General features: G+C 33.8%; 5 protein-coding genes and 2 pseudogenes across 5 annotated transcripts; 1 reads left to right on the forward strand and 6 right to left on the reverse strand.

Moving 5' to 3' along the window:
• Positions 1-13,392: 13,392 nt before the first annotated feature.
• Positions 13,393-16,099, reverse strand: LOC107886002 (triosephosphate isomerase, cytosolic). Its single transcript, XM_016809788.2, has 9 exons — positions 15,955-16,099; positions 15,620-15,695; positions 15,378-15,501; positions 15,162-15,246; positions 14,874-15,006; positions 14,580-14,674; positions 14,274-14,352; positions 13,877-13,959; positions 13,393-13,762 (listed from the first exon to the last, which is right to left on the reverse strand). The coding sequence occupies exons 1-9, from the start codon at positions 15,991-15,993 to the stop codon at positions 13,715-13,717; spliced, it is 762 nt and encodes a 253-aa protein (XP_016665277.1). The 5' UTR covers positions 15,994-16,099; the 3' UTR covers positions 13,393-13,714.
• A 144-nt stretch (positions 16,100-16,243) lies between these two features.
• LOC107886003 (uncharacterized) lies at positions 16,244-17,085 on the forward strand. The gene has a single exon (XM_016809790.2). It carries the CDS (start codon positions 16,244-16,246, stop codon positions 16,982-16,984), a length of 741 nt encoding a protein of 246 aa, XP_016665279.1. The 3' UTR covers positions 16,985-17,085.
• Positions 17,086-17,556: 471 nt separating this feature from the next.
• LOC107886001 (pre-mRNA-splicing factor ISY1 homolog) lies at positions 17,557-20,809 on the reverse strand. The gene is made up of 2 exons (XM_041107785.1): positions 19,473-20,809; positions 17,557-17,936 (listed from the first exon to the last, which is right to left on the reverse strand). Exon 1 carries the CDS (start codon positions 20,321-20,323, stop codon positions 19,496-19,498), a length of 828 nt encoding a protein of 275 aa, XP_040963719.1. The 5' UTR covers positions 20,324-20,809; the 3' UTR covers positions 17,557-17,936; positions 19,473-19,495.
• Positions 20,810-22,716: 1,907 nt separating this feature from the next.
• Positions 22,717-23,729, reverse strand: LOC107886004 (pre-mRNA-splicing factor ISY1 homolog; annotated as a pseudogene).
• Positions 23,730-38,733: 15,004 nt separating this feature from the next.
• Positions 38,734-40,062, reverse strand: LOC121217790 (chaperone protein ClpB1). Its single transcript, XM_041094097.1, is given in 5 exon segments — positions 38,734-38,936; positions 39,029-39,125; positions 39,127-39,231; positions 39,325-39,468; positions 39,937-40,062. Coding segments are annotated over 5 exon segments (675 nt in total).
• Positions 40,063-45,109: 5,047 nt separating this feature from the next.
• On the reverse strand, positions 45,110-47,027 carry LOC107886005 (pre-mRNA-splicing factor ISY1 homolog; annotated as a pseudogene).
• A 7-nt stretch (positions 47,028-47,034) lies between these two features.
• LOC107886000 (very-long-chain 3-oxoacyl-CoA reductase 1) lies at positions 47,035-49,544 on the reverse strand. Its single transcript, XM_016809787.2, has 3 exons — positions 48,614-49,544; positions 48,456-48,525; positions 47,035-47,481 (listed from the first exon to the last, which is right to left on the reverse strand). The coding sequence occupies exons 1-3, from the start codon at positions 49,249-49,251 to the stop codon at positions 47,227-47,229; spliced, it is 963 nt and encodes a 320-aa protein (XP_016665276.2). The 5' UTR covers positions 49,252-49,544; the 3' UTR covers positions 47,035-47,226.
• Positions 49,545-72,089: the final 22,545 nt, after the last annotated feature.

Here is a 72,089-nt window from a genome sequence, read left to right on the forward strand (position 1 = left end):
CCAGTTGCTCTTGCATCTGTGCTTGCAGCCACTCTTGCATTTCTCTTTGCATTTGTTCCAATTTTTCCAGCCTTTGATCAATAGCTTTGGTTTTTCTCCGTGTGTAGTAGTGATGTTCTAGGGTAACTATAACATGATTTCTAATTAATTAGGGTTCTTTTGTGAAGTTTAATACACATGATGCAATGCAATGCAAATGCATGGAATGAATGCAAAAGAAAGTAAGGCGTTGATTCTGAATTCAATTCTATTAGAACAAATTTTTTAAAAAACAAATTCCTTTACATAAAACGGATTACATATATGGCCTTGCCCTCATGTTCCAAGCGAAGACGTCGATTTCTTTTCTTTATAAAAGTCAAATCTCGCAAGCTTCTGATAAATGCCCCCACTAGCTCTTTTTTGCTTGATTCGGGCCGCGACTTATTACTCACTTATCCTCGCGATGCTTGTTGGCTCCTTTAAGAAAGTCGAAACATGACTGCTCTCAAATAATCTTTATCGACTTGAATTCTCAGGTAACGTCTTGTTTTCCTTCACGAACTATCAGCCTTCTTCGGTTGTGTTTACTTGGACCATATTGAAACAACCGTATTTTAATCCACTTTAGCAAGAAATTCATTTTCTTATGACAAACTGTTCTATTTAGTAATCAAATATGAATCAACATCTCATTTCTATGATGATGTAATGCAATACAGCCATAAACAAAACAAAACACGTTAGCACAGGAGGAAAAAAAATATAGGACACCTACTTGGGTAATCGCTAGGGTTTGGAGTGGCTCTACCTAAGGTTGGGCTCTTAAAGTTCACTATATGTGGCTCAGTTCTCAAGAAAGGGTACCTTAACCAGTAGATTCCTCGATCCTCACCCATTATCGGCTCATGTGGGTCGAGTTCGGTTCAGGGAAATACATTTCCCTATGGCCATACGGAGATGAAAACCTCACGAAGACATAGGTACGGATGTATCCCGGAAGCAGTCCACTAGCCCATGCGGAGGTGAAAACCTCACGAAGGCATAGTTTCTCACTCCCACTTAAAAGATGTGACCACAACGGTCATGCAAGATAATGTAGGAATATCCTTAAAACACAACAAACAAATGACACGGCATCAACAAAGTGCGACAAAAAGAAGCATTATTTTTCAAATCAAATTTTTAATTTTTTGACAAAAGGACAGAAAATAATCAATTTTATGGCCTGACTCTCTTATGGTCCCCAGCGGAGTCGCCAAGCTGTCGAAACCATTTTTATTTTGAAAAATGGGGATCGACTTTAAAACAAGGTATGGAGTCGCCACCAATCTTTTTTGTTTAGGTGTGATCGGGTCACCTTGTGGTTGATCATTTTAATAAAACATTTTGGTTTATTAAAACGTTTTTGGTCTACGAAAAACTAGAAGACATATTGGGGAGAAGGTTACGCGCGAGGAAGGATTAGCACCATCGCAACACCCAAAATTGGCACCGTATTGATCGATTAACGTCCTAATATTAAAAATTTGAAAAGATTTTAAAATACAATCTTTAAAAACATTTGGATAACTTGAATTGGATATTGAGATTCTCTCGCTTAGAAGGAATAAAATATTACGTCCAGCACGATTGGATACAATATTTCGAACCCTCGACACAAGATCATCTCAAGATTTCCAAAACACATGCACTTAAAACTTTTAAAAAGGATATGTGGCTATTCGGCCCAAACGATAAATCGAAACCTAACACGATTGGGTACGATTTATCGAATTTCCAAATACAAAACATTGCCTCATTTTAATTTGAGAAAACATGGATGAAATTTCAAAAGGATATTCTGTAGTTTAGTCGAATGGAAAATCGAAACCCAGCACGATTGGGCACGACCTCCCAAACCCCCCAAACACAAAATATTGCCTTGCTTTAATTTAAAAAAAACATGGATGAAATTTCAAAAGGATATTCCGCATTTTAGTTGAACGAAAAATCGAAACCCAGCACGATAGGGCACGATTCCTCGAACTCCCAAACATGAAATATTTCCTTATGTTGAGAGGGTTCTTTGAAACGCGAATGATTATAAAAGTGATCTAAAGTATATAAAATAATTTTTTTAAAAAAATTATTTTCCATTCAAGATAAAATAATATATAAAACTCTTTAAAAATAATATATAAACAATTCAAAATATATAATGTGCAAAAAAAGTTTGAAATACATAATATATGAAAATATTAAAGTAAATAATGTGTAAAAATTTGAAATGAGCTTTGTATAAAAAGTTAAAATAGATAATAACAAAAAATATAAAATAAATAAATAAATAAATAGAATGTTAATAACAAGAGTAAAAAACATATATAAGAAAAATAATAATGAAAATAATATTAGTATATAAATAGAAATAAAAATATAATAAATAGAAATATAATAATAGTAGAAATATAAATAGATAAATAAAATTAGATAAATAATAATAGTATCAGAATAACAAAATAAATAGAAATAGAAATAGAAATATAAAAATAATAGCAATAATATATTAAATTAGCTAATTTGATAATAAAATAGCGAAAATAAAAAAAAGATTAAATCTAACCTTAAAGCAAAATTCTGGGGCAAATCAAAGATAAATAAAAGAAAATGAACCAATTTGAACGTGCAAATAACAAGGAGGGACCAAAAGGGAAATAATCATCACCCTCCAAAACACACAGCTTCAAGGAAGACCAAAATGTAGTCAAAACAAATTTTAGGGCCAAAATTAAGAATAATAAAAACTTAATTGCAAAACAAATAAAAAACAGAAGGGCTAAAAGTAATTGGACGAATTTAGAAAAAACAAAGAAATTGAAATGAAATGGACAAAATTCCCACGTAATAGAAAGAGAAAAGAAAATAATTCAATTCCAATGAAAATAGGAAAAGAGATAATAATCTAATTTCAAATTGAAGTAGGAATGCCAAAAGTAATCCCCCCATTTTCAAGTAACAAAATACCCCTATTTATATACATGTGGTTTACTAAAAGTAGCCTAAATTAATTAAAAAATAAAATAAAATAAAAATAATATCTTTCTATTTTTAGCCTTTTACCAAGTCAACAAATAACTACTTGGCTTTCTCCATCTTTTTGATTTGGCCACAATTTAATTATTGTCTTTCAATTTGGCCCCCTTTTTAACTTGTTTCCGACCGATGGCATCCCTTGACTTCGGTAATTATTTTTTGGGGCCCAGGCCAAAATTTGCCTATTACAGTGGGAAGAAAGGTAGTTGGATTAGAGGTAGGAGATGTCCTTATTTTGAGGGTTTTATTGATTTCGTAGCTTTACATGATCTGGGATTTAGAGGCCTATCCTATATTTAGTGTAAATAGGGGACTTTCGAGAGATTGGATAGGTCTATTGGTAATGATGCTTAGCTGAACATTTTCCCTAATAGTTTTGTCACTCACCTTTCAAGGCTTAAGTCCGACTATTGACAGCTTTTCTTATCTGTGAGGCTAGATCTTAGGGCTCCTAAAGAGTGCCCTTTCAAATTTTTTGCTGAATGGCTGGAGCATTCTAGGTTTCCAGATTTTGTTAAGGATTAGTGTGGCTTTAACGGTAATTTAGAAAATTTTGTTTGTAATCTTTCCGTTGAACTTAAGAAGTGGAATCGTACTATTTATGGTCACTTAAGTACTTGTAGAAAACACCTTATGAACAAGCTTTCTAGTATTCAAAGGAGGATGGAGTTCTCAAATCCTAGTATGCTCTTTCAGACTGAGTTAGAAACCTAATAAGAGCTGGAAAGAGTTATTAATTATCAGGAACTTCTTTGGAAACAAAAATCCAGATGTGAGTAGCTTAAATTGAGAGACAAGAATACTAATTTTTTTCACTATCATACTTTACAAAGAAGAAAGTAGAACCGTATTATGACTTTGAAGAGTGATAATAGTTCGTTGATCTATGATGATGAATCCCTCCAATATGAAGGTATTAAGTTATTCCAAAAACTGTATAGAGAACAACTGGAACCAATGTGTAATCTTTCCCATAGTTCTTTCCCTATTCTTGCAAATTGCAATATCCAGTTTCTTGGAAAGGATGTGTCACTTGATGAAGTTAAAACAACTCTTTTTCATATGACCCCATTAAAAGCCTCGGGAAGTGATGACTTTTAGACACGTTTTTTTCAAAAATACTGGGATTTAATTAGTTTGATGATCTATGAGTGGGTTAAATGAGTCTTTGTTGGAAGGGGTATTGAGCCTGAGCTAAATAACATTCTGTTAGTCCTCATTCCTAAAGTCCTTAACCTTGAGGGTTTTTCTCAATTTCATCCTATTAGTTTGTGTTTCGTGATGTATAAATTGGTGATGAAGGCCATTACTAGTCATTTTAAAATAGTATTTCCTAATATTATTGGCTAAGAACAGGAATTTTTCATTGCAGGACGTAATATCACAAATAATATCATGATTGTTAGAGTAAGCACAGGAACATGAAGTGGATGGTTTTCAAAATTGATATGGAAAAAGCTTATGATAGAGTAAGCTAGGAGTTCATTGAGGCTTCGCTTAAGGCTGCAGGTATTTCTGGCATGCTTATAAATTTTATAATGTCTACTATTTAAAATTCTATTATGGAGGTGTTATAGAATGGTGCTCCAACGCAAAAATTCAAGCTTGTGAAGGGTATTCGGCAAGGATGTTCGCTTTCGCCATATCTGTTTGTTCTATGCATGGAATGGCTTGGCCATAGCTTTCATCAAGCCCTAAATAGTGGTCTCTGACGACCTATTTAGTTATCAAGATCAGGTTTGTATCTCTCTAATCTTTTCTTTGAAAATAATATTGTCATCTTTGGTCATGCATATTCTAGCCATCAGATCAATGCTCGGAAGATTGATATTTATTTTTCCAAGGGAACGGATGATGATATTGGCAGACAGTTGAGCAAAATTCTTGGATTTCACAGGGTGCATAATCTTGGCATCTATCTAGAGGTTCCTTTTCTTTATGAAAAGATTTTGAATAGTACTTTGCGTTTCATTGTTGACAAGGTTTGGAATAAACTGAACATATGGGATGCTAGGAAGTTATCTTTAGCCGGTAGAGCTACTCTAACGTAGTCCGTCCTGTTATCTGTTCCGAATTACTTTATGCAATCTATTTTTGATTTCTAAGGTATTATGTGATGAGATTGAATGTATCACCAGGTAGTTTATTTCGGGTTATCTGATAATAAACAAAAGATGTTTTTGGTCAAATGGGAGCCTGTTTGTCAACCTCAATCTTGTGGAGGGCTTGGCTTTAGACATTTGAGGAACCAGAACACCTTTTTTATGTTGAAAGTGTAATATGTCGTCTTTCAAATCTAATTGGGGACATGTCTTGTCTTGGGCATTGGAGCGGATGACTCTCAGAAGATAGAAACATAGATGTGACTGACTGGACTAACAGTACATCAAACTAAACCCAAGAAGAATAGATCTTGAATTTGTTTATGGATTTATTGACTTATGTTATTCAAAGTGTGTCATACATTAATCCTGAGTGGATGGCAGATTATATATACGTGACTCGTATACTTTGATGTAAGTAAAAGTCTGAGTTCAAATAGATAAGAAATAGAAAGTTGGTGTATTAGGTATACGACTTCTGCAGTATGTAGTGTCATTCACAACAATGAAATTCATAGCCTGAGATATGGGTAAACGATATCCTCTTGTTGGCATTACATGGTAGATGAAAAGTAAACGTGACCACATGTCGTTCGTATTTGTAATGAATGACTTGATTACTATTTGATAGTAATAGACTTTTCATGAAGGAAGATATAATGGTTATCGTGAGATAAAATATGATCATATTGGGAGAACATATTTATCCCAAAAAGATTATGGATATCCTATGAGGGTAACACACTTACGACAATGTCATTGGACGAGCACTGATCGAGTTACTTTCGTAATGGTATGTCATTAGGGAGAGCTTAGTCACGATACTATAGTGAAATGACTTTGTAACTAAATGAGTTTTAATTAATAGGTGAAAAGCTAAAACTTAATTATCAATCATTTAAGCTTTAATCACATTTGTCTAACCAGTCCCTCCGCTAGCTCATTAAAACCAGAAATCAATTGCATGTTGAATCAAATTAACAGAAATGGATAGAAATGGTAAAGTTAAAGAAATGAATGTGATTTCTTTAAATGGAAATGACTTAGATTAATTTATGTTTTTTTGAATTATTATTTAATTGATTAATTGAATAATTAAAGTTCAAAAATGAAAATAAATTAATTGGTCATAGTGAATCCGTTGAATGTAGAAATATTAAATATATTTTTCATAGATTCTTTTACGATAAAGTTGTCATGATTTTAACAAAATTAGAATTGGGTTGAGAAAATTATTTAATTGAGATATTAATTAATTAATTTAAATTAATTTAAGATGTGTATTTTGAAAAATAAACATGTATAGGGTTGGATTGAATTATAAAGTATTAGATTAAAAACCCAAAAAATACTTGTAATTAGACTCGATAGAGGAGAGGTTAAAAAACCTCTCATGTTAATGCTGAAAACTGCAAACCTTAATATAATTAATTAGGGTTACCGTCTCATCTAATCTTAATTAGACTAGAAGTTAAGTTTTTTCTATGGAATATGGAAGATTTCCTAAGCAAGTAAACCCTTTTTAAAGTCAAGCCAACTCTTTAGAATACATGAGATTGACCACAAGAACAACCTTCTTTTAAGTTTTGAAAATTGAGAATCTTTTAATCAATTAACCTTTAATTAGCTCAATGCATTTTCAAGGACTCGGCACACAAAACACAAAAAAGAGGACTTTCCTTTTTCTTAAAAAAATAAAAAGTTGAGTTAATTTTTCGTAGTTATCAGACTCTTTACTTTTTTTCTATCAAATTAAAAAAAAAAAGAAGGGAAAAAGTCGAAAATTTTGTCAAATGTTTCTTTTTGGGGGGTTGAAAATTGGAACTTGAAGAAAGTGCACACGTGAGACGCGAGACATACCTAGCTACTTTGTCTCAAATTTGCCCAAAATGACGTATGATCTTTCGTAATGCTTGCGTAATCAATTCACAAATGGTTTGATTTATATTTAATTTTATATTACTACCGATTCAATCATAATTCAAATGATTTAAATATTATTATCAATATAAAAAAATGTGAGTTTGAGTACGACGTGTATTATTATCTTATTTATGAATTGAATAAAGACTATAAATAATTCAAGTATTATATAAAAAACGAATATAATCAAAATTTTTAATAAAATAATCAATTTTTAATACAATTAATCAATCAAATTTCTACATTTTTAATAGTAATATAATAATTTTATATGATTTTTGAGAGGTTTACTTTTAAGTTTTAATGCTTTTAATTGATAAAGCTTGGTATACGACACCTTTTTCTTTATTTTTTTACAAAAATTATAAATAAATTGTTAGAATTTGATTTTCATAGTTTACAAAGAAAAATTAATTCAATTAGATAACACTTTCAATTCTTTTAAAATTAATAATTTAACAATTTATATAAAAAATAGCAAAAATCAAAAGTTTAGAAATTTATATGTAGTGAATTAACAAAACGATGGTTCAAGTTCACATATTTATCAATAATTGGATTAATTTTTCAATTTTCATATATAGTAAAGATCAAATTTTGACAAATTCAAAAGATTAATTTCTCAATTTTTATACAATAAAAGAATAAAAATCATAATTAAATATATAAAAAAAAACAAGTAGAGTGCCTTATGAGCAATTTTCAAAGGAGATAAAAAGCATAAAATGAAATATCCCATGATTACTTTATTTTTATCTCTAAAAGTTAAAATCAATTATTCTCATAGTTTTTTCTTTCCTATATGGTTCATTTTCAATACCTTTTTAATGTTTGATATTGTTAAAAATAAATTTAATCATCAAAATTAAAAAAAAAATAATCAGAATTAAATAAGAAGGCTAATTTTAATCACAAAACTACTTTTAATTATTTTATAAGTTAGATCACCAACTATTAGCAATACCTGAAACTTAGGTAAAATTAGAGTGATTTTATATTTTTTTATAATTTTTTATACGATTAAATTTTTAAATAATCTAACCATTCAATTTGTCAAGATATTTATACCTGACATGCATGTAAAATTTAAATCGATCTGATATATTTATCATATCGATTTAGATTGTTATCCATATTAATATGTATTTAACAATTAAAAAGGTTTACATAAAAGAAATAGTTAAAAAAAATAAATTATGCAAAACTTAATGCGTATTATCCATATAAATAGAGAATGAAATATGACAGTTAAATAATTAAAATATTACGAAGTAATATAAAACCATTTTAAATTTACATCCCTTCTCATATTAATATATTATATTCAAGTTGAAGATTATAATCTTATCTCATTCCAATCACTAATGCTATTAAAAAATCTCATTAGTCAATTGATTTGAAATTAGAAAAAAGTTTCCAAAAGATGGGTCTTTTTTTATGTATATGAAATACAAAGTAAAATAGAATTATTTAGTAAAATAATTGAAATGGACACTCAGAGGACTTTGCAGTTAGGTCTTCAACCATTTTGCTCTATTATTTTATTTTATTTTATATATATGAAAAGACCCCCAAAAAAGGAGGGTGGGTTAATTTGTTTTTATTTAAATAAAAAATAATGAAAAAAACTATTTTTACAAGTATAATTTCACCTCATAAATGATTGGAAAAAAATCACCATGTAAAGGAAAATTAATTTAAGTTTTGGATATTTTTAAATTCATATAAGTCAATTAACAAATTTTTTTTAATAATATTTGGATTAAAGCATAACATTAATAATAGTAAAAAGATTGAATTCCTAAAATTAAGTATACTAATTATAATGGCACTACAACAAAATCATTATGAATATAATCTATAAGAAAATAAAATATAATCCACATATTATCATATATATTACAGTAATTAGAGGTTAAGAAAGGAAATAAATAATTATGTTCATATTATAATTTTTTTTATACATGACATCTTCTATTTTAAGTACTTATTTATAATTTTAGTATATTATTCTTCTACTCGATGCTTTTTAATTTTTTTTAAAATATTAATCGTATAAAAATTACGGAAGGATGTAAAATTATTTTAGTTTTACATGGTGCAAGTGGATCCCTCCCGTAATATTAATATTCAAACCATGATTAATTTTTGTATTTATTTTTTAATAATTTTTAAGAAATTCATTAAAAATTTTAAACAAAAACTACTGTTATAAAAAATTATAAATTTAATATACATAATTGATCCATACATTGCACGGTAATACAAACTAGTATATATATTATAACAATATGAGATTACAAAAAAAAAGAAGAAGAGAGGAAATAATATTTATATTCAAATTACAGCGTTTTGACATATGACACTCTCAATTTAAAGCACTTATTTACAAATTTGGTAAATTTCTCTTTTACTTGTCTTTTAATTTTTTTTAAGTTATTTTGCCAGCCCTAGTTTTTCAAATGTTTTAATATAACATAGTCAAATTAAAAATTGTCACTTAGTCAAATTTGAAATCAATTGGTAAAATGTTGTAAAGTTATTTTCAAGTTCTTCCAAACTCATCAAATGACTAAAGTTGTAAAATGCTTTTGAAAACTATTGGTTCAAGATAAATTTTACCTTAATTGGGACAGTTCTATCGATACAAGATTTAATTGTATCGATAGAAGTAAGTCAGAGAACACCCCAAGCATTACTCCAAACTGTTATCAATACATATGCAATTGTATCGATATTCGAGAGAAGTTCTCCAGGTAGAAGTAAGTTAGAGAGCACCCCAAGCCATCCATCAAATTTCTATCGATGCAAGTAAGTCAATGAACATTTTAAGGTTCCCTTGCACCTTTTACCGACATAACTATCAATACAAGTCTGAACCTTTGAAATCCTCAAGCTTCTATCGATACAAGTGGTCTTCTACCGATACATCAGGCTCCAATGATCACATTTTTGAAGACTTCTATCGGCACAAGTCCACTTGTATCGATACAAGTGGTTTGTAGTCTACAATTAATGTTCAAACTAATTGCAGCAACAAATCTAATTTACTCCCAATGTCTCTAAACAGCCCTAAGGTTGTTAGAAGGCAAAAGTACAAGTCAACAACTTCATATTGAAGACAAGAAATAAATTTGTAAAGTCAATCTCACAAAAAATCTAATAATTTTTATTCATATTCTCTTTGTTTTTCATACACACACTTGGGAATCTATCTCTTCTATTCTTTTTAAGTGTTGTATTATCATTGAGTGAGTTTCATCACTGTAATACCTTCCTTTGACAGGTGTCTTTAACCTTGTTCTTATTTCTCATCTTTGTAAGGGTTTACTTACCCCAAAACCTCAAGGAAAGTGACTTTAACTTGCTTAGTGAAAATATAGTGTTTTGTAAAGGTTAAACCTTGTCCTTGAAATGTTCAAATCTACTGAATTTGAGAAATTCTTAGTTATGGTAAGCTAAGGTAGTGAAGGTAAACAATTGAGATCGAACCACTATAAAGTCTTGAGTCTTCATGGTTTGCCATATTTTCTTAAAGATTTTAAAACTCCAATTCACCCTCTCTTGGTGATTATTGAGCGCAACATATTTCGTGCATTTTGTTTAATTTTTTAATAATTTATATATATTAAATAAAAAGTTGATTTTAAATAAATCATCTCTTTATTTTAAAATTTTACTTAATTTAATTAACTTTTAATTTTATCAAATTAAAACTAATCAATATTAAATTATTAAGCTTAAAATATAGTTTTAAAAAAAAGACACATATTAATAGCATTTATCAAAATAAATTTGTATATTTCAAATATAATAAGAGTTAGTTATATTCATTTATTAAAGTAGAGTAAAGATAAATATAAAATTACAAAAAAATATTAACAATTTTGAGATTAAAAAATTTAATTTGAAAATATCTAAAACAAATAACATGTAAAAAATTATTGATAATACTATTTAAATTATAATATATTAATATTAATATTCAAACCATGATGAATTTTGTATTATTTTAATATTAAATATTTTTAAAATTAAATAATATTGATATAATCTATTTTAAATTAATTAAATATTTTTAATTACATTTCCTTTTTAGTTTATCAGTGATTTTTTGAAAAAAATATTTAAAAATTTTAAACAAAAACTAATTTATTAATAAATATTATAAATTTAATAGAAGCAATCTACCCATATATTACTCGAGAATATAAAAATTAGTGTAAATTATAATAATTTCAAACATGACACGTAACGAGAGGATTTTAAATTAAATAGAGATATGTATATTAATTAGTGGTATAATTTAGCATTATTTTAAGCTAAATGAAGACTAAATCAGTGAATCAGTGATTTGATAACTCATATGGTTACCAAAATAGAAGACTTTTCATGTCAAAATCAAAGAAATTTGTGGACAAGTTGACGAAAGGGTCCTACAATAATTTGTTGGCTTAAATAAGGAGAAAATTTTAGGTAAACTACACTTTACTTCATTATTTTTTATTTCGATTATTCTAAATTTCTTTTGTAAATTTAATTATTATCGTTTAAAAAATTGATTGAAATGATTAATGGATTGTTGATTGGACCTGCAAAAGAAAAGGAAAAAATTATTATTTTAGTCCCTTTAAAAATTACAAAATTTTAATTAATACACTGCTATACTGGTGAAGTTTTAATTTTTTATGCTTAAAAGTAAAAGAAAAATAGCGATTTATCGTATCTCCACCCTTTATGACGTTATCACTTATCACTGTCTCCACTCATTCATCTTTTATTTGAACAAGAAAGCTTCGTTATGATTTCTGTTTAAAAAGAAAAAGAAGAAGTAAAGCAAATGAGGAAAACATATAATTTGGGTGGCTTGGTTTGATGTTAAACTCAGTTATATATATATACATACTTTATTCATAGTATGTTTATTTCTTTGTGTGTGTGTTTTGTTTTAGGTTTTTATTCTAGGAATACACACCTTGGAAGGGAGGCAATGCATGAATTTCCGGCAGGGGACAAAAAAACAAGAGATATGGTTTACCAGTGTTTTAAAAGGTGACACCCCCCCCCCCCAAAAAAAAAAGAAAAAGAAACAAAATGGAAACATGATAATAAAACTAAAACTGAGCATTCATTAGCACTCTGAAAATCATTGGAGTTTAAATTTTACTAATTATTATACTTTTTGATTGATAATTTTAGAAGTAGAAGAAGAACCCCAGACCAGGGTCATGGTACCGAAATCCAAACCCAAGTCAACGGTAGCATCAACAGTGGAGGAAGAAGAAGGTATTGAACCGATGATGCTGTTTTTGAGGGCATAAACAATGACAAAGTTTTCTTGTTTGGGTGAAAGATAACGGAGAGGAAGTGGTGATGATATCATAGAAGGTGGAGCTACAGTAAATTATTATCTTTTCCTTCTTTAAGTATAAAAGACTATTGCAATTATGTTAATTGAAATTTTGTAATTCTGTTTTTTTAGGTCCAGTCAACTATCTCTTAAGGATTTAACGGATGAGGGAGAACTTCGGTCAATTTTTCTAATAATAATGACTAAATTGATAAAAAAATTTAAAATAATTAAAATAAGAACGATACTATTTTAGGATTATTTTTGATTTAGTTTACTTATTTTTAATTGATAAAGGACAATAAGTCAAACAAAATGATGCAGCAAACGACGTCAAAGTTGTAATAGGAGAATGATAGAAATAATTTCATTGATTCACGGATTGCATTATTTCAACGGGTTTAGAAAGTCAAAAAAAGGAAAATTGCCATAAAAAAAATTTAAGTGAAGCAGCACAACACAATGAAGTTGTAATATTAAAGAACAAAAGGGAAAAAAATACCCACAATTTCTGGAAAAAAAAAACTGAAACAAAGCTAGAATTCTACTGAAAACTGGGCGATGCAATAAAACCATAAATGTAGGGATCTGTTTTGAAAGAATAGCTTACATTTATAAAAAATAAACCATCTATTAATTCAATTATTAATGACTTGTTAACTTGGCATGATTAAATGATAATAAATTAATTGAACAAGCCATAATTAATGAGTGGATGTTATTATTATTATTATTATTATTTATAATGCCTCATTTAATTAATTAGTGTATTAAACTAAGGGAAAAAAATTAATGATCGCATTAAAATAGTGTCATAATATAAATAATAACTGTCAATAACTTTGATCTAACAAGAGTATTATGTTGTAAGTATGAAAGCTTGAGTTCAATCTTATTTTTCTCTCTAATTATTAAAAAACATTAAAAAATAATTAATATAAATTTAGCTGTATGAGATTTGAGTTGGGTGGAGGTAAGTCACAGTCTGATCTATAAAATAATAATAATAAACCAGCCAAATATTTTCACCCCAAATCCGGTGACTGGATGGGTTACCATAATATAGCCCACTTAAATGATGGATTATAATCCTAAAATAAGATTATATATACAATGAAAGTCCACCCCCAGAAACAGTCTAACATGAGGATCCATGCTTCATACCAACAAAAAACAGAGTCAAATTTGGCTTATTACACACTTAAAACCCTGATATCCTCCTCTCCTAAGGAAACACCACAAACTACAAAACTAAAGTTTCCCACAAGGTTGTTTATGTTGAACTTCAATTCTTTTTCACAGTGGCCGACTTGATGATATCCACGAACTCAGGCTGATTGAGAAAAAGTAACAAAGTACAAGTTAAGAATAGTTGTGCACAATCTGAAGAAAAGGCATCAAATAAATGAATTAACAGTGGCAGAGGCAAAGAAAGACAGTTACTAACCTTCAGAGAAGCTCCACCAACCAAAAAGCCATCCACATCTGGCTGTCCAGCCAATTCCTTGCAGTTTGCTCCATTTACAGAACCTACATTTAATTTGCAATGGATGCAAAATCAGATTCAATCTGGTTTAGCAAAAAAAAAAAAAAGTTTAACCCAAGAATTGAAGGGTCATGGAGAACCAAGCAAAGGTTTTAACTTTTTTAGAATGATACTCTGAAATAGCAAAATCCAACAGGAATGGTGAAATACTATTTAGAAGATAGGATCGATGCAAGTAGGGTTTTTTAATTTTTTTATTTTTATAGTTACAACACATTTACATGCTAACATAGGCTATGCTATGTTTCCTTAAAACCACGTCAATAAGATCAATAGTTTAGGCAATAAAGATAAATACCTCCATATATAATTCTAACTGATGCAGCAATGTCAGCACCAACATTTTGATTAAGCCATTTCCTCAATTCACAATGGACCTGGAACAAACAATCACATGTTCGTATGTAAAATAAAAGAGGGTATGATTTCTCTATAGGAACAAATTAAAAAGCAATGGCTTAGATGCAAAGAAAAGTTGGATAGATTGTGCTAAACCGTTATATAACAGCGCTTGGCATTTATGGGAGGACCAAACTATTAAAACAAGTGAAAAGCAAAAGTGAAGGACCCTTTTAAATGATATATGCATAAAACTCAAACTTACTTCCTGAGCCTGAGCAGGAGTTGCAACTTTCCCAGTACCAATGGCCCACACAGGTTCATAAGCCAAAACAACATTATCCCAATTTGTTACTTTATCTGCGAACGAGCAATAGAGGTTTAAAAAGATATATCTAGAAAGAAGAAATGAAAGAAGTCTAATGCAACGTAGATAGTTAAATAAATACCTATAGAGACCACAATCAACTTCAACCAGGCAAGCTATTAGACCTACGGTTATAACATATATCTGAAAAACAAATAATTGCTTTGATTTTTATATTCTAAAAGCAAGTACCAGCAATTGCTTTGGTCTGTGCAGCAACGACAGCCATGGTAGAGCCTGATTCTCGCTGTTCAAGAGTCTCTCCAATGCAAGCAATCACTTTCAAGCCTTGAGAAAGCGCATACGCTACTTTATCTCCAACAAACTGCAAAGACAAGCATTTAAAGTTTACAAAGGGGAATGAAATATAGCAAAGAATAAAAAAAAAAAAACCATCAGATTCTTTGGGTGACTAAAAACCAAGACTGGAAATCCGTTAAGTAGATTACAAAATAACAGGAACCTAATCGTATTACTTACCTCATTGGACTCATTCAAGAGAGCCCTTCTCTCGGAGTGACCAATAATAACCCAAGGAATGCCTAGATTAACAAGCATCTCTGCACTGCTTGAAGAGAACATGAAGTTAACCGCTGATACGATGCAAAGATCTAGAAAGCCCCCTAAACAACAATATTACATATATAGCCTGCCATAGAAATGATCTATAAAGCGGATAACAGACAAAATGCATACCTAACTTCTCCGGTAAAAGCACCACCCTTGCTAACCCAGCAGTTCTGAGAGGCGACGTGAAAATCAGACCGCAACAGACTTTTGACAAGGGTAAGGAACACAAATGGAGGGCTCACAACAACCTCTGCCAAAACATAAATATTAACTTTATAAGCATTGGAAGTTAATTAAAAAGTTTCAATAGTTATCAAAATTGAAGTAAATTTTAGACCCAAAAAGGGAAAAAAAAAAAAAAAACTAACCCACAACATCATGAGAAGGAACTTCAGCTTCATTCAATGTTGTAACAATCTTCTTAACCTCCTCAGTTGTCCCATTCTGCAACAAACCCACTTCCCTTTATTTACATATGCAGTAATAAATAGAACTATGGATCAGATCTCAAAAACCTAAGGGAGCTATTTAAATCACCAATCAACTAAGTTTGGTACAAAGATCAAATCAGACGCAACAACGTTTTTCAATATCGAATATTGATGCAAAATATGGATTCAGTGGATGTTAAAGAGAGTATGAGATCGAATTTTGACTTAAAAAGAAAAAAGAAATTTATTGAGAAACAGAAGAAGAAACATACACATTTCCAGTTGCCGCCGACGAAGAATTTCCGAGCCATGAAGTCTTGAGTTTGGGGTTTTTTTTTTTTAGATTATTTGCGATGAATACGAGGATTAATTAACTGCTTTTGGGCTAGTCCCAACGTTTACCCTTTTTGCAGTTTAGTCCTTACCATTTAATTAACCTATTTCGGCCCAAATTAACTAAACCCGGTTTGCTAACCCTAAACATCTAGTAATTTCATATTTCTCCATTTTTATTCCTTCATTAGTTTCTCAGGTAGAACCCTTAAACCTCCCAGGAACACCATGATCCGAATCGCCAAAAACCCCAATCCTCTAACAATTCTGACTCACCAATTCCTCCAACGTTGCACCGTCAGTGGAACCGCCAAAGGCAAATCCAAGCTCAAAGCTGGCCAACCTTTAAAACGCTCCAAAATCTCCACTAAAAAAGGCAAAGGCGGCGCTCCTCTCGACGATTCCCTCCCCAAAGGCGGCCGAATCCCCGACGAGAAGCAAAAACTCTACGAACAATGCCTCAATGCCCCCACGCCGGTCCGTCACCTCTCACCGAAAGAGCGAGCCCGCGAAGCCGAACGGGAAAAATTGGGATTAATAAGCAAGGAGCGGCAACGGGAAATGGAGATTTTGAAGAAGGGAGGAAGAAAAGCAATGGGAGTCCCTGACGAGCCTATGATTATGGGAACTCCGGGGCTGGATTTGGTTACATTGGGCCTTGTCGATGCTGATAAGATACCCAAATATGAGCTGACGGTGGAGGATGGCCGGAGATTGGCCAAGGAGTATAGTCGGGTTTTGATGAGGAAGCATAGGGCAAGGCAGGCTGCTGAGACTAATTTGTTGAGAATGAAAAAAGAGGCAATTGAAGCGTTGCCGGAGAAACTTAGGGAGGCGGCTATGATACCAGATTTGACCCCATTTCCGGCAAATCGATTGATGGCGTCTTTGACTCCACCTATTGAAGGGTATATTGAGAAGGTTAAGGAAGCGGCTAAGAAAAGTTCCACCAAGCAGAAGCTTAGGTGAAGGCGAGGTGGAAGGTATTTTAACCTTTTTCTTGATTGGGTTATTGATGAATGGTGTAATGCTGATTTTTCTTATTAAAAATTCAACTTGAAGTGAATGTATATTGAACTCTTCTTTTCTTTTGGGGGGTGGGGAATTAGAACTTAAAATCCAAATACGAGTGAGTGAGTGAGTTTTGATGCTTGGCTTATATCAGTTATGCAACACTTTCAATTTTACTCAAAACTCATAACGTGCTTTTTTGGTGGCACTATCATTCACTAATCTCTGGACTTGAAATTGATTCATTGAAGGTAGAACCATAGGATAGAATTCATATGCCTCCGACAACTACTCCATAGTTTTGTTTAAAACATAGGTTTCGACTGTGTTGGATACTCAATTACAACAATATTTGTGATCAAGTTATGTTATAAATAAAATGTTTCTTGCTCTGGCTGAGCTTCAATTGGTGCTTCCTGTTGTTGGTCATGTTTGCCATTTGGTATGTTTAAGTTTTTGTTGTATTGGCATCTTCTTGTTCAATTTGACTTCCAATTTGTGATATATTCGAATGTCAAATACATATAAAATTAAATCAATTGGTTGTATTCTTAATTTATTTTTTCAAAAATTTTGGAGTTATTTCCAATAATTACAACACACCTAAAATATTCAACTCCTTGAACACAACATACAACAGACTCAACAATCTGTTTTCATTCCTCCTCCTTAGAATCTTTGAGTTGCCCCTCTTTTGAACGCCAAGACAAAAGCACAAACGCCATGCATTAACCACACTCTCTGGCAGTGAATAAGCCAAGCCCCAGAGGATGGAATGGGGCCAGTAGGTCGTGCAACGAGTTTCATAGCCTATCCACCGCATTGCTGCATGAGCATACCCGTTTGTTGATGGAACAAAGAAAGACGGTCTTTTGATTGATGCCGTCTTTGTTGCCACATATAATGCAACCTGCATTGAGAAACCCATTGATCGATCAGAGAATGTCAATGAATAGAGTCTAGCTGCTCTCAATATTAAGTTACCCAGATGATTGGCCATTAAGGTACAACCTTCTGTAAGCTATATCTTTTGCCAACCTACCTAAATACATCAAATCCATAGAGGTTCAACTTTTATCATGTGATCATACGAATGGATAGACTTCCTACCCCATTCAACAATAACCCTCCCTCCCTATTTTTGTCAATATAACACAGTGTAACCTTAGTTGCCGATACTGAGGGTAACTACATCAAAGTTTCCCAAAGCTAAGCGTAATAATCATCAGAAATGCATACAGTTCTGCTGTCATGTTCCACTCTTGAAACTCATCTAAAAGTATAATCAGTAGAGATTAGGGCAAAACAAGAGGTAGGAAATCAGGGAAAATTGAGTGAATGAAAAAAAGGAAAAAAGACTTGAGAACCACTCGGGGCATGAAGTGTCTTAAAACTAATGTGAAAATTGATGACCTGTAGATGACGATGTTTTATGTAATTCAGTAGCATGAGCGAAAGATGGTGTTTATTCCTGGAATTAAACTAATGTCATTAAAACGAGAGAGAGAGAGAGAGAGAGAGAGAGAGAGAGAATAAAACGTTGTTGAATCAGCTTTCTTGTTCACCATCTTATACTGCAAGCAAACTTGCTTAATATGCTCGTAATAACATGTTATACTAAGAGAGAAAAAGTGATTGAAAGAGTTGCAGGGTCCAAAACAGTAACTGTTTCTTTTCCCCCCAAAAGAAATTAGCTAATATAAACAATTTAATATGCCAGGGTTCTTAAATAGCATAATTTATTGACCATAGTAAGTTCAATAAGCATATCAAATTTGTCAACATTTCAGGTGAATGTTACGAACAGAAACCGAGAAGCCAAAAATGGCAGACAAAGAAGGGAAGGAATAGAGATTCCAGAGAGAAGAAGAGTTTGAGAAGAAGGAAGAAGAATCAACAGAAAAGAGAGAGAGAGAATAATTCCTCAACAATTTTCATTAACCACTCAATTACCTCAGCCAAAAGCAGAACATCATATATAAGAGAAGATAACAGCAAAAAGAAAATTGTTGGATGAAACGCTCCATATCATCGAGATGTCAAAACACATCGTTTTGCTTGGTATTCATTTCGGTTCGTACCAGTGAAGTAGATAAAATATGATGCCTTTTGAAACAAGAAAACAAGATAATTATATGTAGCTAATTTCTGATAACTTAGCAGGACAAACGGACTGCTTAAACGGCCTATACAGATTCCTTGTGAAAAACTTTGTTTCAGAATCACTATATGTTAACAAATCAGGTTGTTTGTAGGTAGAATATTGAACTGTAATTTACATATAATGGTAATTCTATAGAGTCATCGTTCAATTAAATAAGGTGGTGGAGCACTTCCAGTAATCAGATTTCGAAATAGGAAAAAAATACATAGCTGAGCTATTTAGACAAATCCAGCAATGGCATAAGGATAAAAGATGTTCAAGTTCCATAAAAAAAAGCCTTACTCTAGCATCTAGAACTCCTGGAATCAAAGCTTACTTAAAAGCTCCATCTTCTTCCTTTCCACAATCATTCTCTCAATCTCCTTATCATCAGGCAAGGGTTCGTGCACGACAAATTCCCTCTCCTTATCCTTCCTCTCTTTCTCCTCCCTTTCCCTCCTCTCCTCCTCCACCACATCCTCCTCTTCCTCAAACAAAACCTCTCTCGCAGCAGCTCCCACGGTAACCACCTCCTTCGCCCCTCTCCTTGCTTCTCTCCTAATCTCCTCCACTCTCCGCCACTCCTCCTCGGCTTCAGTCCTCATCTTCGCCTCTGTTGGCCCCTCCACTCTAGCTAAACCTTCATCCCTATACCCATAATAACTCGCATCAATATTCTTATTAATATCATCTCTCCTTCTCTTTCGCAACTCTGGCTGCCTCTCAAACAACTCCCTAACTCCCGGCAACTTCTTCGCGGCTCCGAAATACCGATACCCAGGGCCACGTCCGCTAGGGTTCGGAACATCCACTATGTTCCCTTCTAAATCCGTCATTTTAGGGGCCTGTTTGGCGTAATTCGGGCCGCCGAGTTCAACCATACGTCGTTCCCAATGCGACTTCTCTCGTATAAGCTTATTGATCTCGTCGTTAAGGTCGCGAAGTCGATGTTCCCCGAGGCCATCGTTCTGAATCTCGGCGACCTTGTGGCCGATCTCTCGCATGATTTGTTGACGCCATTTGTCGGCCTCGGCGAGGTCGCGACACTCGGAGGCAAGAAAAGGGCGGCGTTCTTTGGGCTTCTTTTTTTCTTCCGCTTTTAGAGCTATGAATCGATTTAGCATCGACTGGGCTTTCTCTTCGTTTCGAGCCATACTGTAATTGAGGGTTTTCAAAGGCCAAAATCCAATTGTTGCTACAAATTTGGTTCACAACAGAGGCAGAATATTCGATGAGAGATTTGTTATGGAATAAAGATGGTATTTATAAAGTTGAGTCCTGAAAATCTTAGGATATCCTACTGGATTTAGGAAAAATGTTCTTTGCACATAAAATATTCCTAGATACTTTATATTTATATTTCCTAATTTGAGTCTGACTCTATCTTTTACAGGTGCTGTTAGGTGTTAGAAACTCTTTTCCATATATTTTTGTGTAAATCCATCAACATTCCCGATAGGAACTAATCTCTTGATGAAGCCATAAAGCCGACCTTCGCACTAAATGTGGGTATAACAATCTAATTAAATAACCTTTAGCGGCTGTTAAGAAAAGAGTCGGTGAAAGGGAAAGAAAAACAGAAAGGAGAAGAAAACGAGAGAGGAAGAAGAAGAACAATAGCCTGACCATTACAGTTTCTTTTAGGTTTGTTAGGCACGCATATCTAAGACCATAAAACGCACCGGTTTCACTCGTACAGAGTAAGGGTGAGCGTTCGATTGAATCGAATCGAATCGAATAAAAAAATTTTGAGTTAAGCGAGTTGACGAATTATATTTTATTATCCTAATTTGATTTGAAATTTTCTCGAATCGAGTCGAGTGAGATGAAATTCGAATCGAATCGAATCGAAATATTTGTTCGAGTTAAATTTTAAAAAGTAATTTCGGGTCCTTATAACCATTGTTACCTATCATAATAAAATTTGTCCACCTTAATCAAATTATTTATTAACTTTCATCACCTCATAATTTATTTATTAATCTTTTATAAACGGGTTAGCTTCTTTGCTTGTTTAGTTGTTTTAATTATCTTTAGATTATTGTCATTATGCCTTTTGAAATTAAAAAATATATTAAATGTAAAAATGTGATTTTTTAATAAAAGTTATTTTAAATATAAAATGTGAAATTGATATCAATATAAAATTTTAGCACGAATATTTTATGACATAATTAATAATTCAATTTTAATATAAATATTCAATATTACTAAACAATTCAATAATATAAATAATATAAAATTTGAAATTTAATTTAATAATATAAATAGTATATATAAATAAAATTATTACTATTTATGTTTAGTGATATTTTTTGGATAATTTTGATTTTTTATTTGAGAGTAAAGGGTGAGAAGTAAAAGTTTAAGAGGAAAATAAAAAGTTTTGGGAATAAAAGTTTGAGGGAAAGTAAATGGAGGAGTAAAATTTTGGAGGGAAAATATTAAAAAAAAATTTTGGGGGATGGGTTTGGGGTAAATGGGAGGTGGGATGAGAAGGGAGTAAAAGTTTTAGGGAGAAAGTGAGAGGGAGTAAAAATTTTGGGGAAAAAATGTTTTGAGGGTTTTGGGGAGTAAAATTTTGAGAAAAAGCAAATGGAAGAGTAAAATTTTGGTGGGAAATGGATTTTGAGTAGATTAGGGAGTTGTGATGGGAGGGGAGTAAAAGTTTTGAGGGGAAAGTGGGAAGGAGTAAAATTTTTGAGAGAAAAGTAAAAAGGTTTGAGAGTTTTGGATAAAAATGTAAAATATTATAGTTTGATATTCGAATTATTCGAATTATTCGAATTATTCGAGTTATTCGAATTAAAAAACTCAACTCGATTCGAACTTGAAATTCAAAAAAAAATTCAAGTTGACTCGAATAACTCGATTAACTTGATTCGTTTAACTCGAAATTCGAATTTTTTTATTTTTTCAAGTCGAATCGAATTTTACTCACCCCTAGTACAGACACCCTACTTACCACTAAACTTAGCATTTTATTAATGGCATAGAGGTAAATAATGCTAATTTGCTAAAACGAACTATATCATTAACGCCCCATTTTTTAGCCCGTATCAAAATCAGAACTAAAACCCTAAAAAGGAGAGAAATTAAAACCTGATAAACCCATGTATAATAAGAGAGCTACAAGTCCCTCTACTAAAAATGTAGCAATTAAATCCCTGGATTTTTAAAATGTAAGCAAATTGGTAAAATCTTTAATATTTTAAGTCCCTCTACTAAAAACGTAGCAATTAAATCCTTGGATTTTTAAAATGTAAGCAAATTGGTAAAATCTTTAATATTTTAAACACAAATGGATGATGTGACAAATTATTTTTTGGTCTGTGATGATAGAGACTAAATGATGAAATTAGCTAATATAAAAAATTTAATATCTCAGGGTTCTTAAATAGCATAGTTTATTTACCATAGTAAGTTCAATAAGCAAATCGAATTTGTCAACATTTCAGGTGAAGTAGATAAAATAATACGCCTTTTGAAACAAGAAAACAAGAAAATTATATGTAGTTAATTTCTGATAACTTAGCAGGACAAACGACCTATACAGATTCCTTCTAGAAAACTTTGTCTCAGAATGACTATATGTTAGCAAATCAGGTTGTTTGTGGTAGAATATTGAACTATAATTTACATGTAATGGTATTTCTATAGTCATCCTTCAATTATTGATTACTCAATCTAACAAATAAGGTGGTGGAACGCTTCCTGTAATCAAATTTCGAAATAGTAAAAAAAAAGAAGAAGAGCATAGCCAAGCTATTTAGACAAATCCAACAATGGTATAAGGATAAAAGATGTTCAAGTTCCATGAAAAAAAGCCTTATCATTCCTCTCTTTCTACTTCCTCCTTTTCCCTCCTCTCCTCCTCCATCACATCCTCCTCGTCCTCAAACAAAACCTCTCTCGCAGCACCCCCACGCTAACCACCTCCTTCGCCTCTCTCCTAATCTCCTCCATTCTCTGTCACTCCTCATTGGCTTCAGCCCTCATCTTCACCTCTGTTGGCCCCTCCACTCTAGCTAAAACTCCATCCTCTTCATCCCTATACCCATAATAACTCGCATTAGTATACATATAAATATCATATCTAGTTCTCCTTTTTTACAACTCTGACGGCTTCTTAAACAACTCCCTAACTCTTGACAACTTCTTTGCAGCTCCAACATATCAATACCCAGGGCCACATCTGCTAGGGTTCGGGACATCCACTATGTTCCCTTATAAATCTGTCATTTTAGGGGCGTGTTTGGCGTAATTTGGGCTTCCATGTTCAACGATACGTCGTTCCCAATGTGACTTCTTTCGTATAAGCTTATTGATCTCGTTGTTAAGGTCACGGAGTTGATGTTCCCCGAGGTTTTTGTTCTAAATCTCGACAACCTTATGGTCGATCTCTAGCATGATTTATTGACACCATTTTCCGGCCTTAGTGAGGTCGCAACACTTGGAGGCAAGGAAAGGGTGACATTATTTAGGCTTCTTTATTTCCTCTACTTTTAGGGCTATGAATCGATTTAGCATCGACTAGACTTTCTCTTTGTTTCGAGCCATACTGAAATTGAGGGTTTTTAAAGGCAAAAATTCCAATTCCAATTAAACACTGGAACTATTCATAGGTTTACAAATTACACCGCAGAACTTGAAAATCATAATAGTCTAGCATACTTAAAGCAATTTCTTAGCCACTCACACTGAAAAACATGATAGTTAACATACTTATGACGAATCCCAGATCGCTTACCAAAAATTGAGAATTAAACAAGTTTAGTTTTGCCTTTATCTTTGCCAGTAGATGGTTTAGTTGGTTTGCAACATACACAAACACACATATTACTTAAACAAGCAAAACTTATATAATTCACACATGGAAGCGAACCTAGCTTTCTAAACAATCAAACCTAACAAGATAAAGACTTACCCTAAGTGCTACGAACTTGGTTCAGAACAAAGACTTGACAACGAAATATTTGATAAGAGATTTCTCATGGAATAAAGGTCGTATTTATAGACTTAAGAGTCCTAGAAATCTTAGGATATCCTACTCGACTTAGGAAAGACATTACTTGGACGTAAACTATTCCTACATACTTCATATCTCTATTTCTTAATTTGAGTCTGACTCTATCTTTGACAGGTGCTGTTAGGTGTTAGAAACTCTTTCTCATATATTTTTGTGTAAATCCATTTGATATGATGTGATGTTTAGGCAAAACATTCCCGATAAGAACTAATCTCTTAATGAAACCATAAAGTCGACCTTGGCACTAAATGCGGGTATAACAATCTAACTAAATAACCTTTAGCAGTAAAATTATTAAAAAAAAATCAAAATTTGATTATAACACATTTAGCAATTAAAATAAATGTGATTTAGTTTTTAAAATTATCTACTTTGTGAAAAAAATTAATCCACTGAATTTTTTTTCTTTTTATCTATAAAATAAAAATTCTCCCATTCACATGAAATAATTTATCTTATTTTTTAAAGGTAATTTTTTTTTCAAAAATTATTATTATTGAGCACTATTATTTTTTAAATTTATTATTTTCATTAATTCTAGTATATAGTATGTATCGCATATATTTATTTTGTCTATATACTCTATCAATATTGCCATAAACCTGTTTCATTAAATAAAATAATTATCAAATATAAGTTTCTTTTCTGTAACCCATTAAAACAATTAAATCAAAAAATTAATATTTTTGTTTTTTTCAATGAAATAAATTAGAAAATAATAAATAGATAAAAAAATCTCTTATAAGTTAAAATGAATTTTCTTTCAATTTATTTTCTTTTACTTTATTTCAATTTATCATTATTCTTTAAATATGTTACCTTTAACTTTTTATCATTCAAGAGGATTTGAAAACATCAACTTAGTCATTAGGAACTGATTGACATTTTGGCTTGAATCATTAACAACATTTATCTACTTTCAACCCAATCGAAAGAACAGACTCATAGCCCCTATCACTTGTAATAACAACAAACTCGTTTTTCAAAGCAAACCACACTATTATTAATTGTATATACAATTTACATTTTAACAAATGTCGTATGAAATTACTGTTTGTTGGGAACTCAAAGAGCCCAACACACCTATTATAGAGGACCTAGGACCTACAAGTAATGTTACACCAACTCTCTGAAGTCAGTTAAGCCTTTATTTTCTAACTTCTTATTGCACTATAATACTCAAGTGACAGGGCCGACCATATATTATTTAGGCGGCAGAACCGATCATATATCATTCAAGCGATAAAGCCGACTATATATAGAAGCTAACCCAAGTGCACTAAGTGCTTAGAAACCTAAGGCCTATCCGAGACTTACAATTACAAGAGAAGAAAACATTTTTATCAATACACAATACAATTATAATATGACGCACACTTCTTTATTGCATACGCTTACAAAAATGAAAGCTTCTACCCCTATTTATAGAGTTTAGTGGTCGTTGGATTGTTGACACATGTCAACATCCTTGCCATTAATTTTACAAATATCTAATAGCTAGAATATTCATCTAGAATATCTAATCTTCTAGACAATATCCTATTTCTTTTTTTTATATTCTAGAATTTTCCAAAGAAAATGTCTCTTAAGGGGTAAATTTGGTTTTTATATTCAACACTCCCCCTCAATTCAAACTTCTTTCCACAGAAGATTTGCAGATTATGCTAAATGCTTCTCTGAACTTCTCAAACTTTGGTTTACTCAAACTCTTCGTGAATATGTCTGCAACTTGTTCATCTGTCTTTGTTGGCACCATCTTAATCTCCTCTTCAAGGAATTTTTTGCGAATATAATGATAGTGCACTTCTATATGTTTTGTCCTTGCATGAAAGATTAGATTCTCTGCTAGATGTATAACTGATAGATTATCGTAGAGAAGCTTTACTTGATAGTCTGTTGGCTGATGGAGATCCTTCATCAATTGTTTTAGCCAAGTACTCTATTGTGTCATTGATGTCGCTGATCAATATTCCACTTTGGTGCTTGATAATGACATTGTTGGTTGTCTCTTGCTACACCATGATATTGCTCCTGATCCAACACTGAAGATGTACCCAGTTGACAATCGTCGTGTATCATAGTCTCCAGCATAGTCAGCGTCACAATATCCAACTACTAAACATTTTTTTTCTTGTATAAAATATCAAAATTAATGGTGCCTTTAACATGCCTCAGGATGTGTCGTATTGCATCGAGATGAGGTTTCTTAGGATTGCTCATGTATTAACTAGCCATTCCAACTGCATAAGTTATGTCTGGTCGACTTAGAGTGAGATAGATAAGAATTCTAACCAACTGTCGATACATGGTTACATTTTCTAAATGTTTTCCTTTATTTGCCTGTAGTTTTATATTGGGATCCATAGGAGTGGAGATAGGCTTGCAGTTAAGCATCATATACCTTTGTAGAAGATCCTTTGCATATTTTTATTGGCCAAAAAATAATCCTTCCTTTATGCGCTCTACTTCAAGTCCAAGAAAGTGTTTAAGTTCTCCCAGTTCCTTCATATAAAATCTTATTGAAAGATTTTCCTTTGTTCACTGGATTTCTTACAATAATCTCCTGTGATGATTAAGTCATCCACATATACTAGCACTATGGCTAGTTTTCTTTGATTTTCTTTCACAAATAAACTAGAATCTGAAAGAGAAATTGTAAAACCACATTGTATTAAGAACTCATCGATCTTCCTATACCATGTTCTTGGAGCTTGCTTCAAGCCGTAGAATGCCTTCTTCAGTTTGTAAACATACTCATGATGGATCTTGTTCTCAAAACCTCTTGGTTGCTCCGTGTAAATGTCCTTGTCAAGTTCTCCATGTAAGAAAGCATTCTTGACATCCATCTGCCACAACTTCTAAGACTTTCTAGTGGCTAATGCTAGTAATACTCGAACAGTTGTGATTTTTGCCACCGGGCTAAATGTTTCTTCATAATCTAACCCATATTGTTGAGAGAAACACCGAGTAACAAGTTGAGCCTTATACCTTTCAATTGAGCCATCTAGTCGGGTCTTCACCTTGTAAACCCATTTACAAGATATTGGCTTCACTTCTTTTGGCTTTGGCATTAAGTCCTATGTTTGATTTTCTTTTAATGCCTTAATCTCTTTTTCCATAGCTTTCTGCCACTTAAGGTTTTGTGCTGCTTCTTCATAAGTATATGGCTCAATAGGTATAGACTCATCTATAAGGGCAGTGTTGGCATACCTTGGGTTAGGCTGCCTTGAGGTTGTTGATCTTTGTAATTCTTTTGTAGGCTCCTTGACTTTTGTTTGTCTTGGATGAAACTTCTCAGATGTAGGTTGATGTATGTTGGTTTTCTATGGACTCTTGTCCTTAGAGGGTAATCTTTCTCTTTTCTCATTTGGATATGATGCTTGTTCTTTACCTAGTTCTTTATTTTCTTTTAGAACTTTTTTTAAGTCATGAGATTCCAAAATCTCGATCTTCTGAGGTGACCACCATGAACAAACTTCATCAAACACCACATTTCTTGAAGTGCGGCACTTGCCTGTGGTTAGGTCACAACATCTCTAACCTTTTCATGCATCATCATAACCGACGAAGATGCATCGAATTTCCTTCTTGTCAAATTTGCTCCTTAAGTAATTTAGAACAAAAACATAGCATACACAACCAAATACCTTGAAATGGTTGACAATTGGCTTGATCTTCCATAGTATCTCATATAGTGAAATGAATCCCAACTTAGCTTGTGGTAGCCTATTAATCACATAGGCTGCCATTTTCATACACTCTCTCAAAATCTTCCTAGTACACTCTTGGGAAGAAGCATGCTTCGACAAGTTTTAGTAAGGTGACGATTCTTGTGCTCTACGATTCTATTTTGTTGTAGAGTATTGGGGCAAGTTAATTATCGTATGATCTTATGCTTCTCAAGATAGATAGTGAACTTAGTAGATATATATTCTCTTTCATTATCAATGCATAGGCACCGAGTTTTCTTATTATGTTCATTATCTATATTCTTGTTAAGCTCATTGAATTTCATAAAAGTCTCTAGCTTTTCCTTCATAAAGTAAATCCACACATATTTTGAGAAGTCATGGATAAATGTCACTATATACTTAATACCTCCAAGTGATGATTGCTTCACTAAGCCAAAGACATATAAGTGTATGGGCTTTAGTGGTGTTTTGGACTAATGCTCTGACTCTTTAAATGTCAATTGCTGAGCCTTGCCAAATTGACATCTAGCATATACTATATCTGCTCAGATGTCCACTTGAGGAATTCCTGTTAATATGTCAGTCTTTATCATTTCATTCAGCTTGTTGTACTTTACATGTCCAAGATGCTCATGCCAAAGATCAACTCTGTCATTCTTCTAAGTCTTATCCATATATGTTGACTCTGTAGATAACATATAAACTGACTCTGTTCTTCTTCCTTTCATAATGTGAGTGTTAATGACCTTCACTTTTTGAAATATAGTTACATCTTCAGGCCCAAAGAGAACATAATTCTTTTTTTCTGTTAGTTGAGGTATTTGTAACACCCCTAATCCTTATCTGTCACCGGAATAGGGTCACAGAGCATTACCAGAGTTTACAGATCAATTACAAAAAAATTTATATCATTTACTATTTATATTCGAAATTAATCATATTTTCCCTTAAATGGGCCATCGAGGCCCAAAATATGCATTTAGATCAAATCGGGACTAAACCGAGAACTCAAAAAAATTTTTACGAAATTTTAAAATTTTTCTTAGGTGTAGGTGACACACACCCGTGTGGCCAGACTGTATGTCTCACACGCCCAAGTGGTACACCCTTGTCCCAAACCATGTGGGCATTTGATGTGAGGCACATGATCGTGTCCTAGCCCGTATTCAAATTAGGGTAGCTACTGACTTGGGTCACACGGCCAAGCCACATGCCCGTGTGCTAGGCCACATGAACAATTTATTTTACATTAATTAGGTTCAAGGGTCACATGGCCAAGTTACACGCTTGTGTGCTAGGTCGTGTGTCACATACGGCTGAGACACACGCCCGTGTCTCTGCCCGTGTGAAAATACCTTAGCATTTTGTTTCTCAATTTTAAAGATGAAGGGGACACACGGTCAAACCACACACCCGTGCGTATGGCCGTGTGTCACACACGGTTGAGACACAAGCCCGTGTGTCTGTCCGTGTGGATGAAAATAGGTCATTTTCAAGGTCACTTTTCTCACCGAAATTTGCCTTTTACCTACAGCAACACTTGAATACATTCACCAACCAATTCAAGACATTAAAACTAATCTTATGCATGATATATCATCACATGTATTCATGTATTCAAACTTACCTATTTGTATAAACATATAAATTTACCAAAATTCAATCTAATCATACCAAGCACATATTTATATTAATCATATTATACCCTCATACATTTACATCAAACAAGTCATTACTAGCCATTCCAATGGCTAGTTACAACCAACCATATATATACCATCATTGGCCAATTTAACCTATACATACCATTATACTAAAATAAGTTTACTATTTATACCAAAACGAATTGAAGGATAGTGTGATGATGCTCCGACTGATTTCAACTTTTATGAGCTTCCGAGCACTATAAAACAGGGGAAATAAAACAAGGTAAGCTTTTAAGCTTAGTAAATTCGTATAATGGGAAATAAACTTACCATTTATTAACTTTTAAAATAATCTTACAAGTGCATCCAAAATCAATTAAATCAATATCTAAATACACATACATCCTCATCAAACATGTTAGTTATATAATTCACATAAGTTTCAAGAAACAAGAAAAAGCTCATCCTTATGCAATTTCCACATGCATGTATTTATCATATCAAGTATACAATAATCATGTACATATTATATCTTTATATTTCAAGTATTTCTCATAGTAATTCATCTTGAAATTCATATCATCTCATATCATAACTATAAAAAAAAAATAAAGAACACACAAATTTTACGTGGAGACCCTTTCGGGAACGGGTAGAGAAGAAGAAAATTCACTATGTCGAAAAATTTGAATTCAATACAAGAGGAATAGACTATGTCTATTTATAGGCTTGTAAAGCCATATTCTAGTAGGATTGAAACACCTTATCCTAATCAATATAAAATAGATAAAGTTTAATAAGGTTTAAAAACCTTATTCTAAAATAAAATAAAAGAAGTCTGTTCTATATGGATTTTACTTTTATTTTATTTTCCATCGTATTTTATTTAAATAAGAATTTGGGTCACTTAATTCTAACAATCTCCACCTTGACACAAATTCTCAATGAACAAGTTCTTCATCGTGAACTTTCAATAAACAAGTTCTCCACCTCTTCCATAAAACCCCTTAAGGGTTTAACTTCAACAATGAACACCAACCAAGTCTAAGCAATGCTCAAACTTGGTTATAGGAAGTGACTTAGTCATCATATCTGCAGGATTTTCATGAGTATTAATTTTGCTCACAACAATATCACCACGAGCAATAATATCATGAACAAAATGATATCGAGCGTTAATGTGTTTGTTCTCTCATGAAACATTTGATCTTTTGTAAGAAAGATAGCACTCTGACTGTCACAAAATACTGTGCTGATTTGAAGGTCTTCATTGAGTTCACTAAAGAGTCCCTTCAACTAAATAGCTTCTTTACAAGCCTCAGTAATCGCCATCTACTCAGCTTCAGTGGTAGACAAAGCGACTGTAGACTGCAAAGTGGCTTTCCAACTGATTGCACAACCTATGATTATAAAGACATAACCTGTTAGAGATCTTCTTTTATCAAGGTCTCCAGCAAAATCAGCATCAACATACCCTATGAGTCCATCTCTAGTTCTTCCAAACTGTAAGCAAACATCAGTAGTACCTCGTAAGTATCTTAGAATCCACTGAACTATTTTCCAGTGTTCTTTACCGGGATTCGCCATGTATCTGCTAACTACACTGACTGCATATGATAAATCTGGACGTGAACAAACCATAACATACATGAGAGATCCACTACACTAGAGTATGGAACATGTGACATGTACTCAATATCATCATCTGATTGTGGAGACAAAACTGATGAAAGTCTGAAATGGGCTGCTAAAGGAGTACTAACAGGCTTAGCACTCTGCATATTGAACCTGCAAAGAACTTTTTCAATATACCCCTTCTGACTTAGGTACAATTTACTTGTTTTTCTATTTTTGAGAATCTCCATTCCAAGTATCTTCTTTTCTGGTCCTAAATCTTTCATCTCAAATTCTTTACTTAGTTGGGTTTTTACATTTCTTATCTCTCCTTTATCTTTTGCTACTATCAACTTGTCATTAACATAAAGAAGTAGATACACAAAAGAACCATCACTGTTTTTCTTAAAGTAAACACAACTGTCAAAACTACTTCTTTTGAAATCATAAGAAGTCATAAAGGAATCAAACCTCTTGTACCGCTGTCTTGGTGACTGTTTCAAACTGTAAAGGGACTTTTTCAGCAAGCAAACATAGTCCTCTTTTTCTGAGACTATAAAACCCTCTGGTTGTTGCATGTAAATATCCTCCTCAAGTTCTCCATGCAAAAATGTAGTTTTTACATCTAACTGCTCAAGCTCCAAATCATGCATGGCCACAATACCAAGCAAAGCTCGAATCGAACTATGCTTAACAACTGGAGAGAACACATCTGTAAAGTCCACTCTTGGAATTTGACTGTAACCCTTTGCAACAAGCCTTGCTTTATATCTGGGTTCTTCAACTCCTGGAGTCCTTTCTTTCTTTTTAAACACCCATTTACAACGAACAACCTTTTTACCTTTAGGAAGTTTCACAAGGTCCTATGTTTTATTTTTGTGGAGTGATTCCATCTCTTCTTGCATAGCAAACATCCACTTTTCTGAGTCTTCACAGCTAACCGCCTCAGAATAATTAGATGGCTCTTAATTCGCATCTATATCTTCAGCCACATTTAAAGCATAAGCAACTAGATCAGCCTCGGCATACTTCTTTGGAGGTTTAATTTCTCTTCTAGTTCTATTTTTGGCGATAGAGTATTGTGGTGAAGTAGCAACTCTATTCTCAATTTTTGTTCTGGCTTGAGGAGTTGACTCTGTATTAATCTGATGCTCCACCTGCTTTTGATTTTCTTTATTGGAAGAGTCTTTAAGAGATAAGTTAGGTAGCATAGCAGTTTCATCAAAAACAACATCTCTACTAATCACAACTTTTCTATTTTCAGGACACCATAACTTATACCCATTTACACCAGCTTTATAACCAAGAAAAACGTATTTAATGAATCTCGGTTCCAATTTTCCATTATCAACATGAGCATACGCAGGACACCCAAAAATCTTTAAATTAGAATAATTAACAGGATTACCAGACCATACCTCTTGTGGAGCCTTTTTCTCAATGGCAACGGATGGAGATCTGTTGATTAAAAAACATGCAGTAGAGGCTACTTCTGCCCAAAATAACTTTGATAAGTTGGCATTTGACAACATACATCGAACCTTCTCCATGATCGTTCTGTTCATTTGTTCTGCAATGCCGTTTTGCTGTGGAGTATGACGAACTGTCAAGTGTCTCATGATCCCTTCTAACTTGCACAATCTATTAAACTCATCAGAACAGAACTCTAAGCCATTGTCTGTGCGGAGGTATTTTATCTGTTTTCCCGTCTATTTTTCAATCATAATTTTTCAAGACTTAAATGCGAAAAACACATCGCTTTTCTGCTTCAGAAAGAATGCCCAAACTTTTCTGGAAAAATCATCAATAAAGGTTAGCATATAATTACCTCCACCTCTCGAAGGCATTCTGGATGGCCCCCACAGATCAGAATGAATATACTCCAATATTCTCTTCATGTTATGGATTCCTCTAGTGAACCGAACTCTCTTTTTCTTCCCAAAAACATAGTGCTCACAGAAATTTAGTTTGCAAATTCCTTACCTATCAAGAAGTCCTCTTTTACTTAATTCTACCATGCCATTCTCACTTATATGCCCTAGGCACATATGCCAAAGTTTAGTAATATCATCATCTGACAAGGAAGAAGAAGTGACAGCTGCATCACCAGTAACAGTAGAACCCTGCAAAACATATAACTTGGAAATTTTTCTTTGCCCTTTCATCACAACAAGGGAACCTTTGGAAATCTTTAAAATCCCACTTTTAGCTGTATATCTGTACCCTTTTGAATCAAGAGTACTCAACGAAATTAAATTTCTCTTCAATTTTGGAGCATGTCGTACCTCACTAAGTGTTCTGACAACTCCATCAAACATCTTAACTTTAACTGTTCCAACACCTGTGATTTTACACGAAGTATTATTTCCCATCAAAACAACACATTCATATACTATTTCGTAAGTTGTAAACCAATCTCAATTGGGACTCATGTGGAAGGTGTAGCCTGCATCAAGTATCCATTCCTCGCTTACTTTAGAATCATTGATAGAAGCAACTAGAAGTTCACCATCGCTGTAATCTTCTACAACATCAGCTTCACCGGAATTTTCTGGTTGTTTTCCCTTTTGAATCGTAGCCCCCCTTTTAATCTTATTTTGTGACTTATAGCACTCAGATTTAATGTGCCCTTTCTTCTTGCAGAAGTTACAAGTTTTACCTCTGTTTTAAGACTTTGATCTACCTTTAGATTTACCATGAAGATTCCGTTCCTGTGTCCTACCACGATCATCATTAGTATTTCGATCTTGTCTCCCACGAACAATGAGACCCTCTCCCTGAGAGTCGGGTTTAACCACAAATGCTTCATCTTATCATACGAGGTTAAAGAATCATAAACCTCATCAACTGTGAGAGACTCGCGGCTATATAAAATCGTGTCTCTAAAGGTTGAATAAGACGGGGGCAACGAACAAAGTAGAATCAACCCTAGATCTTCCTTATCATATTGAACCTCCATGGCCTCCAAGTTTGAGAGAATTTCTTTAAATACTGTTAAGTGTTCGTGTACAGACGCACATTCCTCCAAATGATGAGCATAAAGACGCTGCTTCATATGTAACTTGCTTGTTAGAGTTTTCGACATACATATTTGTTTTAGCCTCTTCCATAATACAGCGGCAGTCTTCTCTTTCATTACATCCTGCAAAATTTCGTTGGACAAATGCAGATGTAATTGTGTTAACGCCTTTCGATCTTTACGCTTCTTCTCTTCATCTGTTAATGTCGAAGGCATCTTATCTATCCCTAGCAGGGCATCCTCCAGATCCATCTGTGCAAGAACTGCTTGCATCTTAATTTGCCACAACGCAAATCTGGTGTTGCGATCCAACAGCAAAATTTCATGCTTCAAAGATGCCATTACAGTGATCGAGATGAATAACCCGGAAGCTCTGATACCAATTTGTAAAAAAATAAAATAAAATAAAGAACACGCAAATTTTACGTGAAAACCCTTTCGGGAAAAAATCACGGGCAGAGAAGAAGAAAATTCACTATGTCGAAAAATTTAAATTCAATACAAGAGGAATAGACTATGTCTATTTATAGGCTTGTAAAGCCATATTCTAGTAGGATTGAAACACCTTATCCTAATCAATATAAAATAGATGAAGTTTAATAAGGCTTAAAAACCTTATTCTAAAATAAAATAAAAGCAGTCTAGTTCTATATGGATTTTACTTTTATTTTATTTTCCATCGTATTTTATTTAAATAAGAATTTGGGTCACTTAATTCTAACAATAACTTTACCCGTTGAATCATTTAAAATATCGATGGATACATGGGCAATACACATGAAGTGTACAATATGGTAAATCCGTCAACTCATATTCTAGAGTGCTTATAAAGCACATAAACAGGAAGCTTATTCGGGCTAAAACGAGAAGCTTATAAGAGCCATAACTGGGAAGCTCATGCGAGTCAATAATAGATAGCTCTTAGGAGCCATTAACAGGAAGCTCCGGATAGTCATATATTGAGAAATTCAAGCGAGCCATATCGGGAAGCTCACAAAGAGCCAATTAATGGGAAACTCACAAAGAATCGTAATTGGGAAGCTCATAAGAGGTAAGGTGTGTCCACAACACATGTAGGATCACAACTTATTGGGACGCTCCGAAGAGCTATAACGGGAAGCTCACAAGAACCATCATATGGGAAACTTAGAATAGCTAATAATAGGATGCTCTTTCGAGCTATTATGTGTCTGCAACATATGCAAGACCACAACCAATATAGGAGCCCAGTATCTAATCGAATTTTATGTATTTAAACGGGATTTAATATTTACCAGGTATTATCAGATTTATGAATTTATTTCCTAAACATACCAAATTCATAATTCAACATTCACATATACAACATTGCACCTCGACACTTGTTTGTATACGAGAATATACTAATCCGATACTTTTCGATTTCCTCAATCCAACTCCGTACTAGGTCTATCTGGATCTATACGAGTAAATTTAACTCAATTTAATACAATTCATATTCAATTCAACTCAATTCACATTTTAGGCAAAAGTACCATTTTTCCCCTATACTTTTAATTAATTCAGATTTCGTCCCTAGGTTAGGAAAATGAAATTCATGCAATTTAATCCTTAATCCAAGCCTAGCCGAATTTTTCATATAACATTTACAGCCTATGTATTTCACAAAAATAAAAAACTTTTCATGAATTTTTCATATTTTCAATTTAGTCTCTAAATCACAATTTCATGAAAATTTCATTTACAAAAGTTGTTTATCTATCAACAACCTTTCATTTTCTACCATAAATTTCAAAATTTCAGCATACTCATCCATGGAAAAAACTTTAATACTTTGATAACTTTACAAATTGATCCCCAAAATAGCTAGATTAGGTTATTACGATATCGAAAATATAAAAATTACTAAAAACGGGACAAAAATGCTTACCCAATTGAGCCAATTAAGCTTGCTTGAACTCTTTTCTCTTAGTTAGGGTTTCCATGTATTTTAATTTGGGGAAGATGATAAAATAAGATGATATTAGTTTATTATCATATTTAATTATTTCAATTTTCCAATTTAGTTCTTTTTTATTTAATTTTCCATGGATGAATCATCATAAATATCTATTAACTTCTCTTAATGGTCTATTTACCTTATAAGGACCTCAAATTTTGAATTCCATAGCTATTTGATACTTCTAGCTACTAGAATTCAACTTTCACATTTTATGCAATTTAGTCTTTTCCCCCTAATTAAACATGAAATCGGTAAATTTTCTTAACGCAATTTTCATATGAATTCTTTACCATAATGCAAACCATGCAATAATATTAAATTAATTTTTCTTTTAGATTCGGATTTGTGGTCCCGAAACCATTATTTCGATTTCACTGAAAATGGGCTGTTACAGTATTGACAACAAATTTTTCTTCAAGTCAGGACAATATAGACCTTTTTGAGTTGGAGCTGCCAAGAACCATACCTTGGAAGTGTTGTCTTCCCAATATGAGAAATAAACAACTTTGAATTGTTGGCTATCAACACCACTCTCATTCCTTTGTACTCATTCATGTCTTGCAACTTATTATCGTCACTGGTCATATGATTAGAGCATCCAAAATTCACGATCCAATCCTCCTTAGAGTCTATCTTTGAATCTATGGTTGCTACAAGAGTTGATTCATCCATGTCTTCAACTCTTCTTGATCCACTCCAACAAAAAATCCAACTTCTGTATCCTATTATTCCTTATGGATGGATGCCTCCAGCGTGACCTCTTTTTTCTCCATTTTTGTGGTGGCCATATTTCCTTAGAAAGTTAGCCTCTTGGGGAATTTGTACTCTCGATCAAAGTGGCCCTTCTTGCTACAATTGAAACATTCACCACCTTGTCTTTTATCATTCTTCCCATGTTGTTGATGATAATCTTCTCTTCCATGTCGAGCTCCCTCTGAAGTGTTACTTCTCTCATTTAGATGAAGCTTGACTCATTGTTTCCACTTTTTCTTCTCCACTCATTGTCTTTGAGACGTACCCTTCTTCTTGTTGCTGAATAATCCTTCTTTTTCGTCTTTTATAGTTACTCCACTCATATGTTTTGGCTAATGCCTCTTGATTAGCCAAAAGATTTTCCAACTCCACCAAGGATGGTTGAGTAGGTCATTTTCTTACAGCGACCATAGACCAATTATACTCAGGTCTTAGGCCATGGATGACAGTTCTCTTCATCCTTTCCTTAACTTCTCCTCTAGTGCAGGTTGAGATGTCTCATGATAAATAGATTTCAACTTAGTGAAATATTGAGAAATGGTTAAGTTTCCTTGTAAGATACCTACGAGCTTATTTTCTTAGAACTAGAGGCGTGTTTTATTCTTCTTCGAAAATAATTTTTCCAAAGTTTCGCAGGCTGTCTTCGATGTCTTATCATCACGAATATGCTCCAATAGGTCTTCATCAATTATGGTTTTCAATACAAATGAAGCCTTTCCAGCCTTGATGTTCCATTTTATCAAGGCTTCAGCATTTTCCTTTGATGGAGGTGTTGTGTCAGTGCCGATGACTATTTCCCACAAATCTTGACCTTATAGGTAGGATTCTATGCAAGTCTGCCAATAGCCATAGTTGTCGTTAACATTCCATTACTCGTGCTGGCAAGATTTGCCATGGTCACTGACACCTGTTGTTAAGTAAACTTGCTCCCTGAACAATAAGCTTCACAATCTTTGACCGTACACTAGCAGAGACTCCCCTTAGTGCCTTTATGCCATACCAACCAATGCAAGTCCCTAGTGCTTACTGAAGCTTCCTTCACTAGTGATGGTCCCATATTGCTTGCTCTAATACCACTTGTTGGGAACTCAACAAGCCCAACACACCCACTATTAAGGACCTATAACCTACAGGTAATGTTACACCAACTCTCTGAAGTCAGTTAACCTTTTATATTCTAACTTCTGATTAAACTATAACACTCAAGCGGTAGGGCCGACCATATATTATTCAGGTGGAAGAAGTGACCATATATTATTCAAGTGTCAAAGCTGACCATATATCACTTAAGTGGCAGAGCCGACCATATATAAAGCTAAACCAAGTGTACTAAGTGCTTAGAAACCTAAGGCTTCACCGAGACTTACAATTACAAGAGAAGAGAACATTTTTATTAATACACAATAAAATTACAATATGACACACACTTCTCTATTGCACAGACTTACAAGAATGAAAGCTCCTACCTCTATTTATAGCGTTTAGTGATCATTGGATTGTTGACACATATCAACATCCTTGTCATTAATTTTACAAATATCTAATAGCTAGAATGTTCATCTAGAATATCTAATCTTCTAGATAAAATCATATTTCTTTAATTTATATTTTAGATTCTTTCAAAGAAAATATCTCTTAAAGGATAAGTTTGGTTTTTATCTAGAAATAGCATTGGCCTTCAACACCGCTCAATATTCAACATGACTTATTATACTAAAAATCAAATAACTTGGTTCATGAGTCCATTTCATCATCTTCATCACTTATCTTTTCAATCTTCATCTCTTTCACTACTTATGTAGCATCACTTCTTCTTGTTCCGTTCAGGATTCAGATCAATACATCCATTTTTTGCCCAGTCTTTGCATTGACTAACCCTCTATTATTCTCAATCCGATACACTGACTCACTTCTATTCAGAGCATTAATGTAAACTGTCGAGTTCACATCAATTTCTTCATTCACAAGCATCCTTGATAACTCGGTCAAAACTTTCTTCTCAAGCAATCTCCTAATAAGTCTTGCACAATAAACTTATATCAAAAGTTAAAAAAAAAAGACATTGTTACTATTCAACCGTACCCTCAATGATATTTGAATATGTATAAGATATAAATGTTAATACTTACTAGATCATAAATCTCAGCAAGAATATAGTCCAATGCTAAATCTACTACAACCAATGCAATACCCCTTTTAGCAAGGCAGCTTGCAACATCCTTTTATTTGCAATCTAGAAACTTTCCTCAATTGCTCATGTGATAGAGGGTTGAAAACGATGACCTCATCGAGCTTGTTAAGCAAATCTAGTTTAAAGTGTCGCCTTATCTGTCAAAAAATCAAAATTATAATGTTAGTACTACTACTTCAAAACATTATATGACAAAGGTATATGGTGCCAGAAATAGGTCATTTAACTACCTCTTGCATGACTTGATTGCGAGCAACTTGTATTGTACATTTCCTGCTAAGTCCTAAAAGAAGATGTTTGACTCTAAGGTTTGATGTCAGGATGATCACAATATTTTTGTAATCTACAGTGTAGCCCTGGCCACCGGTAACTGACTATCATTGATGCGATCTCTCAAAATCGAATAGAACTTTGAAAATAAATCGACGAGACTGGTATCCGATAGTAAGTAGAATGCATGATTTTGTTATGATTTTTCTTGATTTAGAAACAATAGGATGGACACCTTGACTCGAAGCACTTGAAGACTTCAGGATCTGAAGTTATTTAGAACCCCTACTTGCTTAAACTTACAAACTACCTGAACCTTGTTATGTTAAAGTCACCACACTCCAGGATGGATGGAACAGAGTGATAAGTCAAATGATAAATGTTACAAAACCTTAATTTTTGATAAGTTCAAATTAGTTCAATGAATAACCGAGAAAAAATTTTCACAAATAAAAATGTATGTTATAATTTGTCTAACCTTACAAATGACATGTTTCGAGCTATTTATAGAACTAAAAAACTAAAAAAACCACATTCGACCATTAAAGGTTGTCCATGCTTAAATTGAATACATTCATGTATAGTGTAGGTTCATTGAATGGTTGAAAGGTCAAGTTCTTCCTCCTTTTCCGTACATGTATTCTTATGATGGAAGAAATCTTCACATGTTTTGAATGAACACCAAGGGACTCATTCATCTCCTTTGACCATACATGAATGTAACACCCTGATTTTGGGCCTAGTCGGAACAGTGGTTTCGGGACCACAAATCCGACGATGGAAATTTTATTTTTATTATATTTTTATGGTCTACAATTCCACGGAATAATTTTTTGAAATTTTTTTCGAAAATTTTGACGTTCGGGCACTTAATTTAGTCAAAATGACTAAATCGTAAAAAGTGTAAAAGTTGAGTTCTATATCTAGAGGTGTCCAATTGTTATGAAATTTTAAATTGAGGGTCATTAAATGGAATTAGATCATTGGTTAATTTCTGGACAAAAATAGACATGAAATGGGTGTAATAAAATATTTAATAAAATATTTTTAAGTTAGGGATATTTTGGTAAACTAATAATTAAAAGAATTAAAAAGGGAAATAAGCCAAATTAGCTATCATCTTCTTTATTCAACCATTTCTACCTGCAGCAGCCATGGTTAAGGTTTTTTCAAACTCCTAAGCTTGATTGTAAGTGCTCCCTAGCCCCGTTTCTAAAGTTCTTTACATTTTTGAAATCCCGATAACTTGGGTAAGATTATTCTAGCAATAATTTAACCTAGGCTTTATATTTGAAAAAATGCCCGTAGGTGAAATATGTTTATTTTGATGTTTTATGGTAGAATATGAAGCTTGAAATTGTGTTAAACAACTTTTACTAAGCGATTTTACGTGAAAACGAGTAAAACGACATAATCGGTAAAAATACCTAATGTTCATAAGTACATGTTAGAGTGTGAATTTGATGTTGCTATAGATAGAAAAATGATAAGCATGTCATAAAACATAAGGAAATAGGATGAAGTTTAATTTACGAGCCTAGGGGCAAAAATGTAATTTTGATAAAGTTTAGGGGTAAAATTGTAATTTTGAAAAAATATGATTTTGGGTTAATTTGAATAATGTGAGTCCTAATTAGGCTATATTTGAAATGATAGAGCAAGGAAAAATTGAAATTCAAGCTAAAACTGGAAAATATCAGGTTGTGGACAAAATGGTAAAAATGGTCATTTTCGCATACGAGGTAAGTTCATATGATTTTTAATAATGCAATGTGTAATTTAATGTTATTTCCTTGAAATTAAATAAGATGTAAGTTTATGTGTAAATGTGGTAACATAATTGTCATTTTAAGTAATTTAATGATATTTATATGATATGATGATTATTATCATGAAATCATATGCTTTGTGGTTATTATTGAGTAATATGCAAAATTATGTGAATTACTTGATAAATATGAAATGCTACTAAGTATTGGTTCCAACATTCTGTGAAAGATGACAAAGATGTGTAATCGAGGAAAATCCCGTTTGAACCTTAGGAATAGATTAGGATACAAGTGACATGTCACTGGAATATTTGAGTTCCGAACTCGTTGAGTTGAGTCCGAGTTCGTGAGATGTAACTAGGCATCCAAACTCGTTGAGTTGAGTCCGAGTTCACTTATGGATGCGCACACCCGAGCTCGTTGAGTTGAGTCTGAGTTCACTTATGGGTGGGTTACATGGTAGCTTAGCTACACATATATTACGCAGGCTATTGAGTTTGTCTAGCTATGGGCATGACACTTATCTAGCTATGGGCATGACACTTATGTGCATGCATTCCGTGTATCCAATTATATTCCGAGTGTTCAACGGATAATTTGGCGAAGTATTCATTGATGATCTCAATGAGATAAGCTATTGGTGAGTATGTCTTTGAGTTATGTTACAAGTTGTACAGGTATGTACACTAAACTTATGTGTAATGCCTTGACATGTGATGATCTATGATGTATATAGTATTTGGTGACTATTATGAAAATGATATGATTTGGAATAAATCCTTGATACTTGATGACATTGAGATTATGGATTTATGCTTATGAAGCATAATTATGTGTCCTTACCATTATGAATGAAATGATATTGTATGGATTTGGTGAATAATAGTAATGAATGAGTAAATTTAGCCTTGGCAGTTTTGGGTTATTGCAGTGGTGCAACTTTGGAAATTCACCATAAATTGTGGAAATTGCATTAGGGGCTGAATGGTTAAAGCCCAATGAGTCTAGTTTCACATAGAAGAAACTGTATATGCAATCGAAATTTATATTATGAGATATTTAAATTGTTGTGAGACAGAGTCTGAATGACTTTGTGATCCCCTGTTTCGATTTGAGAAAATCATTAAAAATTGTATAAAAATAATTATAGGTTGTAATTTATATTATTAAAATCCTTAATGAGCCTATTCTCTATAAAGATAGATGAGAGCATTATTAAAATTCTGTACTATGAGAAAAATAATTTTTAGTGAAGAGAGGTCAGAACTGTTGGACAGCAAAACAGGGGAAACTTTAATGAATAAACTGTACTAATTGGCTTAATCAAAAATTCTAGAAATTTTATGGGAGAAAGGTATATGAGTCTAGTTTCAAGGAAAAGTAATGAAACTTAATTTGGAGTCTCGTAGCTCCAGATATAAATTAATTAGTTACTGTAACTCGGTAAAACAACTTAACCTGAAAAAGAGTAAATTGTACAATTATGATGTTTTACCTTAAAAAAAACAAAAAACATGTGGGTAATTGCTTATTAACTTCATATGGACTTACTAAGCATAACGCTTACCCCTCCTCTCTACTTCTTCAATTTTGGCAGGTCGGCTCGGGGTTGGAGATCGCCGGAGGCAAAATCACACTATCAAGCTATCATTTTTGGGAGAATTAATTCAAATATTAGAAATATCAAGTGAGTGACATGTATAGGAAGTTGGTTTGTGATATGTATTATTATTATGACTTTGACCATACGTATCAGTCTGCATTGAGTTATCGTATATGTTCATGAGATGTGGTCCTTATCCATTATGGTTTGTACGTTTAATTAATCATGCCATGTCCTATGTTTTGATGTGATGATATAGTTAGCTTTGTTTGTTATGCATGATTGGTAATACATCAGGTAAGTTAAATGCAGGCCAGTGGATTATGAATTAAATGGAAATGAGTAATATTGCATTGAATATGGATGTTTAATGGACAAATTGGTAACTACATTATGATGGTATAAAATGAGAATAAGATTTAGCATGTCTAGTTCTAGTTAATGTAAGAATGTATATTAATACAGGATGGTAAGCAAAAATGTTTAAAGTGAATGACATGTTATTGCATGATTACGAATGTGTAAGTGCTCATTTATGCCACGTTATATGTCTTTAAATATGAGTCTATGCATGTCTTCGAAAAGCTTTGAATTAAATGAAATTTATGACCCGGTTTTCGTCTATGTGTATGGTTAAGTCTGGTAATGCCTCGTACCCTATTCCGGCCTTGGATACGGGTAAGGGGTGTTACAATGAATATGCATAGGACATTCATTCTTCATAAATGTTGCATTAAAAGCTGGCATGTTCATGAACTAGTGTAACACATCTTTTAGATTCATCCTCCCACCTCGTGCTTGCATGTGGAAATTCAATGTGCTAAATTTAATGTTGTACTTCCCCCTTGGATGTTCATTTTTTCAAACTTACGATTATCAAAACCACTCGACTTTAGGGACAAACCACTTGTACTTAACTATTCATTCATTTAGCAAAAATTATCAAATCAAAATTTAATAAAACACTATAATCAACTCGTAAATATTATTAAACACTATTTACAACTCACTCATCGAATTTGTGACCCTGAAACCACTGTTCTCGACACCATTAAAAAACGAGCTATTACAAGTACAATTAAACTTGAAGAGCTAGAGTCGAGCTAGGAGACCTCTCATCTCATCACATCTTCAAGGGTAACAAGTGTAGGTACTATATTTTGAGTTGAAATGGCATGTACATAGATAGACCAAATGTGTTCCCAAGTGTTAGGGACTAAAATGCAAACTCTTAAAACTCTATCTATTTTGGTATTTTAAATATAAGTATTTTGGTTCTAAATAAAATAAATTATTGATGGTCATATGTATGCCGGTTTAATAATGTGATAATTTGGTTGATTTGGGGTTGTTTTGAATTGCTTCAAGGCATTTTGATATGATTTTAAATGTTGTAAAAAATCCAAAACTTTGTAGGGGTTTTAGAAAAAAATTTCAAATGGTTTTGAGCAAAAATTTCCCAAAGTATTGACACTAGGGGATCAGGTATCAATACCTATATTTACATTGGTGTAAATAACCAGTCAGAATGTTATTTTAGTATCGATATTGAAGGCTAGGTATCGATACCTACGCCTAAGGTATCGATACCTTTATCAAAATTTGAATTTTTTGGAGTTCTAGAATGTTATTTTGGTGTCAATATTGTGCAGAGGTATAGATAAAAGGTATCAGTACCTAGCTATATGTATTGAGGGAAAGGATTGTATGAAACAGTGACGCCCACATCATCTGTATCCCTTTCCAATAGTTTTATGCCACATCAGTATTCTTATACTGAATTTCAGGATTTTATCCTGAATTTTAGTATTTTAATTTGGATTTGATTTTTTTCAGGATAAAATCCTGAAATTCAGGATAAGAGTACTGATGTGGCATAAAACTATTGGAAAATGATACAGATGCCATGGCGTCACTGTTTCATACAATTATGTCCCTATGTATTGATACTTGATCCCTGTTTTAAGTAAAAATAATTTTTAAATCATTTCCAAACGCAATTGAACGTCCATTAATGACCCTAGATGTTTATAATAATAATTTTTGGGTTAAATAAGTTAAAACATTATGGGTAAATGCTTAAATTACACAGGGTTTAGCCAAAACTGCTTTGACACCGAATGTAATAGTCTTATATTAAGTCCATACTGTCAAGCCAAGTATAGGGGTGTTACAAAATTGTACTTAGTTACGGGTGAAAAGTTAGATAAACCTTGAAATGAAAATATATTTACCATATTAATTGCATAGGTGTTCGCATAACAAGGTTCATAGACAAATTATCACTAGGGTTTGCATAGGAGGTGTTCACATAACAATGTTAGGAGACAGATTATCACCAAGCATTCGCATAGGTGGTTTGTAGAAGTGTTCGCATACAAGTTCTCACATCTTGACCTTTATTGGCATTTCCACTCTAGCTTAAACTCCTAAGATATAGAAAAATAACAATAGAAACCATAAGTTTTCTTGACTAAGTTCAAATACAAAAAACCATACTGAGTTTAAACCCCAAAACCATATTGAGTTCAGACCCCAAAACATGTATTCTACCTATAGATATTAAACATGTCCATTGATTCACTCTACTCCTCCAACAACCCTTCACTCGCAAACTTACTTAAAAGCTTCATCTTCTTCCTTTCTACAATTATTCTCTCAATCTCTTTTTCACTAGGCAAGGACACGTGCACAAAAAATTCCCTCTTTATCCTTATATCCATAATAACTTGCATCAATACCTTTATAAATATCATATCTAGTTCTCCTTTTTCACAACTCCAATGGCTTATCAAATAAGTCCCTAACTCCTGACAACTTCATTGCAGCTTCGAAATACTGATACCCAGGGCCACGTCTGCTAGGGTTCGAAACATGCACAATGTTCCCTTCTAAATCCGTCATTTTAGGGGTGTGTTTGGCAAAAGGCTGTCGTGTTCAACGATATGTCATTCCAAATGTGACTTTCTATTGTATAAGCTTATTGATCTTGTCGTTAAGGTTGCAGAGTCGATGTTCCCTGAGGCCTTTGTTCTGAATCTCCGCGACCTTGTGGCTGATCTCTCGCATGATTTGTTGATGCCATTTGTCGGCCTCGGCGAGGTCGTGACACTTAAAAGCAAAGAAAGGGCGACATTCTTTGGGCTTCTTTTTTTTCCTTCACTCTTAGGGTTATGAATTGATTTAGCATCGACTAGGCTTTCTCTTCATTTTGAGCCATACTACAATTGAGGATATTTAAAGGCCAAAAATCCAATTCCAATTAAATATTGGAACTATTCATGGGTTTACAAATTACACCGCAGAACTTGAAAAGTCTAGCATACTTAAAGCAATTCTTAACCACTCACACTGAAAAACATGACAGTTAACATAATTATGACGAATCCCAGATCACTCACTAAAAATTGAGAATTAAAAAAGTTTAACTTTGCCTTTATCCTTGCTAGTAGATGGTCCGACTGGTTCGCGACATACACAAACACACAAATTATTTAGACAAACAAAACTTATAAAATTCACACATGTATGCAAACCTAGCTTTTTTGACAATCAAACCTAACAAGATAGAGACTTACCCTGATTGCTACGAACTTGGTTCAGAATAGAGACTTGACGGCAAAATATTCGATGAGAGATTTCTCATAGACCTAAGAATCCTGGAAATCTTAGATTCCCTTCTTTACTTAGGAAAGACGTTACTTGCACATAAAGTATTCCTAGATACTTCATATCTTTATTTCCTAATTTGAACATGACTCTATCTTAATATGCCTAGTGTCCTTTGATGATTGCATGAATATCAAGAAGTAAAAACTTAAAACAAAAGCCAATTTAAACAAGACCACCTCAATTGCCCTTCCATTCATTTTTAACCAATGTCCCCTTTCAATTTTTTAATCATTACGGTCAAGTTAAGCTATCCATGAAAAAATATTTATACCAATTTAAATATACTACCTGTTTTATAAGTAAAATCTGCTAGAGCTCCCAAGTGTCATTTGAGTGGGTATTTCGATCAAGGTTTTCAGAGGAAATGAAAACAGCAGCCTATTATTACTTAGGACATCATTTAAACCAGCCCAAACAGAGACACCAAATTACACAGGTATTTCTAGTCGAATTGTAATCATATTATTATTTCATTTTATGATTGCTTTCTTTTGGGGGTGTGTAGGTTGTCCTTTGAGATTGAAATCAACTTTACCAACTAAGGTTGCATGTTTAAGACCTGACATACTTTGATATCTTTTGTATAAACGCGATGACATACACTTTAAACTTGTAAAAGTAAATCATGCAGGAAAAGGGTTCATATATTTGTATACTTTCATCCTTATCCTTCCCTAAGCATCCTAATACATAATGTAAGTGTCACAATGCAATTGCAATGCCTGAAAAAAAAATTATAAAGGGTTGTGGATCTCATTCATCCAAGTAAAATATTGAACTCCATGAACAGAAAATAGAACAGACTCAACAATGTGTTTTCATTCCTTCTTCCTAGAATCTTTCATTTGCCCCCTCTTTCGAATGCCAAGACAAAAGCGCAAACGCCATGCATCAACCACACTCTCTGGCAGTGAATAAGCTAAGCCCCAAAGGATGGAATGGGGCCAGTAGGGTGTGCAATGAGGTTCATAGCCTATCCACTGCATTGCTGCACGAGCATATCCGTCTGTTGATGGAACAAAGAAAGACGATCTTTTGATTGATGCCATTTTTGTTGCCACATATAATGGAACCTGCATTAAGAAACTCATTGATTGATCAGAGAATGTCAATGAATAGAGTCTAGCTGCTCGCAATATTAAGTTACCCAGATTATTGGCCATTAAGGTACAACCTTCTGTAAGCTATAGCTTTTTTCAACCAACCTAAATACATCAAATTCATAGAAGTTCAACTTTTATCTTGTACACGTCCAACAGAAAAACAAATTATATTCATAGACAAAATTGCACACGTCCATATAAGATGTAGGAGTTGTTGGCAGTCCATGTTAATCTCTTCTGATTGCAAATCCAGTTATACTAAGAGATTGAATAAAACGTTGTTCACCATCTTATACTGCAAGCAAACTTGCTTAATACACTCGTAATAACATGTTATACTAAGAGAGTAAAAGTGATTGAAAGAGTTGATGGGTCCAAAACAGTAACTGTTTCTTTTCCCCCAAAAGAAATTAGCTAATATAAACAATTTAATATCCCAGGGTTCTTAAATAGAATAATTTCTTGACCATAGTAAGTTCAATAAGCAAATCAAATTTGTCAACATTTCAGGTGAAGTAGATAAAATAAGACGCCTTTTGAAACAAGAAAACAAGATCATTATATGTAGCTAATTTCTGATAACTTAGCAGGACAAACGGCCTATACAGATTACTTGTAGAAAACTTTATCTCAGAATCACTATATGTTTAGCAAATCAGGTTGTTTGTAGGTAGAATATTGAACTGTAATTTACATATAATGGTATTTCTATAGTCATCCTTCAATTATTGATTACTCAACCTAACAAATAAGGTGGTGGAACACTTCCTGTAATCAGATTTCGAAATAGTAAAAAAAAAAAGCATAGCCAAGCTACTTAGACAAATCCAGCAATGGTATAAGGATAAAAGATGTTCAAGTTCCATGAAAAACAGCCTTACTCTAGCATTTAGAACTCCTGGAATCAAAGCAGTAAATCATAGGCATATATTAGCAAACATTACCTGACACTGAACATCAATCCCACGGTTCTTGTATTCAACATAAAGGCACCTAGAGAATTGATCAATATACCTGAAACAATCCGAGAGAAAGATCAACTTTAGATGCTAAAAGCTAGAAATCAAACCCCAATTAGCTTTGCAAGTGTCAAAACACTTACGCCTTTGTAGCAGCATAAACAGCATAAAGTGGATCAGAAGGGATGACAATGGCAGCACCAGACCCAATGTTCACAATTGCGCCTTTCTTTCTCTTCACCATCCCAGGCAAAACAGCTTGAGTTACCTTTGTGGTACCTTCAACATTAACCTTAATCAAATTCATCAACAGCTCCTCATCAACCTCGTGGAAGAACCTGGCATAAGGATATGAAATCCCAACATTGTTAATCAAAACCCCCACATCCAGTCCTTCAATAGTTTCTTTTATCTTCTTCACGCCTTCATCAAGATCGCCAGTGAAGTCCACAACAACTGTCTTGATCTGAATCTTGGCATTCTTGGCCAAGATTGAATCGGAAACGTCTTTGAGTTTATCAGGATTACGGCCCACCAAGACAAGATTAAGCCCTTTCCTAGCCAGCTGAAAGGCAAATCCTTTGCCGATACCATCAGTTGGTCCAGTAATAAGACCCCAGGAGCCATATTTTTTGAGATTCTTACCAGGTCTAAGAAAATTGATCCAGACCCATTTCAGAAAAACAAATGAAAACTTAAAGAGTGATAAAGAACCCAAAGTGAAAAGGAAAATAACCCAGAAAGGTTGAGCCTTGAGAGTATCGAAGAAGCAGGCTTCCATGGATTACGTAGAGGAGAAACTTGAAACTTGTGTGAATACCAAAGAAAGAGATCTAAGGGATATAAATAGAGCGCACGATAACGAAAAGGGGAATCTTTAGCAGTTCCGTTAGGCAGCAACAGATGGGATTCAAAAAGAGAAAAAGGGAAGGATTGATTATCTATAAATGAAAAAATAAAATAGTGGGTGAAGTAGATGAGCTGAAAACCACCTTCATTAACTACTTAGGCGTTTGACTGTTGAGGGGCTTTGGTATTTACAGGAAAATAAAAGCACAGTGGAGGAGAAGAAACGTGCGAACTAGCTGATTTAAAAACAATGGTTTAATTGCTCTTGGGCTACTCCCAACGGTTACCCTTTTTGCAGTTTAGTCATTCAATTTCCATAATAAACCAAAAAAAGTCATTTACCTTGTCATCCCTTTGGATAGTTTCCAGTACAAACGTTAATAATTTTACCAATTTGCTTACATTTAAAAAATACAATGACTTAGATGCTCTGCTGTTTGCTCCTCTTTTCATATTATAGGGACTAGTGGGATACTTTCACCTAAAAATATATACTTCATTAAAACACCCATACTCATAGTCAATTTTCTTTTAAAGCCAAAATAAAAATTCACCCCCTAAAATAAGGTAAGCATTTGATCCAATTAAATGAAAAAATTTTAAATTAATTGAGGTGAAGAATTTTATTTTATCCCATTTACTTATAGGATGTAGGTGTTGTTGGCAGTCCATGTTAATTTCTTCTGATGGTTACTTGTTTTCCATTTTTCTTTTCAAAGAACAGAAGAGTAAATTTAGGACTGTTTACAGCAGGTGTGATCGTTCAACTAAATTATAGATTACAGGAGCAAAAAGAAATGTAACAGGACCCAAATTTAGAATGCACCCAATTTTCTTTTTCTCACTCACGTTCGAATATTAATCAAATACAAATGATTGAACATGGATGCCTAAAGAAAAATGAAATGAAAATTAGTCAAAAATGAATATTCTCTTCTCGCATGTAAACACAAAACTCAACTAGTGACGGGCAAAATTGAAACACACTCATAAAAACAATATTGAGATAGCAAATCCAGTTAACCAAACTTCACTGCTAGAACGTATGAAGCTCTGTAAACTGTAATCTAGGAACAAGCCTATCACTTATGAGATGCATTAATCCCCTGGCTAGGCACCAAATTCAATCAGTGGGATCTGGGAACTGAGACGTGCATTCTAACCAACTAGTAGCGGAGTCCAACATTGGAGCTGAAACACAATGGTGGTTCTTCTGGATAGAGTAGTTTCCGAGCTCTGGGCTTGCTGGATGACAACATACAAGATGAACTTCTCTTACCGTTGGTGATCTCGGGAGAATTTGGTAATCCGGGACTAGCATCAATACCCAAGTTTGTAGTCCTGTGTTGGAACTTCATTTAGCGTCTAATGAAGGCAGAAAAATTGTTTCAGTCAAAAGAGACAAACGTCATAATATGAAAGAACGACTAGTAAAAAAGTTGAAATATGAATGGATGTCATAAGAGTTAAACAAACTTCCCTCAACATAAACAAAGTGAAGTAACTACAAACCTTAACAGCTTGCCTCAAAACACGCAACACTTCTTTCGCGTGCTTTCGTCTTGCAAACTACCTCGTCTTGCTCCTGCAACAGCTGTTCGAAAAGGATCTCTCTGTGTATCCAAAGGTTCAGACTTCGGTAAAAACATGCATACAGACATCTCCACAACAGTAATAATGGAAAGGGGGAAGAAAGAGAGAACAACATTCATGTAAGTGCAAGAATTTTGCATTAATTATTACTGCAAAAGCACATCTTTCACTCGTACATTCCTGAAAGTTGAATTAAATAATGTCAGATGATAGAATTATTCCATCATTACCCTTTTCTGTTTGTATACATCGATTTGCAATCTAATTTTTGGGCAATTAAAACACCAATATCTCCATGACTAACATTATTTCAAGCGCTCATATAAGAAAAAAATGTCAACCACAACTACCGAGAGGCAAATAATGTTGGATAAAATGGCAGCAACAACCAAACAATGAAACACTAAGAGCATAAGCTCTTCAAACAGCAAGCAGAAAAACACAAAGCATCAAGAGCATAAGCTCTCGGTTAACAAGCAAAAGGAAAAAAAAATATGTTTGATTGAAACCGAATGATAATACCATTTTCATTTCATTTCAAAATATAGAGTTACAAAAGTGGAATGTTTACCTAACAATTTCCACTAAATTTGACAACTTGCCAATTAATAATTAAAAAGATGAAAGCATTATAGCTATCATTATGAAAGCATATTAGCTATTATTATGAAACCAAGTTGCATATCAACTTGTTTCAATTATAGCTATCATTACAAATATTAAAAATAAACAAAATAAACAAAATGCACCAAGTTGCTCCTTTGTTGCTTTACAGTCCATGTTCAACACTCCTCCTTGGACTGTAGGCAACAAACACCAATTGATTTCCTTAGAAATTCAAACCTGATTGTGCCAAGAGGCTTTGTCAAAATGTCAGCCAATTGATCTTGTGAGCTGCAATGTATTAGACTCACTTCTTTGGATTGGACAACTTCTCGAACAAAGTAAAACTTGAGCTTAAAATGTTTGGTTTTGTCATGAAAAACAGGATTTTTAGAGATGGCAACTACTGACTGGTTATCCACCAAAATTTCAGTAGGCTCGAGCTGTTCTTCATTCAAATCACATAGCAACTTCCTAAGCCAAATGGCTTGATTCACTGCTGCAGCTGCTGCTATGTATTCGGCTTCAGCAGTAGACTGAGCAACAGTTTGTTGCTTCTTTGAACTCCAACTGAAAAATCCCGAACCAAGTGTAAAGAAGTAGCCTGAAGTACTTCTCATATCATCAACTGATCCACCCCAGTCACTATCTGAGTAGCCAGTTAATTTCAGCTCACTTCCTTTCTTGAACATTACACCAAACTTCAAAGTAACTTTGACATACCTGAGTATTCTCTTTGCTGCTTTCAAATGAGTTGTATTGCAGCTGTGCATGAATCTAGACAGTAGACTAACTGAATGCATAAGGTCAGGTCTGGTTGCTGTCAAGTAAAGTAAACATCCAATCAGGCTTCTATACTCATTTTCATCTACCTTTTCTTCATTTCCAAAGCTGCTTAGTTTCTCTCCCACAGCTAATGGTGTGCTCACTGGTTTGCTGTTTTCTATATGAAACTTTGTGAGAATTTTCAAGGCAAATGCATGCTGGCTGATAAAAATGCCTTGATCAGACTGGTCTACTTCCATACCAAGGAAGTAAGTCATGATTCCCAAGTCTGTCATGTCAAACATGTCTTACATATTCTTCTTGAACTCCTGAATCAAATCGACCCTGCTTCCAGTCACTAATAGATCATCTACATATATTGAGACAATCAGCAAAGTCTCATCTTTGGACTTCTTTATAAACAAAGTTGGCTCACTCAAACTTTTCTCGAAATTGAGCTTAGACAGGTAAGCATCTATCCTGTCATACCAGGCTCGAGGAGCCTGTTTTAGTCCATAGAGTGCCTTCTTCAGCTTGTAAACCTTGTCCTCCTTTCCTTGGACTTTAAATCCATCAGGCTGTTCAACATAAATCTCCTCTTTAAGGAAGCCATTCAGGAAAGCTGACTTGACATCAAGCTGATGGACCTTCCACTGTTTCTGTGCAGCCAAAGCAAACATGAGCTTTATGGTGTCCAGCCTTGCTACTGGAGCAAATGTCTCCTCAAAATCAATGCCAAACTGTTGATTGTACCCTTTCACCACAAGCCTTGCCTTGTGCTTGTTCAAAGAGCCATCAGCATTGAATTTGGTCCTTAAAACCCATTTGACACCTATGACCTTCTTCTGATCAGGTCTGTCTACCAGATCCCAAGTGTCATTCTTATGGATCATGTCGATTTCAGCCTCCATAGCCTTCTTCCAGCTCTTGCTTCTTGCAGCTTCTTCATAGCTTGAAGGCTCAACAATGGCCACATTGCATCTTTGGTAGATATCAGCAATAGACCTGGTCCCTCTCACAGGAGTATCATCTACATTGGCATTACTGACTTCATTTTCTGCCAATTCCAGATTGTTGTCAATCTACTCTTCTTCAAACTGACTTGTGTTAGAGCCATCTAGACTCCAAAACCTTCCTTCATCGAATTTGACATCCCTGCTTACCAAAATCTTCTTGGTTGAAGGATCAAATACTCTGTAGCCCTTCTTGCAGCTACTGTAGCCAAAAAATATACCAGGAACTGATCTCTTCTCAAGCTTGGTTCTTCTTTCTGCAGGGACAAGTACAAAACACATGCAACCAAACACTTTTAAATGGGAAACTGTTGGTTTAAGATCATACCATGCTTCAAAAGGAGTTTTATCATTTAAAGCATGTGTTGGCAGCCTATTGAGCAGGTACACTGAGGTGTTGACACCTTCAGCCCAAAAAATGTTTGGAAGCTTGCTTTGAAACAACAAACACCTGGTCATGTTCATCACTGTTCTGTTCTTCCTTTCAAATACTCCATTTTGCTGAGGAGTATACACTGTGGTCAATTGATGATGAATCCCAGCCTGCTCACATAGCTTCTGAAATCTTTCAGACAAGTATTCAGAACCATTGTCTGTCCTCAAGGCCTTAATCCTGCAGCCTATTTGATTTTCTGCCAATGCCTTGAACTTTCCAAAAACTTCAAACACTTCTGACTTTTGTTTCATGAAATAAACCCAGCAAAATATGGTCAGATCATCAATAAACAGTATAAAATACTTATTGCCATTCAGTGAAGGAGTCTTCATTGGTCCACAGACATCTGAGTGCACCAATTCAAGTCTTTCTCGAGCCCTCCATGCTTGGTTTACTGGAAAAGGCAACCTGGCCTGTTTACCAAGCTGACATACTTCACAAACAGACTCATTTGCATCAACCTTAATCATGTCCTCTGTCAAACTCATCTTGTGCAGCAAATTGAGTGACCTGAAATTGACATGGCCAAATCTTCTATGCCACAGATCAGCATTGTCAACTGAACTTGTATAGGCTCTTCTCTCAAGTTGGCTCACATCCAACATAAAACACCTATCTGCCATGGGTGCTGAAACAACTTCTATACCAAGAATATCATTAATAACACAAGAATCATTCTTGAAACCTAGAGAGTAGCCTTTCTTAACCAGCTGACCTACACTAAGTAGATTTTGATCTATTTCAGGTACATAAAGCACATCTGAAATAACCTTGTTACCTGAACTAGTGTTGATCACAACATCACCTCTGCCTTTAGCTTCAATCAGATTCTCATTGCCTATTCTGACCTTTGAAGCAAAACTCCTGTCAAGATCCTTGAACAGGCTCTCATTTGATGCCATGTGATGTGAGCAGCCACTATCCACAAGCCAACTGCATTTGGATTTGCTTGTGGTTGTAGAACATGAGGCAGTGAAGACATGCTCCTCCTGAGCTTGAAGATCTTCAGCAGTCTTGGCTTGTACTGGCAGAGTTTGTGACTTTTCTTGATTTCTACAAATCTTTTCATAATGACCATACTGCTTGCAGCTCTTGCATTGGATGTCTAGTTTGTTCCAGCAATACTTCTCCAAATGGTTAGTCTTCTTGCAGTGAACGCATGGTGGAAACCTCCTTCTACCGACATCTTTCTTTGATCTTTCCCTCTTTTCAAACCAAGACTTCTTAGCTTTCTGACTTGAGCTGGAGCCTTCTCTGACCTTTGCTTGAAAAGCACCTTTAGGACTTTCCTCCTGCCTACTTGCTCTTCTCTGCTCAAGTGCATAAAGTGAGTTAACCAACTCAGACAAAGAAATGGTTGTGAGATCTCTCGAGTCCTCCAATGAGGAGATTTTTGACTCAAACCTTTCAGGTAAGGTGGTAATAACCTTCTCAACAACCTTGCTGTCACTGAAATCTTCTCCAAGGAGTCTAATATTATTGACAGTAGCCATAATCCTATCAGAATATTGCTTGATAGTTTCTGACTCCTTCATCTTCAAATTTTCAAACTCCCTTCTAAGATTAATTACTTGTTGCTGCCTTGTCTTGTCTGATCCCATGAACTCCTCTTTCAGCTTGTCCCAAGCTTGTTTGGGTGAGTCACAGGCCATGATGCGAGTAAAAATTACATCAGACACTCCATTCTGTAGGCAGGCCATGGCTTTATGTTTCTTGGCTCGCTCCTCACCATGTTGCTTGATCTGAGCAATGGTTGGATTTGCTCTCAATGGTAGTGGCTCGACATCATTTTCAACTGCACTCCACAGATCAAGTGCTTGGAGGTAAGTTTTCATTTTAACTATCCAAATGTGGTAGTTTTCTCCAGCAAAAATTAGTGGTGGAGGAGGTGCAAAGCTCATGTTGCTGAAACTGATTTTGCAGAAGCAAAACTGACTTTGTTTTGAAAACTAAAACAAAACCACAAAGGTCCTCAAAGATAGGATGCTCTGATTACCATTGGTTGGATAAAATGGCAGCAACAACCAAACAATGAAACACTAAGAGCATAAGCTCTTCAAACAGCAAGCAGAAAAACACAAAGCATCAAGAGCATAAGCTCTCGGTTAACAAGCAAAAGGAAAAAAAAATATGTTTGATTGAAACCGAATGATAATACCATTTTTATTTCATTTCAAAATATAGAGTTACAAAAGTGGAATGTTTACCTAACAATTTCCACTAAATTTGGCAACTTGCCAATTAATAATTAAAAAGATGAAAGCATTATAGCTATCATTATGAAAGCATATTAGCTATTATTATGAAACCAAGTTGCATATCAACTTGTTTCAATTATAGCTATCATTACAAATATTAAAAATAAACAAAATAAACAAAATGCACCAAGTTGCTCCTTTGTTGCTTTACAGTCCATGTTCAACAAATAACCATTTTTTTTTCATTTACCTATTCTGCAAGTTGAAAACTAAAACATGATATACTTCAAAAACACCATCAACCAAAAGAGACATACTTGGTACAATATTTGTATAAAAATATTATGGAGGTTTCCTTTTGTATGATTGACCTGAACTGATAAAAAGGGGGGAAATATTTTAGATTTGTCAGAATAATAATTTTAAACTTAACCAGCAGGAGAGTTAAACGAAACAGTATTACCAGAAAGTGCATTATAGCCTTTGGCACTAAGTCTTGAATGTTCTTCCGGACTATATCAAAGTAGGATTTCTGTTAGAGAATGGCCCTCCATGCAGCTCATGCAACAAAAGAGAAATTCATGCACGTAAGAATTCATGCACATAAGTCTTGTGGATGAAATATGAAGAAGTAGCAGCTACAGTATTGCCGGATGAAATACATGCAACTGAAGTTGTTAATGCTTCTGTTTCATCTCAGTTTCATTTTGTTACTTTTTAACAATGTTTTGTAATTTAGTTCATTTTGAACTATGTTTGGATGACAATTGATGTAATTTGATGGTAAAAGAGCTGATTACCAGCTTTGCCTAAGTGTGCAAGTCAATTTCACCTAGTTCCAATGAATTAAGTGGAGTTAGGTAATGTTTAGGTGATGTATTTGTTAGTTTAGACCAGCCATTGTCTGGAATATGTAATAGCTTCATGCCAAAGTTCAATGTAATGAAAATTCATTAGAATTTCATCAAAAATACTCTCCCTTTTCTTTGCTTTCAATTCTATTCTGTTTTTCAAGTTCAAAGTCACCAGACTTTAACTTCAAGTTTTTCTTCATTCTTCATCTGAATTTATTACATTGTTGTATAAGTTCCAGATTAAGCTTCATACTTCATCCGGATAAAGTGTCCCAAAACACTAACAATTTCACAAGTATTCTGGTGATAATTATTTCTGTAGCTTCATTCTCTGACATTTCAAGTGGTCTTAAGATTGACGTAGGCTGAGATCACCAAGGGAAAACATGAAGGAAGTGAATTTAGGACAGGCTAGATATGCTGCTATAAAGAAAAACAAAGTCATCAACACTTTCTCACACACAAGTGCAAGGCTTTAAAATGTATAGATACCTCTCTCAGTTGGATTGTTGATGACATATTCTCTGCATCATGAAGAGTTTCTTCAGGAGATTCAGTAGCTGCGGTCCCTCTAGATGATGCCTGGCTCCCAAATATTGAAGAAAAGCCCCAACTCCTTGTAGATAAACTACCACATAAATAAAAGTTACCTAAGTTGATGCCTATTAGTGAACAGCCCTAAAAAACTGTCCATGCGGAGGCCTATGGGTATCATCTATATGAACGTCACAAACTCGCTTAGAAGATTCAGAAATAATGGTAAAACTATTTGTGGAAATATAAAATTTTTTTAATTTTCTGTAGTGTTAAATTTAGATCCTTCCTTCCATTGTTCTTGGCAATGTAAATACTATATTAATGAGTTTTTTCTTTGAAGCATATAACACAGAATAGTGCTGCAGTCTCTGCAAGGGACATTAACCATAAGAATAAGATCTTCCAACAGAATGTATTACAATACAAACCCATCTCATACTAATCTTCAGCCAAGTGGAATGTTATCATACATACACAGATCTTGAAATTGCAATGCACTGTTGATACACTGAAACATTCCGACCCGGATCAATCATAAACACACAGCCGGAATTTCATATTTTCTTTTCAAGATGTAAAAGAAAAAGCATCATATCTTCAGCCACTGAAATTTTCTTATCATAAAAAGATCAGTCAGTCAGTCATACTAGAATCATGTGAGAAAGAAAACAAAAATGAATGAGAAACAAACAAACTTGGACTAGTCTTCAGTTAAGAGTAAATTACCAGTTAAAACATTTGACTGAGGATGATTTCCCTGCCAAAATGCCATCATAGATTAAATGCTTAAAAAGTAAATGATAAGCATGGTTCATATTTCCAGATGTTTACACTTCTTTCCTCTTTTTTTCCCTTTAAAGAAAATTAACCCAAGTCTACCACCAAGATGTTACCTCAGTCTGAACCATGATGCCACAATTACCCTTAGCTTACAATTTGTCCTCACAAAAATATTAAGGGATTCCTATGTGATAAAGCATAATGGTATTCTCCTACTGTGTTAGAAGGGTTTCACTTGCATATACGAACAAAGGTCGGTCTGATGCATTGAAGAGCAGTACACTAAGGGTCAACCGTTCTCACTCAAAGTAATTGAAGCATGCATTCAATGCTAAGTATATGAACTAGATAGATCAGGATAAGTGCTTCAAATAATCAAGGGCTGAGAATAAGACTCAGTTTTAGTACTTCAAGGAGATACATCTAGGGGCATGAATGGAGCTTGTTTGTTAGGGTGCTCAAAAAGAATATTCATCTATTACAAACTAAGATATCTTCACACAGACAGGGAAGAAACCTAATATATCATAAGACAAAGCCTGAAGCTTGGAGAACTTTATGTTCATTTCTAGCAATTTCCTTTTTGCCTACTTCCTCCCCAAATGAATTCTTACAAAAAAAAAAGTAAAATAAAAATGTAAAAACAGACACCTGGTTAGAAACACTATTCAAAATCGATCGACGAGCAACAGTTTGGGAGAACTGGCCCTTGTCAGATATAGGTACCTTTTCAGCATCCGCTCTCTCTTGAATGATAAAAAGATCAAGTAAATGTGTCTATATCATGTATAAAGTTAACAGTATATACCCATTATTGTTGCAGAATAACAAATCAACCAATAAAAAGAACTTGAGAAGTCATGATAGAATCATGCAGTTGTCAATTTAGAGTGTAAATTATTACATGTGAATCAACCTCAGATTTCAAAACAATTATTTCTGGATGCCTACGTCTATGTCAGCGTAAGTACATTAAATTCTTTGACAGAAGTGCCTTGACTAATGCAAAAAGTGTTCACACACCGATAATAAGTTCTTCTATTTTATTAAAGGATGAAGGAGATCATCTCAGTGATCCCACTGAATATAGGAGTCTTGCCGGTACTTTACAATATGAGGTCCGGACTCAACCTGATATTGCTTACGCCGTAAATCGTGTTTGTCAATTCATGCATGCACCAATTACTGTGCATTTGGTTGCGTTAAAGCTAATTTTACGATATTTACGTGGCATTCGTGATTATGAGTTAGTTTTTTGTCCGTCTGATAGAGTATCCTTAGTAGGTTATGCCGATGCCAACTGAGGATTAGATTTTGACGATCGCTGATCAACAATAAGGTATTGTGTGTACTTTGGACATACACTAGTCTCCTAGTGTTCTAAGAAACAACAAGTTGTTTCTCAAACTACGGCTGAGGCTGAGTATCAGAGTTTAGCTGCCGCTACCAGCGATGTTACTTGGTTACTCTCGTTGCTACAAGAGCTACACCTGTGTTCTGCCAATCTACCCGCTATCTGGTGTGATAATTCTAGTGCAGTTGCGGTCGCAGCCAATCCTATCCTCCACTCTAAGTTCAAACATGTTGAGCTTGACCTATTCTTTGTTCGCGAAAAAGTTGCTAATGGCTTACTTGTTGTTGGCGAGGCCCCGACTTGTGATTAGGTCGTTGACATTCTCACCAAACCTTTATTTGTTTCATCTTTTGCTCAGTTTTGCAATTTTCTTTAAGTTTTACCTGTCGAGAAGATGGGAGAATGTTAGAGTCTAAGAAAGTAACTCTGTTAATCTGTTATACAAATTATTATGCAATTACTAAATTGTTAACAGTAGTTACTCATACCATTTGTATAAATACTATTGATTGTACATATTCAAGATAACATAATAATATCACTTCAATTTCTGAGAGTATTTTCATTCTTACTAGAGATATTAACAGAGTGTAAATTATTACATGTGAATCAACCTCAGATTTCAAAACAATTATTTGCTATTAATTTCTGTAATAATAGAATAGACGTTATAATAAGTACTTTTAATACAATTTCACATCCCTTCAGAAAATTTAGTGATACGAGTCACAAAAGCCCAAATTCTTGAAGGCAAGGCCCAATAAGCAAATTCCCAGCCCAATCAAGAAATCCATCCATACTTAGTTGAAAATCAGGCCAAATTGTCAAAGTGGCCCAAGTTGTAAAGTTTTATTTTTATTTTTATTTATTTATTTATTTATTTACTTAGTTTAAATTTTTATGTCAATATTCAGTCCAAGAGTCCCAGATAAAATGACCTTTGACCGAATTTCCATATTAAAATAATTAGGAGTTTTTTTTATTTTAGTTTTCTAATTAGATTAGGACTAGTTATAAGGCCTATTTAAAGGCATGGCTGTCCACCTTGTTAAACACTTATCATTATTATTAAAATTTCAGATTTGTTGAGAGCAGAATTTTCTTTGAGTTTTCTCCAAGATTTCTCTCTTGAGTTTTCTTTAGAAGTTGTTTTAACAATCTTGTGATTGTGGGAGCCATCTTCAACCTTCTTCTTGCCATTGATATTCTTTGGAGGGGAGATTAGAGCCGTTTGAAGGGAGTTATGAGATCTTTCGAGATTTCAAGGCTTCTTAGGACTTATCTTTTAATTTCTTACTGTCAATTCTTTCTTTATTTCTACTTGTGCTGAATCATTATCTAATCTATTTTCTGTTCTTATTGTGTTTTCAGCCTTTTTCTATCTTAAGGAATCAGCCCAAAAATCCCCAATTTCTAGGGTTTTTCCATACTCTTTTTGGGTGAAATTAGATTGTCGAAATTTGGGGAAAACTATCTTGGTGTTCAATTGGGCAGAATCACAATCTCCTTGAGGGTTTCAAGAACCCTAACACTTATTTCTATTCTCAATTTGATTCTTTGCTGATTTGGAGATTTTATTTCAGATCTGAAAATTCAAAAATCTAATCTTTTAATTTTCTGTTTCGTTTCAGATCTAATTGTTTAAGGTTTTCGTAGGAGTTTCTCGTGACTTGGCAACTCGATCTTGGTCCGCGCGCAACCCCGTATCATTTGGTATCAGATTTTGGGCGTTTTGGGTGTTCTTGGTTGATTTCTAAACTGATCTCTATTTTTTAAAGCATAAACAGCAGTTTTACCCAGAAAAATTGTTCAAAAAAATTCATTTGAGCGGGTAAACGTTGTCCGATTGATCTGAAATTTTACATACATGTGTTTGGCACTGTGATTGAATATAAAAAAATTATTCCCGCAAAAAAATCAGTCAAAAAGTCAAAAAAATCGAAAAAAAGACGAAATCCAATAAAATTTTTAAAAAAAATCAGCGGGTTGAGTTTGGTGCCCAAACTTTCCAGATCAAAAATTAAATATTTAAGGACATTCGAGATTTAATTTTGTGATTTTTTGAGATCAGGAACACCTCGAACGAAGTTGTCAAGTTACTCCACAGTTTTTCGGGTTTTCTGTTTTCAGCAATTTTTATTGATTCTTAGCTGTAGGTTTTCATTTGTTTGCTTTTTATTATCCTTTTAAAATATCTAACACCTTCTTGTTTCTTGTGTTAGTAGGATTTAAACGTGTGCACAATCCTTCCTCGGTGCAACACGAATCACTTGGTGTCTCGTCAGTTTTTGGCATCCTAGTGCAAATTAGGATTCTTTGGTAGTTTGGTTCACACTCTCTAATTGGTTGATATAAACTCTGATAAAGAACTCACAAGATTGAATTCGACCTCATTGAGAATTTGATTTTTCTTTTTGAGTGATTAATGGTGAGGTTTGCTAACTTTTATTTTTGAGTGTTGAGTGTTTATTTTTTACAGGTTTTGAAGATGTCTAAAGGTGATAATAATGATGCACTTATGAAAGTCCAACAACAGTTAGACAGACATACTGCTGCAATCACACAAATAAATGCTACACTTCAAGCATTGAATACTACTTTGAATGAGGTACGAGTGAATCAAAAACATCAATATCGAGATCCAATTAAGGAAGATAGGGATAACCAGCCCCATAGGTGCAACCCTCAACGTGTCCCTAGAATGGATGATGATTGTCATGATCATGGACAATCATCTTTGGCAAAACCAAAGAGCGAGCAGCAACGAGAACATCTCTTTCATACTCGCTGCCACGTACAAGGTAAGCTTTGTAGAGTTATTATTGATGGTGAAAGTTGCTCGAACATAGCCAGCACGACGATGGTGGAAAAGCTTTGCTTAACCACTACCAAGCATTCACAACCTTATCAACTACAAGGGCTTAGCAACGAAGGCCAATTTAGGGTCACTCAACAAGTGCGCATCACCTTTTCTATCGGTAAGTATCAAGACGAAGTTGTGTGCGACGTAATGCCTATTCAAGCCTGCCATTTGTTGCTAGGAGAACCGTGGCAACTAGATCGAAAAGTCACTCACGATGGTCGTACCAATAGGTATTCTTTCAAGCATCAAGGAAAGAAACTCACCTTAGTGCCGCTCACTCTAGAACAAGTCCATGAGAACCAAATCAAACTGAAAAATTCTGTTAAAACAAGTGAGGAAAAAGAAAAAGAGAATGAAAAAGAGCAAAAAGAGATTGAGAGTGAAAAAGAAATTGAAGAAAGAAGAGAAAATGAATTAGAAAAAGAAACAAAAGAAAAAGACGTGAAAAGGGTAGTGAGGAATGTTTCCACTAACCAAGATATGAATTTTTCTTGTGTTGCTACTTTTCAGGTTCCCGAAAGATCGAAAGATAACTTTCAACTTCAATACCTCTCAAATGAAAGACGCTTTCATACGATCAACTTAAGCAAAGATGAAATCACACTACATGATCCCGAAGGTAAGCGAGGTAAGGAAATTTTAGAAACCGAGTCCAGTGCAGATTTGAAAATTATTGATAAAACTTTTGGTGACTTAGTTCTTAAAAGATCCCCTCATTTTGATCCGATTAATTGTTACTCTTCGATTGTGGTTGATAAAGTCATTACGAAAAGAAGCGTGATTTGTTATTCTCTTGATTTACCTTGTGTAAAATCCTCGAATTTGTCCAAATCTGTTTTGGAGAATAAGGTAACGAAATTTTCCAAATTTGTTTTCAATTTATATTCGTGCCTTAAACAGTTTATGTGGTTGTACATGAAGTTTGAGTTCCATTTGACAAAGGTTAACTCAACAACGGAGATTCGACTACACTATGCCCCCGATGAGCGAAGGTTTGTTTTAAATGAAAAAGGTAAAATCGACCCTTATTCTTCTGCTTATCGAGGTAAGATGCTTGAAACCTTTGAAACACTTTTGTACTCCTCGGATAGTGATAAAGATCGTGTTGATGAACACTTAGATCGAAACGTGCTTGACTGTCCTATTTTATTTATTGATGATCTATCTGTTTTGATGGTTGATAAAAAGATTCTTGTTTTTGATAATGCATGTGTGAGTGAATTTATAGACCGTCGATTAATGCATGGTATGATTATGCAACTCTGTGAACCATGTGAATCTTTTCAAATACCTACTTGTGACGATTATGTTTACCATTTGATTTATTACTCGCAATTTATTCATGGTTTGTGGGAACAATGTGAGACGACTGAATGCCTTAAAACATGTCCATCTTTGTTTCAAATATTTGACGAGGCAGTGGTGAGTAAATTAGATTGTTTGCATGGTAATCTGAATCTATCCATTCACATGCGTTATACCTGTTCTATTATGCTTATGATTGGACTACAAGCTTATTTCCGTTGCTATTTACTATCTCATGGCTATTCTTCTCAGTGGACTCAATTGCCATTAGTCCCGTTCGATAGAGGAAAGTCGAGTTCATTTGATTTTTTAGATTCGAGGACGAATCTTTTTGAGGAAGGGGGGAATGATACGAGTCACAAAAGCCCAAATTCTTGAAGGCGAGGCCCAATAAGCAAATTCCCAGCCCAATCAAGAAATCCATCCATACTTAGTTGAAAATCAGGCCAAATTGTCAAAGTGGCCCAAGTTGTAAAGTTTTATTTTTATTTTTATTTATTTATTTATTTATTTACTTAGTTTAAATTTTTATGTCAATATTCAGTCCAAGAGTCCCAGATAAAATGACCTTTGACCGAATTTCCATATTAAAATAATTAGGAGTTTTTTTATTTTAGTTTTCTAATTAGATTAGGACTAGTTATAAGGCCTATTTAAAGGCATGGCTGCCCACCTTGTTAAACACTTATCATTATTATTAAAATTTCAGATTTGTTGAGAGCAGAATTTTCTTTGAGTTTTCTCCAAGATTTCTCTCTTGAGTTTTCTTTAGAAGTTGTTTTAACAATCTTGTGATTGTGGGAGCCATCTTCAACCTTCTTCTTGCCATTGATATTCTTTGGAGGGGAGATTAGAGCCGTTTGAAGAGAGTTGTGAGATCTTTCGAGATTTCAAGGCTTCTTAGGACTTATCTTTTAATTTCTTACTGTCAATTCTTTCTTTATTTCTACTTGTGCTGAATCATTATCTAATCTATTTTCTGTTCTTATTGTGTTTTCAGCCTTTTTCTATCTTAAGGAATCAGCCCAAAAATCCCCAATTTCTAGGGTTTTTCCATACTCTTTTTGGGTGAAATTAGATTGTCGAAATTTGGGGAAAACTATCTTGGTGTTCAATTGGGCAGAATCACAATCTCCTTGAGGGTTTCAAGAACCCTAACACTTATTTCTATTCTCAATTTGATTCTTTGCTGATTTGGGGATTTTATTTCAGATCTGAAAATTCAAAAATCTAATCTTTTAATTTTCTGTTTCATTTCAGATCTAATTGTTTAGGGTTTTCGTAGGAGTTTCTCGTGACTTGGCAACTCGATCTTGGTCCGCGCGCAACCCCGTATCATTTAGATTCAACTGTCAGTCAGTCTCACAAAGGAAGATGAATGCTGAACCGAAGTGAGCAATATAAAACTATAACTCCATGCTAAAGGGCTAACTTCCCACACGTTGATTCAACTGAAATAATATCTTTACCTTTGATGATCTCATCTGCTTCACAGCAAGCTCAACAGCTTTGTTCCCACCAATAAAACTTGGATGCGAAGAATTTATATAATCCATCTGATATTAAAGAAAATGAAAACAAAAAAAATTATAATCATGCATTATAGAATATTTCAAATATATGATTTTAATAGAAGATATGGTAGCTTATATCTTGGTGGGTGAATCACAAAATGGTCTGTAAAAATAAGATCTGAAACCTATACTAGTCAAATTAACTGAGGTATAGTAGCTTTCTGTGAGAGATGAAAATAAAAAGGATCATATCAAATAAACTGAATAATGAAAGCAGAAAAAATCATACCTACTAGGAACAGATACAAGCTGATAGTTGGTGCTAAATTTTTTGTACTAAAGACGGTGCTAACCAAATCCCATCTAAACAAAAGAGCATGAATAATTGGAAACTGATTATATAAAAATATCAGTGAAGTAAAGTAGTAAAAGAGCATTGCTTGCAAAGGTTCACACGCAAATGATGACTAAAATGAAATAACAGAATGACTAAACAGGACTCGAAATTTTCATCAAGCATTTTAGAAGTTTCTTAATAAGCTTCTTTAGGCCCAATATTTTTCCATAAGGATACACATGTCATACATGCAACCACATGCATATCTACGAGTAGACCCTAGGTTTCTAGAAACTCCTTATCATGTCATTTTTTTGGGTACCCAATAGATATTGCAGCATTACACACTAACTCCTACATTATTGTAGATATCATATAAAGGAAGGAAAACAAGAAATAAATAACCTTCATCTCAATGAGATTTCCTCTCATTGTCTCAGCAGGCTTAGCAGCAGCATCTAAAAACTTTCTTACAACGTCATTCATGTGTCTTCTTAACGATGGGAACCTCTTTAATCCAGTTGATTCACAAGCCTGGCAAAATGTTGCACGAAATTCACTCTATTCACCATATCCACATATTGAACTCATAATTTCATTAGGTAAAAGATCCCAGTACTATATGAAGTACTATTCTCGCCTTTATCTGTTCATCATAGACAATCCATAGACACTGATGACATGGGTCTGACAACTGAGCAAATTGTCTTCTAACCAAAACTTCAAATGGAACCTGAAACCCAGCGAAATACATGATTTATAAGATCTACTGATTTCAACATAAGTTTTAACCAATCACTGTCATACTCACCTCTGGGACAAATGGAACATTTCTTAGACCAGAGGAATTTCTAAGGGCATACACAATATCCTCGTCAGTCAACTTTTCACAAGGGTCCACTTCCTGTAAAAAAGCAGCTAATCTCCTAGTTCTCAAGCAGGGAAAATTCCAGACAACACAAAAAGATAGAGCATCAATTACATAAGCGCTTTAGAAAGACAGAATCATAACCTCTAAGAGCTTCACAAACATTGACTGAAGAAGTGGATCCTGGCTCCTCCAAACAATTATTTAGTTGACATGTCCTGACTTTTTCCATCAACCAGAGATGAAAAATCTTTCCAACAATGAGAAAAAAAAAATAGAAAACTTAGCAACAGCAGAAAATTCAGTGAGCAACATTCCGCTGCCCCACTTGAAATTAGAAGGCAACACATACAAATATACAAGATAATAAGTGTATTGCTTGAAACGCTAAAAATGGAACATATAGGAAAATAAAAACCTCACCATCACAGTATCTTCTAAGAATGTGCAATAAGGCTATGTGGACATGAGTAATAATCAGAGATAACTAATCTAACAAAAAAGACAAAAAAGGAAAATTCAGTTCTCTAATAAATATCTCAGCTTTATTTGATTATCTAAATATTAAAATTTCTAAACCAAATTTTAATACAATACTAATGATGCCGTAAACATTAAATAATTAATATTTTCAGACTCACAAGTTGGAATTGCGGTCCCTAAACCATTATTTCCAACACCACTGAAAAACGGTTTGTTACATAAATGCCTTGTAAAGTGCAAATTTGTTCTGGTGCTCAAACTGCATTGTGAGTGATCTAAAATTCCATAAAATGGACCCTAAGGACAAGAGCCATTGTACTTCTAAGACCACATCACAACCTTTAATAGATATGACCAAAAAGTCTATGGTAAATTCATGTCCTTGAGCTTCCCAACTTACTACTTTGCTTGAGCCTTTGGTTATTAAACTACTCCCATCAGCTATCATAATTTTCAGTTGACTAGATTGTTCCACAGGGTAAGTTTAATCTCCTAACCAACTTTGAATCTACAAAGTTATGAGTACTTCCAAAGTCTACAAGAATAATTACCTCTGTATGCCCCATTTTGGCTGCTACTTTCATAGTATTATGGCCTTGAGAACCCTGCAATGCATGTAGAGAAAGTACTGGAATGGTATTTTCAGAAATCTTGTTCCACCACTTCCAACTGTTCAGGATAGTCCAGGAATTCTTTTGTTACTTGAGGTTTTGAATCCACTAAGCAATCAGATAGGCTCCACCACCAACTGATAGAGCCAGGATTTAGTGCACTTGTGTCCTAGGGTGCATTTAGAGGCACACCAGAATGCTTCACACATCTCTATGCCGTGTCCCCTGGTTCTCTTTTTCTACGACAAGCACAACAATTCGCTGAGTTATTGAAACTTGCCATTTTTTCGCTATGTTTTTGCTATTATCTTTGTATCACTTTTTAAGAGATTTTATGCAACAAAGAGTGTGGTAAAACTGCAGAATGTATTTTACTAAACAAGGAAACTCAAAGATATCTAGTGTAATTATCTTTTCATATTTAACAAACATTCGTTGGAAGAAGCAAAAAGATGAGCCGGTGCTGAAGGTTAATCAACGAGTTCGGGTTAAGGAAAATGTGTTAATGGATTATCCATTTTATGGATTTTTTTTCTTTCTTTACTTGCGCAGTATTGGAGTTTGTACAAGTAAAGTTGAAAGTGGAGGCTCAACTTTCGGTTCAGCCAAGTCGAAGACAGAGGCCAGCCTTCACTTTCAACTTATTGGGACAAACTCTAATACTGCGCAAGTAAAGAAAGAAAAAAATCCATAAAATGGATAATTCCTTTATCAAAGGTGTTTCTATTTGTCTCAAATTGCATCTCAGCATTTAATATGGTTGATATCGATCAAAACTTTAGAGATTTTATTCCCATCACACTAGCTCGGAAAAAGTTTTGGTGAGAGAGTTTACTCATTATAATTGTATGATATAAGACTGCAACAAACATTAATTAAGTTAAACTTGAATCATCTTTTATAGTGGAATACTCTTTAAAAAAAATTACATACATATAAAATTAAATCCAAATTGAGTAATCAATTAGCTGTATTTTTAAATTTATTTTTTCAAAAATTTTGAAGTTATTTCCAATAATAACAACTCACCTAACATAATTTTTTTCCCTGCTCTGAATCACCAGCTTTGTTTTTGACACCCAAAAAGACTTATAAGTTTAATGAAGAAAAGTATGCTCTTTGGGCATGGAAGACTTTGCCATATGGTAGCTCAAATCGTGGGCTAAAATGAGTTCCCCATTGCTGTAGTATTCTTCTTTTGTTCAATCATAGGCTAATTTATTCAATTTTTAGGGTGTTTTATTTTCATCATTTGGTTTTAAAAAGAATTTATTTTAATTATTGGTGTTATTAATATTTGATATTTTGATTATCTATCTATTAAATTATTAACGAGGTGGATTTTTTTATCGACATAATAATAAATTTAATTCTTTAATATTTACAATTTTTATTAATTTAATCTCAATTCTAAAAAATTTAACAAATTTAATTTTCAACTTTATATATTAAAGCTAAAAAATGAAAATGAATTTTTTTCAAAAACACACTTCACTTATCACGAGTTTCAATTCAATTGATGCTAAAATGTTTCAATTGTTGAATTTTGTTGCACAACTCAAAGTATCCATAGTCTCTTATCATGAAGCTGCCAAACCACTTCTCTTGATGACTCAAATGCCGACAATTTAAGTTTTATGATTTATTAGTTTGAGGTTAGGGATAAGTAAAATTCAATTCGATTCGAAAAATTAATTTTTTTAATATTTGAAGTTAATTGAATGAAGATATTTGAGTTTTTCGAATAAGTAATTCGATTTTTTAAGTTCAAGTTGAGTTGAATTTTAAAACTTGAATAATTTAAATAATTCAAATAACTTGAATAATAAATTAATATAAATACTTCTTGGGCCCTAACAGTTTTGAAAATGTATAAATTGGTTCCTATAAAAAAATAAATTTCAAAATAAACTTCAAAATGTTTATAAAATATTCTTTTCCAAAATTTTATATATTCAAAAAATTAAAAATTACTAAAAATATTTTAAAATATAAAAATGCTAAATTATGATTTTAAAAAAATCAAATTTATAAATTTGAGGCCTTAAACAAATAAATTATCAAATAAAGTTTGTCATGATTTTTTTTTCTCTCATTTTGTTTTAAAAAGGGTTTTAAATATATATTGCATTTATGTTCTTTAACTTGAAATTAGTTATATTATCAACAAAGTTTATGATCAGTTTAATTTTTTCTAATTTAACTCAAAAAAATTCATTTGACTCAACTCGACATAAATCTCATTTAACTTCTTTTTAACTAACTCAAATTTTTACTCAATTTAATTTGATTAGATGGGATGCCTGAGTATTCATCTACCTTAGGAATATTCTGAATTCCTTAAAAAATTTTGATTAAAATTGATTTTGACAGCATAAGCAGAATTAAAACCCAAAAACAGAATTAAAACCCTTCCCCAATTTCCTCATAAATGAAAATTATTCCAGCCAATAAAAAAGCACCAGCAAACCACTGTAATGTTATTAGCACATTAAAATTATTGAATTAATAAATGCCTTTAAATAATTTAAAGTGTGTAACATCATGTTTTTGTCGTTTGTTTTAATTTTTTTTTACTAAGATGGTTATATTCCAATCCATTACAATGATTAAGGAATCTTTGCAACCAACAAAATGCCGCTCATCATCCTCACCAAAAAAAAAAATTGTTCTCATAATAGTTGCAGACTAAAATTATTCAATTTTATCTTGATTAACTCCAAAAACTTGCTCAATTCCAAAAAAAAATCTAAAATCCATTCATATACCCTGTCCCATCCTTGAACAGAACATGACACTGGTTTATATATAAATCAAATCAAACCTTGCTCCATATGATAATTGATTACAGATTGTATTTCATCTCAACAAACTTGAAGTGCTCAAGCATTAATAACATAATAAAAAGCAAAAGCCATGAGCGTTGTTGGCAAATTGGCGCACCCATGCAAATACATACAGATATGTGGAGTTGCTGTAAGTTGTCTGTTTCACAAACATCAGCTTGGAATATCATTAAAACGACAATTCACTAGAGTTGGAGGATCAGCATAAATGATAAGTACAATTCCAATGGACACTAAAGTTACATTCAGATTCATTACATTGTAGGGCTTGTCCATTGCAAACTTCACCGCAAAATTTACATGGAGGGCAATCCCATATGTTTTTCACAATAGTGAAATGGTGTTTATGAAAAAGACGCTTGTCAATGTTGCTTCCAATCTTTAGAAATGGGAGATCCCCAAGAGCACATTTGGAATGGAGAGAGTTATCACATCCAGTACAGTAGTAAAACCAATCATTTTGGTCCCTTTCATACTCACACAGATCACAATAATGTTGAGAAGGATCAGAATCATTAAAACAAGTCAAAGTAAGAGGATATCTATCATACTTGTACCAAGCCGTGAGTGGTAGTGTGGCACATTCTAGATCTAAAGTGAACTCACAATGCTTCGTGCATCTATATGCCATGTTCCATGGGTCACTTTTTCTACGACAGGCATTGCAATTCGCTGAAAAATTATGGACAAGGAATAATGAATGCTCGTGACTTGGATGCTCCAAAGTGTCCAAAAAGAAATACACGGGATGTCACATTCAAAGAATGACATGCAATTTCCATCATCGCATTTGTAGTTAAATCCATGGTGAAGACTTTGGCAAGCACTACATACAAAAATTACTGTATTTGAATTTGTGAGCGTAAGCAAGTGCTTGTGAAATGGGTGTCGTTTGTTTCTCGGCAATTCAGCGCATTCTTTATGGAGAAAAAACTTGCATTGCTCACAACTATAAAAAGGAGTTGAGATAGTCCTCATACACCCATCACATTGGCCATCATTATTCATCTCCCCACTAAAAGTGAGTCTTAAATTGTGATCATGATAGGCATGTTTGATCTCAACTGCTACCGTAATCTCTCCAAAACTCATTTCCTCAATAACATCGGTAATCTAATTTATAGATTCATCAAGAGCTTCCATGGACCTCTCATCATAGCCTTCCGGGATACTTTTTCCATCCCAAACTGCTTTATCTGTAGCACAATGCACATGAACGATATAGTCGCAATCAGAAGCATTGCAATGGTAACTGCCATACCTCGTATCGACTTCCTTGTAACAAATTCTGCACAACTCATCTTGTTGCGGAAGAGAATATGAGTGGGAAATAACATGATGATGTCATGTTATCAAGATATTCCGTGGCAATGAAATGCAATTTTTATGGACAAGAAGGACGCATATAGCACAAATGTATGGGGTGCGATCTCCGGTGGTACCGCAAAAATCACAAACAAATGACCTTTGTCTTGACAAAAGCGTCCATGGGTGTTCATGATTTTCATTTGTGATTGTTTGTGGTGAGAAAAAATCATCAAGAGTAAGCTCAATCTTGCAAAAAGAGCAAGAATAAACAAACCCTTCCCACTGAATTTTGCACAAATAACAACTACAGTTGTGAAGATGAGTAGGTCGTTTCGGCAAGAAAGTAAGGGGATGCTTACGGTGGCCGTAGGTGTGATTAATCTCAAGGGGTAGCTCTGCACATTGTTTATGAAGGTTAAAGAATTCATCAGAAAGAGAACAATCTGAACAATGGTAAATTGGACCAGATAATGGTTTCATACATCCGGAGCAATCGCGATTG

This window comes from Gossypium hirsutum, chromosome A03, assembly GCF_007990345.1.
Source record: "Gossypium hirsutum isolate 1008001.06 chromosome A03, Gossypium_hirsutum_v2.1, whole genome shotgun sequence".
NCBI classification, from domain to species: Eukaryota; Viridiplantae; Streptophyta; class Magnoliopsida; order Malvales; family Malvaceae; genus Gossypium; species Gossypium hirsutum.

Excerpts from the sequence above, each read along its gene's own strand:
- LOC107886002 (XM_016809788.2), bottom strand. The coding sequence starts at position 15,993 with ATGGCTCGGAAATTCTTCGTCGGCGGCAACTGGAAATGT. Across the intron at positions 15,007-15,161 it reads TCTTGAATGAGTCCAATGAG|TTTGTTGGAGATAAAGTAGC; the intron begins GTAAGTAATACG and ends TTGTCTTTGCAG. Across the intron at positions 14,675-14,873 it reads ACAGACCAAAGCAATTGCTG|ATAAAGTAACAAATTGGGAT; the intron begins GTACTTGCTTTT and ends GCTCGTTCGCAG.
- LOC107886003 (XM_016809790.2), top strand. The coding sequence starts at position 16,244 with ATGATCCGAATCGCCAAAAACCCCAATCCTCTAACAATTCTGACTCAC.
- LOC107886001 (XM_041107785.1), bottom strand. The coding sequence starts at position 20,323 with ATGGCTCGAAACGAAGAGAAAGCCCAGTCGATGCTAAATCGATTCATA.
- LOC107886000 (XM_016809787.2), bottom strand. The coding sequence starts at position 49,251 with ATGGAAGCCTGCTTCTTCGATACTCTCAAGGCTCAACCTTTCTGGGTT. Across the intron at positions 48,526-48,613 it reads GTTTATGCTGCTACAAAGGC|GTATATTGATCAATTCTCTA; the intron begins GTAAGTGTTTTG and ends GGATTGTTTCAG. Across the intron at positions 47,482-48,455 it reads GGATTGATGTTCAGTGTCAG|GTTCCATTATATGTGGCAAC; the intron begins GTAATGTTTGCT and ends TTCTTAATGCAG.